Below are 61,480 nucleotides of genomic sequence, written 5' to 3' on the forward strand. Positions count from 1 at the left end.
GGGCAGAGCTATGAACACAGATGCCCACTCAACAGCCAGTTCCTGGGCCAGTCACAGGGTTGGGAGCTGTGGCACCAGGGCTCTGGAACCCCACAGACTAGGATGTTTGCCAAAGCACCTAAGCCCTACCAGCCTTCCCACTTCCTCTCCTCCATGTCACAGTTCCTGGCTGGTGTTCCTGAGAGCAGGCTGTACATGAGTCCTGTAAATGTCAGTCCAGTTAAGTCAAAGGGGGTGGCTCCTCCTTGCACCTGTAGGCTCCAGCTAAAATCTGTGTGGCCCTGCCGGGCATCTGGCTGTCATCTGGGAAACAATCACTGTTCACAAACAAGGGCTTCACTCCTTCGCTTGGTCCATCTCCTGCTAAAGTCAGAATGTGAACATTGACAAACAGCGGCTCCCAGTAACTCTGCTACTCAGAAGTGATTATTCCAGCAGTTCAGAGGAGGAAGTGGTGGTGCCCAGGGCCACGGGATTAGAAGAGTAACAGAGCTAAAGGATCCTGTGCCTCAGTCCAACCACCTTGTCCCCACTTACTCAGCCGGGCCACTTTCTCTGGGGAAACCGATTTCCTTCTGCTTGCCCTTGAAAGGGGATCCTAAGGAAATCGGAGCAACGGGCAGTAGCTACCCTCTGGAAGATGGAGAACCTTCTCCCCTTCTGCGTGGGAGAATCCAATTTCGGTGCAGAGCAGATGGAGAAGGGGCCATGGGAATCAGGCCTGCCCAGGGACCGGGTTCACACTTTCTCTCAAGCTCTGGAGCCTGAAAAATGACCACTCCCCGGGGACGACCCATGTCAGAATTTGGGCTATATTCAGCACAGTGTAGCAGCCAGCAGCCCTGTCTCAGGGTGGGGTCCGGAGGCCCTCATTCCTGCTTGCCCCTCACTGCCACATGACCTTGGGTCAGAGTCCCTCATCCTCTCCCTCCGCCACTGCGCACAGCGGTAACCGTGTTCACTTCTGCGAGCCCCGTGACCCCCACTCAGGGCCAGGACTCACGGCAGACCCCCTGCGCATCCCTCAGGGTCGTCCCGAGGCTCGGAGTGGCCTCCGGCTGCGCGGCCTTTCCTAACGCGGGGACTCCGCACGTGGGCGCCAGGCCCGGAAGGCGCGGGTGCGAGCGCTACCTTTGGCGTCCCGCAGCGACGGGAGGGGCTGGGCGGCCCGGAATTCGGCTGGCGGGGGCTCGCAGGGGGCGTCTGAAATGAGGCGGCCGACGGCGCGCGGGGCCTCCTCCCTCCGCTCCATCCCGCACCCCCAATTCCAGCTTCCATCCCAGCCGCGCCTCCCGGTCGGCCGTTCCGGGCGTCCACCGGCCCGCGTGTCCTGGGGGCGCCGGAGAAGGAGAACAGCGGAGAAAAGAGCCCCGGGCTGACTTTCCGGACCGGCGGGCCCGCGGGGAGGACCGGGCGCGGCGACGTGGCTGACCCACAAAGCCCCCGGCCCGGCGGCCAGGCCCAGGCGCGCGCGGAGCTGGGCGGGCCGGGGGTGTCGGATGTCACCCCCAGCGCACACCTCGGCCGGGGGGCGGGGGAGCGAACCACTGAGATGCGGAGACCTCCCCGGTCCTAGAGCGGAGCAGGAAGTGTCCCAGGGGAGGGAGCCGGAGGGCTCCGGCCTTTCCTTTCCTCGGCGTCCGGCGGGCTCCGGCAGTGGCCAGGCCTGCGCCGCCCGCCAACAGGGACGAGTCGCGGCGGTGAGTGCACCCCGGCTCCCGCGGCCGGCCCCGCCCCGCCCTCCTCGGCCCGCGCCCGGCCTCCGCGGCGCCGCCTCCCGGCCCAGAGCCCAGCGCTCAGGAAGGTGCGGGCGGGGGAGAAAGCAACACCATTGTTTTTCAGGCGCCTCCATTTGCCCCCGAGCCGAGCCGTGGCGTTCCGGATGATCGGGAGACGCGGTCTGGACGGGCCGGGAAAGGAGCCGGGCGCCTGCGGAGACGCCGCCTCAGCGAGTACGCCCGGCCGGGCGGGCCGGGAGGATGAGGACGGCTGCCCTGGACTTCCGCCGCCACAGGAGGGCTTTCGGCCGGACGCCGGGAGGGAGCTCCGGGCTGTGAGGTGAGGAGCCCCGGAGCCGGCGAGACGGGAGACGCGCGTGTGAGGGAGACCGAGGGCGCGGAGGGCGCGCTCCCCCTTCCCTGGCCCGCAGCGACCTTCTCCTTCCCCTTCTGCCGATCCGGCTCGGTCCCTCCTCCGCGAACGGCTGGGAGCTCGCTCCGCCCCTGCGGGGCCCTCCTCCGCCTCACTCACGTTAGTTCATTCATCAGGCGTCTCCTCCGAGCCTCCGACGCGCCAGGTGCCGCCGTGACAAAGACGGACGGGGCCGTCTGGTTGGAGACGATCCGAGTGGCAGCCCGGGTGGGCGCCGGTGCTCCGGGGGGGCGGACCTGAGTAGTCCTGGGCGCTGCAGGTGTGTGATGGGCGCCGCAGGGGGCCGCCGAGCAGGGCGGGCGGGGCCCACCCCGGGCTCCAGATGCCGGAGCCGCCCTGGAAGGGAATCCGGTGGTGGGGAGCCCTGTAATGCGTCCAGCCCGACGCCTCCACGGCCCCCATATGCGTTTCTGTATGTGTTGTTACTTTGGAAAGCAAGGAGATTCAGAGCAGTGGGTGTTTCTGGAACCACTGAGTTGTTTCGTAGCTTTTCTGGCATCACTTGTCTTCCTGTGAAATGGGAGTGAGGCCCGAGTCCCCCTTGTGAGCTGTTGGAGGATAAGGCGCGGCCACGCTGGACAACCTCCTGCAGATGGAGGAGTGGCAGGCACTGCCGGTCCTAAGGATCACAGAGGCCTGATGGCAGAGAAGGGCACCGTGAGTGTCCCCATGTGCCCTTTCACGGGTCAGTGTTCTAGGGTGGGAGTCATGAACACCAGCCAGGTATACTGGTTGCTGGTCTCTTTTGCCACCCTGTATGTGTCGGCTAGTTGTCTGCACACCAGCGGGGAGGTGGAGGGACCCCTGAGGCCCACCTTGAGGGTGTGGCAGCTGCAGTGTCCAGGGGTTCTTTGAGGGCTGAGCTGTGCCGTGACGGACCCACTCTCCTGTCCTGGCCGAGGAACGGCTTTCGCGGGTGTGCCGTTGCCTTGAATGTGGTTTGAAGAGGTCAAGGATAGACAAGAGGGTGGAGGCGAGGTTGAACGTCAGGCAAGTGTTGGCAGAAGGTTCATAGGAAACCACTGATATTTCTAAATGCAGTGTTATTTGTCCCCCGTGGACTGCATGTGGCTGTCTCATGTGATGTTCCCTGTGTCTGGGTATTTTCCCTGCCTCCCGTTGCAGACTCTGTTGGGCAAAGCTGATTCTGGCTGGGTTGTCCATCCAGCACTGAGCACCATCAGCCCTCTGCCACCAGCAGGATGGATTTTCCATTCCTGGATGTGCTGGAAGGCTCATCCGATGCATGTCTGTCTTTGTCTTTCCAGCTCTATTTGTAAAGGTCTTGAGAACAAGAACAGTGACTTCGGCTGCGGAGCTTCAATATAGTGGCCTGCTTGGCCTGCCCATCTCGGGTCTCCCGGAGGACCCAGCCGCTTAAGGTACCAGAGAGTCTTGATTACATCTGCATGTGGCGCTGTTGGTTTCCTGGGATGCTCAAAACACCAGTGTCACGTTGAAATGCCACCACTTTCTCCCAGATTTCCTGCCTTGTTCATCCAGTCACCCGCTTACGGGAGTCCACACGTAATGGTACTGATGGGGGGAGGGTATCTTTTTGTCTGTTTCATTCTGTGTGTAAAGACCAGCCACACCGACACTCCCTACCTTTCCCAGGGCTTCTCCAAAGGGCTGGTCTCTGAGGGCATTGACAGTTTCCTTGTCACTGTCCCCCAGAAATGACCACAGGAGACCAGAACACTGAAGCCAGTGATTTCTGTTTGGAAATAGGGTCGTCTTCTGCTGCTGACCCCCATCAAATCCCATCATGCCCACAGCCCTGTGCCCCCGAGTCTTGGCTCCGAAGGAAAGTGAGGAGCCCAGGAAAATGAGGAGCCCACCTGGAGAGAACCCTAGCCCCCAAGGGGAGCTTCCCAGTCCCGAGTCCTCTCGGCGCCTCTTCCGCCGTTTCCGCTACCAGGAGGCGGCGGGCCCCCGGGAGGCCCTGCAACGCCTCTGGGACCTGTGCCGGGGCTGGCTGCGGCCTGAGAGGCACACCAAGGAGCAGATTCTGGAGCTGCTGGTGCTAGAGCAGTTCCTGGCCATCCTGCCCCGGGAGATCCAGAGCTGGGTGCGGGCGCAGGAGCCTGAGAGCGGAGAGCAGGCTGTGGCCGCGGTGGAGGCACTGGAACGGGAGCCCGGGAGACCCTGGCAGTGGGTGAGTAGAAGGGGTGGGGCTGGACGGGTAGAGATCTGGTGCTTAGACATTTTGACTGGGCCATGCATGCACTGGCCGGGGAATGAGGAATTCCACTGAGAGCCGTGTACTTTGGTTAGGACCAGACTAGAGTTTCCTGAGAAAGCCAGTTTTACTCCCTGAAGCCTCTAATTTGGGCATGATGGTGTCATGCCCCTTTACGGCCCAGTCCAAGGCCTAAGTGGAGCCTTTGGTGGGCAGCTGTGGAGTGGATGGTCACCAGGCCCAGGGAGAGATGGGACCTCTTTGCCTAGCTCTGAAAAGCTTTCTCTGGGATTGCAGCTCAAGCACTGTGAAGACCCTGTGGTGATTGATGATGGGGACAGCCCTCTGGACCAGGAGCAGGAGCAGCTGCCGGTAGAGCCCCACAGCGACCTTGCAAAGAGCCAGGATGCCCAGCCCATAGCCCTGGCACAGTGCCTGGGGCTCCCAAGCAGAGCACCAAGCCAGCTCAGCGGGGATCCAGGTATGCAGCCCGGGGAGTAGCAGGGGTGATCTGGGGGAGCGCACACCACACACTATACACTGGGGTGGTTTTTAAGGTGATGGCTTTTGCATCAGCAGTTTTCTCCTGTTCCCTGAGGGGCTGTGAGCTGTTATCAGGGTCTGAGTCCCTTCCTGGAGCAATTAAATGAGAATCTCATCAGGATGTTTGTTCTCTTCATGGTTCTAGATCCTCTCAGAGCTAACTCTTCTGTAAGTGGGTGTCACTGAGGTGGTACCCTCTCATCTCTTTGAGGATGCATCTTTGCAGGATTTGTCAGTTTGATGACAGCTAGGGCCTGCTGCATGAATGGAGCATGGCCATCTCTTGTCTCTTGGAACCTCTGTTTCTTTGGCTAAACAATTCCTATTTACAGGAGCATTGTGATTCTGCAAAGACATATAAAAATACTTTGGAGAACAGAGGATGGTATCTAGTGTGTGGGACCAGAACATCAGCTAGACATGGTTTGAGTATGTGTATGAAGTACATGGTTGCTACAGAAAAGTAGTTTTGTCATCAGATAAACTTAGATTTGAATCTTCTGGGTATGACATGAGGCATGCTTCTAAACTCCGAAAGCCTCAGTTTCTTCCTCTGTCCAACGGAGATAGCAATTACCTTTTTTGGGGTTTTTGGATGGTTAAATGAGATACAACCTATAAAAGGCTGAGCACAAAGCCAGAGATGCCCAAAACTTTTTTTTTTTTTTTTTTTTTTTTTTTGAGACGGAGTCTCGCTCTGTCACCCAGGCTGGAGTGCAGTGGCGCAATCTCGGCTCACTGCAACCACCACCTTCCAGGTTCAAGCAGTTCTCTCGCCTTAGCCTCCCAATTAGCTGGGTTATAGGCGCTTGCCACCACGCCTGGCTGATTTTTATATTTTTAGTAGAGACGGGGTTTCGCCATGTTGGCCAGGCTGGTCTCGAACTCCTGACCTCAGGTGATCTGCCTGCCTCGGCCTCCCAAAGTGCTGGGATTACAGGCGTGAGCCACCGCGCCTGGCCGCCCAAAACTTTTAAGTACATATCATGGGAAACCAGTACTCTTGGGTTGAAGGAAGTCTGGCACGTGGGTTCCTCTGGGTGGACTTTCCACAGTGCTCTGTAGGTACAGTGGAAAGAGAGTGTCTAGGGGGCCAGGGGGGCTTTCTTAGGACTCTGGGTGGACTTGCCACAGTGCTGTATAGGTACAATGGAAAGAAAGTGTCTGGGGGGCCAGGGGGCGTTCTTACGATTTGCAGAAGTTGTGTTGGCCTTATGATAAGCTTTTCAGTAATAAAACCAAAATGCCTATTAAATATCTCTGTGTGGAAAAACTATAGTGACTCCTGTACAAATCATACAAACTCTTCAGCCTTTTCTTGCTCGTAAGTCAAGATTGGTGTGTCGTTTGCTGCCATAACAAAGTACCAGAGTGGGTGGCTTATGTAACAGAAATGTATTCTCTCACAGTTCAGGAGGCTGGTGTGTTGTTTGCTGCCATAACAAAGTACCACAGAGTGGATGGCTTATGTAACAGAAATATATTCTCTCACAGTTTAGGAGGCTGGAAGTCTGAAGTCAAAGTATTAGCAGCCTTGGGTTCTTCTGAAGCCTCTCTCCTTGGCTCTAGACGTGCCTAATGTTAACACTAAGAGAAGTTTGCAGATAGGCATTTAGAAGGAGCTAGGGGCTGAGCGCAGTGGCTCACGCCTGTAATCCCAACACTTTGGGAGGCTGAGGCGGGCGGATCACCTGAGGTCAAGAGTTTGAGACCAGCCTGGCCAAGATGGTGAAACCCCATCTCTACTAAAAATACAAAATTAGCTGTGTGTGGTGGTGGGTGCCTGTAATTCCAGCTTTTCGGGAGACTGAGGCAGGAGAATCACTTGAACCTAGGAGGCGGAGATTGCAGTGAGCTGAGATTACGCCATTGCATTCCAGCCTGGGTAAAAACAGTGAAACTCCGTCTCAAAACAAAAAGAAAACAAAACAAAAAAAAAGGAGCTGGGAGGGGAAGTCTCTTATGCCACTGGCTCTCCTTGGGACCCGTAAAAACCTATGAATATCTGGCCCTGAAAGCTGACAACAAGCTTTGTGCCAGGACTCTTGGTGACGGGCAGTTTTCTTTCAGGGAGAGGAAGAGGAAGATGTTTACACTAAGAGAAGTTTGCAGAGCGAGTGTAACAGACACCTTCTCTCTCTGGGTCTCTTACATGGTCTTTCCTTTGTGTGTGTCTGTGCTTTATCTCCTCTTCTTGTAAGTACACCAGTCCTATTGGATTAGGGCCCACCCGTATGACCTGATTTTATCTTAATGACCTCTTTAAAGACCCTGTCTCCAAATACAGTCGCCTTCTGGGGTACCTAAGGATTAGGGCTTCAACATAGGAATTTGAGAGGAGCATAACTTAGCCCGTAACAACAGGCATAAGGGAAGCAGCCAGTCACCCACATAATGCACGTGCAAGTAGCTTGGGTTATGCAGGAAGTGGGGGGCTGTGAGAGGCCTTGTAGTGGGGTCTGGGAAGGCACGCAGGAGGAGGGGAAGAGTTTCAGGAACTACAGCAGCCTGTGCAGTTGCTTCTTGATAAAGTTCTGAGATAAGCCAGCAACCACAGATGGGGTTTAGGAAAACAGGGCCAGCTCTCCCATTTCCATGAGCAATTATCAATAGGCAAAGTAGGTGTGACAAGAGTTAGCAGTCAGGAAAACCTTAACTATTAGGACAATTTATCATTGGAATGCACTACCCGTCATAGCTGTATAGTTCCTCATCTTGAAGATCTTCCCCACAACCTAGGTTCTGTGTAGGGTCTGCAGCTCTCCAAAGTGATTCTCGAAAGGGTCCATGTATTCATTTATCGGGGCCAAAGGTAGGGTGGGGCTACATATTCATATATATATCTGGGATAGCTGCATATCCCAGAAGGTGGCAGGTGTGAGGAAGCAGAACTAAAATACCACCTGCTAGCCAGGCACAGTGGCTCACGCCTATAGTTCCAGCTACTGGGGGCTGAAGCACAAGCATCGCTTGAGGCCAGGAGTTTGAGACCAGCCTGAGCAACATAGTGAGAACCCACCTCTAAAAAATAAAACATCCCCTCTGGGAGATGTTGGTCAAAGAGTCGAAGTTTCCATTAGATAAGATGAATAAATTCTGGAGATCTATGGTACAGCATGGTGATGTTGATTAAAAATAATGCATCTTATACTTGAAAATTGCTAAGAAAGAAATGTTCTCATCACAAAAATGTATGAGGTGTAGATTTGTTAATTAGCTTAATCATTTCACAATGTATAGTTATCATATTGTACAGTTTTCATACATACAATTTTTGTCAATTATACCTTAATAAAACTGGGAGGTAAAAGTAAGTTAAATAAAGATGAAGATAGAAACTTAAAATAGAACATACACACACAAAAATACCACCTCCTCAAATCTACACCCATCCAGCCTGAGCTTCCCTTCAGATACAGTGAAAAGGCTGCCTTCCACTGAGACCCCTAGAATGGCACTGCCATCTGTGTGGGCTCCTGACCCCATCCTTTGTTCCACATAGCCACTCTTGCAGCTGCTGTTTCCTGCAGGCTTTGTGTCCCAGCTCTGAAAGGCCAGGGACACTGACCTCTGGGGTTTGCTTTGATAGTGACTTAACATATGACCTGGGGTTAACCAATAGACTGTAGCACAGCTCTCCAAGTCTTAATCTGAGAAAAGAGTACCGTTGGAAACACAGAGCTCATTTTTACATGGCTGCCCTGCTGGCAGGGAATGTAGCTCATGGCAGAAGCCTCAACAAGGGGTAGTTTCCAATTTCAGGAGAAGAGTGGCAGAGTCCCTGATAGCCCAAAATAAGGCTGGTGAGATGGTCCCAAAGCCACACTTTACATTTTGTATGAGGGTCTTTAGGGCACTGTGTCAAATGCTCTTTCAGGAGTACCTACGGTGGTAACAGTTTTTCTTCTTTGTTTAATTTCTGTTTTCAAATTGACAAAAAATTGTATATATTTACGGTGAACAGTGTGAGGTTTTGATATCTATACACACTGTGAATGATTAAATCAAGCTGATTAGCTGGGCATGGTGGCACACCTGTAGTCCCAGCTACTCAGGAGGCTGAGGTGGGAGGATCCCTTGAGCTCAGGAGTTCTGTTCCAGCCTGGGCAACATAGTGAGACCAGTCTCTTAAAAAAAAGTCAAGCTAATTAATATAATGCATTACCTCATACACCTCTCCTTTTTCTGCGTGGGGTGAAAATACTTCAGATCTACCCTCTTTGCAATTTTCAAGCACCCAGTACATTGTTACTGCCTATAGTCACCATGTTATGCAATAGGACTCCTGAGCTTACTCCTTTCATGTCACTGAAATTTTGTACCTTTTGACCAGTGTCTCCCCAGTCCCCCATTCCCTAGCCTCTGGTAACCAGCATTCTACTCTCTGCTTCTATGAGTTCAACTTTTTAGAGTCCACATTTAAGTGAGAACATGGAGTATTTCTCTTTTTGTGTCTGGCTTATTGCTCATGGCATGTCTTTCAAGTTCATCCATGTCATCACAAATGACAGGATTTTCCTTCTTTTTTATGGAGTTCCACAGTAATTCTGATTGCCAATAGCCCTTACTTTTTTTTTTTCATTTGAGATAGAGCCATGTTCTGTCGCCCAGGCTGGAATGCAGTGGTGTAGCTGTGGCTCACTGCAGCCTCGATCTCTCAGGCTCAAGCAATCCTTCTGTTTCAGCTTTCCAGTTTTTTTATTTTTAGTAGAGATGAGGTCTTACTGTGTTGCCCAGACTGGTCTTGAACTCCCGAGCTTAAGCAGTCCTCCCCCTTTGGCTTCCCAAAGAGCTAGGATTAGAGGCATGAGTCACCACGTCCAGACCCTAACAGTTCTTACAGATTCCTCAACTCTATGGCTTTTTCTTTTTCTTCTTCTATTTTTTTTTTTTCTCTTTTTCTTTTTAAGAGACAAATACTCTCTGTGTTGTCCATACTGGTCTGGAACTCGTGGGCTCCAGTGATTCTCCCACCTTAGTCCCCAGAATAGGAGGAGCTGAGATTACAGGCTTGTACCACCACACATGGCTGAGCTCCATGGAGTTTTAACCTTTATTTTCCCATGGTTTGGGTAACAATGCTGAGGTCCAGGGACCTACCCGAGGTGAAAGAGTTCATTTTTGACCGTGTCATCATGAACCCAGGCACTCTCTGTTATAGCCCCCCTTGTTATATCTGGAAACAAAGTCGCAGCAATCTTTGTGGTTTACAGAGTGCTTTTCATGTACAGCATTTTGTAATCCTCATTTTACAGGTAGGAACAGAGACTGGGGTTTTATGAAAAGCACCGTGGAACAGCTCCCTGTTGGTGCCTCTCTTGTGATTTTCTTTGCTACCAAAATGGAAGTGAAGAGCCATGGGAAGCTCAGAAGGTATCAGCACCAGGCCTGGCCCTGGTCCCCTTTGGGACACCATTTTCTGATCTCTTTCAGTTCTGCAAGATGCTTTCCTTCTTCAGGAAGAGAATGTGCGGGACACACAGCAGGTGACCACCCTCCAGCTACCCCCGGTGAGTGGTTTCTACAGGAGTCCTTGATAATCCTGCGTTTGCCTCTGTAGGCTACAGGGCAGCTTTCCTAGGGCCCCAGCCAGCTTTCTGACTGCCACACAGGATGTTCAGTCCAGGCCCAGAAAAGCTAAAATAGGCAGAGCATGAGCTTAAGAGACGCCCCATTTCTCCTCCTGCCCTATGGTCCCAGCCGCCGCTCACTGGGTTGACTGTCATCAGGCCACCTTCAGGAAGCTTTGTGCAGACGATAGCAGGAAACAAAGGCCCATGAGTCCCCACTGATGGGCCTCTCAGCGTGTCTAAGTTCCCCTCTTGTGAAAAAGGAGCTCTCTCTGCTCTTTCATTTTACAGAGAGTTTTTCAATTTAATAATCATCGCAGCAATGGTTATATTTTAGAAATGTTAGGAAGTGGAGGGAAGAAAGCACAGATAATTTCAGTCCTGTCACAGATCTATATGGTGAGTCATTCCAGAATTTCCTCGAATGTTCTCGTTCGTGTTTTTGTATAAGACTTGCTTACTCGGGTGCTCTGAGGAGTCAGAGTCAGGGCTGGGGGCTGGTCCAGCAGGTGATCTTACTCACCTCTCTCTAGCCCAGTTGCTGCCTTTGACCATGTTTTCTGGCCGTATCTCCTTCACTTTCCCTCCTAATACTTTCCACTGGCTGGCATGAGATTTAGTTATGACAGCATCATCCCCTCCCGTGGGAACAGGAGGTGTGGCTCCTGTTTTTGTTTAGTTGCTCCTTACCCAACAGAAAACTGAAAAACAGTAGACACACTATTATCGTATCTCAGCAGAATGTCAGAAACTGAGCAGTTTGCTTTCTGCACAGTTCATTTGCCATGACTTTATTATATTTTTATTTTTAGAGACAGGGTCTTGCCTTGTCACTCAGGTTTCAATGCTGTGGCACAGTTGCAGCTCACCGCAACCTCAAACTCCTGAGCTCAAGCCATCCTCCCACCTCGGTCTCCTGAGCAGCTGGGACTACAGGTGCATGCCACTACACCCAGCTAAGTTTTGTATTTTCTTGTAGAGACAGGGTCCACTATGTTGCCCAGGCTGGTCTCGAACTCCTGACCTCAAGTGATCCTCCTGCCTCAGCCTCCCAAAGTGTTGGGATTACCGGCATGAGCCACTGTGCGCAGCCGACATGGCTTCAAACTTGGAGAAGGGAGGGCTAGGGATGGGAAGGAGTGAGCCAGGTTACCCAGTTAGGGGGCATCTCCATAACTTGCTTTTGCCCCACCAAAGCTGTGACACACGCCCGTTTACCCTGATGCTCAACACATACATGTCAGCATTTGCTACGTACTGTGACCATTCCCAAACATGAGGAGGTAAAACCAGTATTTCTTATTAAAAGTTGCGTCTTTAACCAGTATAACGCACAAGGGGATGCTGTTCATTCGGTACCTATTGAGGTTGGTCTTCATCTTTCAATTCTTGCAGTCCCTGGTAAATGCCGTAGCGAGCACAGTACAGAGATTTCGATAAGTCAGTGTTGTTTTGTTACTCTGATAGTTTCTTCCCAGTGCACTAAAGGTTGCCATCGTGAAGATCTTGTTTATAAGTGTTTTTTTAATTTCTATTTTTAATTGTGGTAATATACACATAGCATAAAATTTTCCATCTTAACTGTTTTTCAGTATGCAGTTCAGTGGTGTTAAGTACATTTACATTGTTGTACACCCAATCTGTAGAACTTTTTCATCTTCCCAAACCGAAATTCCCTATATGTTAAATAATAACTCCCCATTTACCCTTTCCTTAGTTCCTGGCAACCTCCATTCTACTTTCAGTCCCTACTAATTTGACTATAAATACCTGATATAAGTGGAATTGTACACTATTTGCCTTTTCGTGACTGGTTTATTTCACTCAGCATACTGTCCTCAAGGTTCATCTATGTCGTAATGTGTGTCGGAATTCCCTTCCGTTTTGTTTTTTTTTTTTCTGAGACAGAGTCTTGCTCTGTCACCCAGGCTGGAGTGCAAGTGGCTCGATCTCGGCTCACTGCAATTTCCGCATTCCGGGTTCAAGCAATTCTCCTTCCTCAGCTTCCCGAGTAGCTGGGATTACAGGTACCCACCACCATGCTTGGCTAATTTTTGTATTCTTAGTAGAGACAGGGTTTCACCATGTTAGTCAGGCTGGTCTCGAACCCTTAACCTCGTGATCCACCCACCTCGGCCTCCCAAAGTGCTGGGATTACAGGTGTGAGCCACTGCACCCGACCATGAATTCCCTTCCTTTTTAAGGTTGAATAATAATCCCATGTGTGTATATATCACATTGTTGATCCATTCATCTGTCGATGGACATTTGCATTGCTTCCACATTTTGGCTGTTGTGAATAATGCTGCTACGAACATGGTACACATGAAGTTTTGTTTTTCTTTTTAAATTAACCTTCTTATTTTTACATAATTATAGATTCACATACCATTGTAAGAAATAACACAGAGAGATCCTGTGAACTTTTTAAACGCTCAGTGGTAAAATATAGAGTAAAAATCTGTATTCTGTAAATGTAGTACAATGTCACAGCCAAGGTATTGACATTGATACGTTCAAGATACAGAACAGGTGCTTCACCAGAAGGATATCTCCTGTTACCTAATGTCCACACTCATTTCTTTCCTACCCTCACCCTCTCTTCAACCTCTGGCAACCACTGATCTGTTTTTCAGCTCTATAATGTCGTTTCATTTCGAGAATGTTATATAAATGGATTAGTATGGTATGTAACCTTTGGGGATTGGCTGTTTTCATTCAACACAATTCTGTGGCGCTTTATTCAGGTTGTTGCGTGTGTTACTAGTCCATTGCTTTTCATTGCTGAGTAGTATTCCATGGCATGGAGGTCCAGCAGTTCATTTAACCATTCACTGGTTGAGGAACATCCAGGTTGTTTTGGGGTCATTATTGTATAAAGCTGCTCTAAATATTTGTGTGCAGGTTTTTATGTGCACATCAGTCCTCATTCTCTGGGATAAATGCCTGGGTATGCAATCGTTGGTAAGTACGTGTTTAGTTTTGTAAGGAACTGCTCTTATCTGATATTAATATAGCTTCTCTTCTTTCTTTTGATTACTAATTGCATAATATATTTATTCCATCCTTTTACAGTCAACCTGCTTACATTATTATATTTGAAGTGAGTTACTTTTAAATAGTATATATTTGTTGTTTTGTTTTATTTTGTTTGAGGCGGAGTCTCATGTTATCCAGACTAGAGTACAGTGGCGCAATCTCAGCTCACTGCAACCCCCACCTCCTGGGTTCAAGCAATTCTCTTGCCTCAGCCTCCCTAGTAACTGAGAGTACTACCACCAGGCCCGGCTAATTTTTGTGTTTTTAGTAGAGACGGGGTTTCACCGTGTTGGCCAGGCTGGTCTTGAACTTCTGACCTCAGGTGATCCACCTGCTTCGTCCTCCCAAAGTGTTGGGATTACAGGTGTGAGCCACTGCACCCGGCCTAGACAGTATATATTTGGATAATGTTTTCTAATCTACTCTGCCATTTACTGTGTTTTAATTGATGTGTGTAGACCATTTGTATTTAATGTCATCGCTGACATGTTAGGGCTTAAGACTTTCTATTTTTCTGGCTCTGTTTTTGTTTCTCTGTTTCCTTTTTCCTATTTTTCTGTGGGTTACTTGAACATGTAGAATTCCATTTCGATTTACCTAGTGTGGTGTTGAGTGTATGTATATTTTTGTTTAGCCTTTTTAGTGGTTATTCTAAGTATTACATTATATATACATAACTTATCTACTGAGTATCATTTTACCAGTTTGAGTGAAGTGTAGAAACTTACTTCCTTTGTTCGGGTGCCGTGGCTCACGCCTATAATCCCAGCACTTTGAGAGGTCAAGGTGGGAGGATTGCTTGAGCCCAGGATTTTGAGACCAGCCTGGACAACATAGCGAGACCTTGTCTCTACAAATAATAATTCTAAAAAATTAGCTGGGAAAGGTGGTGCGCTCCTATAGTGCCAGCTTCTTGGGAAGCTGAGGCAGAGGATTGCTCGAGCCCAGGAGGTTGAGGCTGCACAGTGAGCTGTGATTGTATCACTGCACTCCAGCTCAGGTGACAGAGTGAGACCCCATCAGAAAAAAAAAAGAAAAAGAAAGAAAGAAATATAATATGCCTCCTTTTACATACCCTCACCCTTCTTCCCCTATTATAATGCAGTGTGTTAAATATTTCCTCTACGTACATTGAGAACCACATCATAGAGTGTTGTAATTTGTGCTTCAACTGTCAAACATTATTCAGAAAACTCAAAAGGAAAAAGAAAACCTATTTGTTACCCATATTTTGGCTTACTGTTTTCTTTCTTCTTATGTTTCAAGGTTCCTTCTTTTTGTTTAGAGTGTTTCTTTAGCCGTTCTCTTAAAATAGATCTGCTGGTGATGGACTTACCTGTTTTTTCCTCATCTTAGTAGGTCTTCATTTCCCCGTCATTCCTGAAGGATGTTTTCACCAGATGAAAGAGTCACAGTTGACAGTTTTCTTTCAGCACTTGAAAAATACTGTGTTATTTCCTTCTGGCCTCCATGGCTTTTGATGAGAAATCTGCTGTCATTCAAAAATTTTTTCCCTATAAGGAAGGTATTATTTTACTCTGACTAAGATTTTTTTCTTTTTTTTGCCTTCAGTTTTCAGAAGTTAAATTATGCTGGGTCTTGTCATGGATTTCTTTAGATTAACCTGTTTAGAGTTTGCTCAGCTTTTTTTTTTTTTTAATACTTTTTTTTTTTTTTTTTTGAGACAGAGTCTTGCTCTGTCGCCCAGGCTGGAGTGCAGTGGTACAATCTCGGCTCACTGCAACTTCTGCCTCCCAGGTTCAAGTGATTCTCCTGCCTCAGCCTCCCAAGTAGCTGGGACTACAGGCGTGTGCCACCATGCCTGGCTCTAATTTTTTGTGTTTTTAGTAGAGACGGGGTTTCACCGTGTTCGCCAGGATGGTTTCGAACTTCTGACCTCAGGTGATCCGCCCGCCTCGGCCTCCCAACGTGCTGGGATTACAGGCGTGAGCCACCGTGCCCCAGCGGGTTTGCTCAGCTTCTTAAATTTCTAGGTTTATGTCTCTTTCCAAGTTTGGGAAGTCTTGAGCTAGATTTTTCTAGTACTTTTTTATTCCCTCTCTTTCTCCTCTCCAAAGTGCTAAGGAGACAGGTTTTAGATCTCTTGTTAGAAACTGTGTCATTTATAAAGGTACCTGAGACTCTGTTCATTTTTTTTTTCCAGCCTGTATTCTCTCTGTTGTTCAGATTGAATAACTTTATTTTTCCGTCTTCAAGTTGACTGAGTCTTTCTTCTGTCCTCTCCTCAGCTGAGCCTATTCACTGAGCTTCTTATCTCATATTGTGGTGTGTGCTGTTCACATTTCTAGTTAATTATTTTCTGTATCTTCTGTTTCTTTGCTGAGACGTTCTGTGTCTGTTTTTTCGTTTGTTTGGAGTGTGCTTATAATTGTTCACTGAAGTATTTTATGACGGCTTCTTTGTCAGATAGTTCTAACATATCTGTCGCCTGAGGGTTGGCATCTGTTGGTGGTTATCTTTGTTCATTCTGTTTCAGATCTTTCCAGTTCTTGGTATAGTGAGTGATTTTCTGCCTGCATATTTTTGTGTGATGAGACTCTGGACCTTAACTTCGGTGTAGCTGGTTTTGTTTGGTTGTGCTGTGTTGTTTTTGACATTGCTCCAGCAAGAGAAGGGCAGGTGGGCCACCACTTGTTATTACCTGGTGAGAGAATGTCAGGTTTCCTCCTGGGTCTTCCCGGGCACCAAAGTGGGGATGCTCCTCGTAAGCCTGAGTGGGAGTGGAGTTCCAGCTCCCTACATGTTCTCCACGGGCGGGCAGGGGGCTTGTTCTTAGCTAGCCGTGGGGGAGGTCCCAGCTTCCTGTTTGGCCGTCTGTGAGACCACCCCAGCAGGGGTGTTAGGGAACCTCATTGCACCCGGTGAGAGTGGAAGTCTAGGCTGCCCACTCATTCTCCGCTGGTGCTGGTAAGAAGGGGCCACGGTTTTCTCACATGGGATTAAGTGGAGAAGAGCAGTTATTATCTGTTTGTCTCGGCTGCCCCTTTCCGGGTCCTGTGACTGAGAGAGCAGGCTTTTGTTGGAGTTTTTTTTTGGTCTATGCCCATGGGTATTTATTGGTGGCTGGCTCCTTTGGCTTCAAGTCAGGGAAATACGTGGTGGAAAGAAAAACCAGTGAACTTAGCACATGTTCTTCCAAGGTCCCTGACTATTCTGCCACCCTCTCTCCACCTTTCAGAGTCTCCTGTGCTCGTTTATGCGCAATGGCCAGGGTTTTCATTGTGCCTAGTGGGAGGCATTAGAAAAATCTCCTCTGAAGATTTAATCGTAAATAGACATGTTTATCTATTTTCCCCATCCCTTCTCATGTGAAAAATCAACAAAATGTAGGAAGTGAAAAGATACCACTCGTTCCCAGTCATGTGAGAAGCTTCTGCATGGTCTAATGATCTCCCTTCTGGACTTTTCTCTGCCAGTTTATTTGTGTGCCTCACAAACAAATCTATCACAAATAAAAGGACCCTGCTGTAGATCACTGTCCTGTTTTTATCCTCCTCCCCAACAGGTAAGCATTGGTCCTCATGGTTCTAAAAGCTCCCTGGGTATCCTGCCAAGTGGCCGTGTCGGATTCTGTAGGTGACTGGAGTACTGGCTGTCCACCCACCTGGCCCTTGGACCTGGGTTTGCTCCTGCGATGCCATGACTGACTAGTCAGTTTTCTGTCGCTTATAACAGAATACCTGAAACTGTAATTTATAAAGAAAATAGATTGACTTCTCATAGTTATGGAGGCTGAGAAGATTCAGGTCGAGGGGCTCCATCTGGTGAGAGCCTTCGTGCTGGTGGGGGCTCTGTGGTGTTCCGAGGTGGGTGCAGGGCGTCACATGGCGAGGGGCTGAGTGTCCTGACACGCTTGCTCAAGTCTCTCTTCCTCCGCTTACAAAGCCACCAGTTCCACTCCCATGACAACCCATTCATCACCTCTTAAAAGCCACACCTTTCAATCCTGCCACGTGAGGGATCAAGTTTCCAACACAAGACATTTCAGGGACACATTCACACTATAGCAAGTAGATTCTCAAACACCTAACCAAGGCTGAAAGGAAAAAGCAGCCCATCTGTTGTTAATGTATACTCTGCCCGCGTACACACACACACACACACACACACACAAACACACACACCCCCCCCAAGGCTGAAAGGAAAAAGCAGCCCGTCTGTTGTTAATGTATACTCTGCCCGCGTACACACACACACACACACACACACACACACACACACACACACACACACACACACACACACACACCCTTCTGGGAAGTCTTGTCAGAGTGCTGGATTCTTTTGTATTTTTTGTCAACCATGGTTTAAGAAACCAACATCAGGTTGTCTCCCACAAGTCCTTGTAAGGAAATCCAGTGGCTTCCTGAGGCCTGTTTTGGATTCTGTGGCACAGCCTGGGAAGACAGAGGCTTTTCCGCACTGACCTATTCCTAGCAGCAGGTCCACTTAGGGCTCATTCAGATGCAGCCTCTGAGGCTCCACCCCTGACCTACTGAGTCAGAATTTTTACCAAGATGCCTGTGCCTGTGTTTCATATGTACAGGCAAGAGTCCTTGTTCCAAAACCCTGATGCAGTTTTAGAATTTTTGAGGTATTCTCTTTATTTTAAATTTTTTCTTTGGAATTAATTTTAAAGTTAGGGAAGATTGCAAGAACAGTACAGAGACTTCCAAATACCCTTTCCTTCACTTTCCCCATTATTTCTTTCTCTTCTTCACCTACCCCCACCCTCTCATTCTATTTTTCCTCAAAAAATAGAGAAAGAAAATCACTCCTTCCCAGCCTTGTCCTGGATGCCTGGCCCCAACACCTGGGGAAACCATCTGACAGTAACTGATAGTTTTCCAGAGAGGTAGGCAGATACAAGGCATGTTTTAAAAATTATTCTGTTCCTTTTTTGCTTGTCACATAGATACTAGTAATATAAAAGTCCTATGAGTTAATTTTATTTTTTCCACAAAAATTTTATTTTGTGGTCCTTTCCAATTATATAAAGGACTGCTTTATTTTCCTGGTTTCCTAGTATTGTATGGATATACCATCATTTTTAAAACAAAAATTAGGCCAGGCACCATGGCTCATACTGGTAATCCCAGCACTGTGGGAGGCTGAGGTGGGAGAACTGCTTGAGCCCAAGAGTTTGAGACCAGCTTGGGTAACACAGCAAGACCTCATGTCTACAAAAGTAAAAAATTAGCCAGACGTGGTGGCTCACGCCTGTAGTCCCAGCTACTTGGGAGGCTGAGCAGGAGGATTGAGCCCCAGAGGTTGAGGCTGCAGTGAGCTGTGATTGTGCAGCTGCACCCCAGCCTGGGTGACAGACGGTCTAAAACAATATAAAGATAAAAATAGAAATTAAAATCAGTTTTTGACACATTCCCATGGTCCATGATTCAAAGTTTATGAAAAAAATCTCCCTGCTACACCTAACCCCAGAGTCCTAGGTCCCTCTTCAGAGGCAGCTAAGCTTCGGAACTCCTACGCCCTGCACTTGGTGGCCATCTGGATTCCATCATGCACAGGTGTTTTCCTGCAACAACACACTTTGAAGAGAATTCCTTCTCGGTGCAGAGAGGCCTTCGTTCTTTCTGTGCGTGTAGGATCATCCCTTGGGAGGTTTCTGTAGCTTACTTAATCCGCTGTCTTGTTGATGTGTGTCAAGGTTTCCAGTATTTATTAGATCAATGCTGCAGTGAAGCAGCTTTTATAGACTTCACATTGCACATGTGCGACATAAACTTAAGAAATCTCTGCATTGAGGGGTGAGCACGCTGGTTACTTCTGGACATTGTCCAGCAGCCCACCATAGGAGTGGTGGATGTGCAGCCTCCCCAGCAGAGTAGGAAGACCTGTTTCTCCACATCCTTGGCCACCCAGCAAGGTAGCTGCCATTTGGGTTTTGCCAAACAAGATAGGGATGAGGTGGATCCAAGAGCAGAAATTACAAAGCAGTGTGTCCCCTGGAGCCTGGACCTGGGGTAGTCAGTCTCCTTTCTCTCCCTTCTATCTGCACATGTTGCTTTGGGCTCTTCCCTCAGCCCCAGCTTCCACCCCCTGCTCCCCTAGTGCTATGGTCTGAATGTTTTTGTGTCCCCTCCCCACAACTTTGACATGTTGAAATGCTAGCCCCCAAGCTGCTGGCATTAAGAGGTGGGGCACTGGAGAGATGATCGGGTTATGAGGGCAAATCTCTCGTAAATGGATTAGTGCCCTTATAAAAGAGGCCTCAGAGAGCAGCCTTGCCCTTTCCACCATGTGAGAACACAATGAAATGATGGCCATCTATGGAGCAAGGAACTGGGCCCTCACCAGAACCCAACTATGCGGGTATCAGCTGGAGACTTCCAGCCTCCAGAACTGTAAGACATACATTTATGTTGTTTATGAGTCCCCAATCTGCGGTATTTTGTTAGAGCAGCCCAAATGGATTAAGACAGAAAAGTAGCACCAAAAATTTGGGGTGCTACTATTAACAAATACAGCATGGAAGAAGCTTGGGAACTGGGTAGTGGGTAGAGGCTGAAAGGGTTTGAAGTGCAGGCTGGAAAAAGCCTGTGTTGCCGTGAGCAGGCAATTTTTTTTTTTGAGATGAAGTCCTGCTCTGTCACCAGGCAGGAGTGTAGTGACGCGATATCTGCTTGCTGCAACCTCAGCCTCCTGAGTAGTGGAGATCACAGACGTGCACCACCACACCTGGCTAATTTTTGTGTTTTTAGTAGAGACAGGGTTTTGCCATTTTGGCTAGCTAGGCTGGTCTGGAATTCCTGACCTCAGGTGATCTGCCAGCCTCAGCCTCCCAGAGCGCTGGGATTACAGGTGTGAGTCACCGTGCCCAGCCCATGAACAGACTATTACTGGTGATTCTGGTGAGGCTCCAAAAGAAAAGAGGAGATTTGATATTCTCAACCAGAATGTTGGTGAAAATGTGAACAGTAAAGCTATTCTGATGAGATCCCAGATGGAAATGAGAAATGTGTGGTTGGCAATGGAGGAAAGGCTATCCTTCTTATAGTGGCAAATCACTTGGCTGAACTGTGCTTATGTATTAGTGTTTTGTGGAAGGTAGAACTTACAGGCCACTGCAATTGGATATGCGGCCACAGAAATATCTAAGCAAAGTTTTGAAGGTGCAGCTTGTGAAATGTGAAAAGAGAGAAGTGATTTAAAGATGGGACTGTTACTTAAAAGGGAAGCAGAACTTAAAGATCAGGAATATTTGTCAGCCTATGTTGATAAGAGCGAGCCAGCCTGTTTAGGAGAGAAGATAAAGGTTTTGCCATTGAAACTGAGGCTGGGAGCTAGTCCAAGAAAATGGAAAAATGACCCCAAAAGCAATTCAGAAATCATCAGAGCTGTTCCGCCCATCACAGGCCCAGAGCACAAGACCCGCAGCAAGCAGGGGACCATAGCAGAGAGCCCCGCTTCAGTCACCCCTGAAGCCCTAGATGGTAGGGCCATCAGCAAAGTTCCAGCCCAAGAGAGCCTTGGACCTCTGAAGGAGACACAGAGCTGCCACAGAGGTGGAGCTGCCACAGAGGTGGGGCCACCACAGAGAACCCCCTTGAGGGCAGGCCCTCACTAGGGGCTGCCATGGGGCAGGACCACCCAGGGCCTTGGGGGCTCAACTCCTGCCCAGTGAAGGTGCCACCTGTGGGTTTGGAAGGTGGGGTCACCTCCCAACACAGTGGGCCTAGGGAGCACGGTATCAAGACAAAAAGGATTATTCTCGAGATTAATCTCAGGCCGTAAACCATAATGTGCTGTGACCTGTAGGTTTAGGACTTGCTTGGGACCTGTTACTCCTTTTCTTTTTTTCTATTTCCCTTTTTTGGAATTGGAATGTTTATCCTGTGCCATTCCACCTCTGTGTGTGTGGGGGGGGGGTTCTTTTTTTTTTTGAGACGGAGTCTCACCCTATTGCCCAGGGTGGAGTGCAGTGGCACGATCTCAGCTCACTGCACTCCACCTGCCAGGTTCAAATGATTCTCCTGCCTCAGCCTCCCAAGTAGCTGGGATTACAGGCACCCACCACCACGCCGGGCTACTTTTTGTATTTTTGGTAGGGATGAGGTTTCACCATGTTGGCCAGGCTGGTCTCAAACTCCTGACCTCAGGTGATCTGCCCGCCTTGGCCTCCCAAGGTGCTGAGATGACAGGTGTGAGCCACCACGCTGGCCTCACCACTATATTTTGAAGGCACATAACTTGTTTCATTTCACAGGTTCACAGCTGGAGAAAATTTTGTCTCAGGTAGAATTGTGCCTTGAGTCTGAACCGTAACTGATTTAGATAATATTTAAATGAGATGTTGGACTTTGGACTTTTGAATTGATGCTGGAATGAATTAAGACTTTGGGGGTTATTGGGATGGAATGAATTTGTTTGGCATGTGAAAAGGATATGAATTTGGGGGGAACCGGGGCAGAATGCAATGGTTTCAGTGTTTGTATCTCCCCAAAATTTGTGTTGAAATTGTAATCCCCAAGATGATGGTATTAGGAAGTGGTGCCTTTTGGGGAGATGATCTGGTAACAAGGGCACAGTCCTCATGAGTGGGATTAGTCCCTCCTAAAAGAGGCCCCGGAGAACTCCCTTGCCCTCTCCATCTTGTGAGGACACAGAGGATGCCTGTGTTTGAACCAAGAAGTGGGCCCTCACCAGGCACCCAGCCTGCTAGTGCCTTGATCTTGGATGTCCAGCCTCCAGAACTGTGAGGAACAGATTTCTGTTGTGTAGAAGCTGCCTGTCCTACAGCATTGAGTTATCACAGCCTCAATGGACTAAGACTGAGACACCTAGCTCGTCCCGGACTGAGGCATCCCTGTTCTACTGTGCTTTCAGAATCGGGTTTCTCCGTTCAAGGACATGATTTTATGCTTCTCTGAAGAGGATTGGTCCCTTCTAGATCCTGCCCAGACTGGCTTCTATGGAGAGTTCATCATTGGGGAGGATTGCGGGGTCTCAATTCCTCCAAGTAAGACTTAACTTTCCCCCGTACCTCAAGACCAGGGAACTGGGCAGGGGGTTCTCACTTGGAGTAAGAGTCAACTTCGTCCCATAAGATCAGGGAAGCGGGGCCTGCATCATATTTCTCTGTTCACCCCCAACCTGGATGGGAAGTCATTTGCACACAGCGGCCCTATAGGCAGTGTGTCCGACTGATCACCTGCCATCTCACCTCATCAGGCTTATCAGAACCAAATAGAACATGTGCTGTATGTCCATTTCTCTTCCATCGCTCTTACCCTTTCGTCCCTTTACTTCTGCTTTACACCCAAAAGCCTCAGAGAGACCCCCAAGCCCATAGCTCTCCCTGCGTGTGCTGCCCCCACTGCCCCTGCGCTGCCGGCTCTGGCGTTTTCACTTCTCGCCCCTGATGGTGCCACGCCCGCTGGGCATCCCTCCACCTTTTCTCTTCTGGACCAGCCCTGGTTGCTGCAGGATCAGATTACTAATAAACATGTATCCTGCCTTTTTCTTTGAACAGATGAGCTAGCGGCCCAGCCGGATCTCTCCCAGAGAGAGGAGAATGAGCCTCGCGTTCCAGAGCCGCAGGATCTGCAGGGGAAAGAAGTGCCCCAGGTCTCCTACTTGGGTGAGTAGTGATTCCGGAACTGAGTGGACAGAGTAGGGTGAAGGGTTGCTGGCAGCCAGAGATGAACCCATTTGCTGGCTTCTCTCTGCAGCCCCTACTTGCCTTCTTCATTTCCCCAGACTCTATGTGGGTCTTGCATGTCTTGCCTTGTCCCTGACTTTTCATAGAAAGAATGGGGGATCTTAATTTTGCCAGGCATTGGGATTGTACTCCCTCAGCCAAGGACTGGGAAATAATAGGAATGTCTGTCTCCTCTGCCTGTAAGTAACATCTGGTTTGTGCTGACCATACAGCGGCCCCTCCAGGAGTGAGGTCAGATACTCACGACAAGCCTGGTTGCAGAGGGAGTGTCTCCTCCTAACTGGGCACCGAGCACAGCCCTTTGAGGTGCCTCACCTGTCTAGTCTTCCATCTGCCTGGTGCAGGGGTGCTGTGAGGACACTGGGGTGTGGGGAGGTGCTGGGGCTCAGCAGCAGCAGTTTCCAGCCCTCCTTCAGGCTGTGTCACCAGCGCTTGCACCCATGATCTCCATGCCATGGTGCTTCGAGGCACCTGCTCCTTCAGGAGGAAATTTGACAGAATCAGCAGCAGCTCCACACCTCCTTCCCCTTTGGGACCTAGAGCGTGAAGCAGACAAGGTTTTGACACACCATCCCCACCTGGAACAAGCGTTCAGAGACGGCGTAGCACAGTAGCCCCTGTCCCATCTCTACCCCGTAGGCTCTGCACAAGCTGTTTGTGCAGGATGTGTGCAGAGTGTGCAGAAGCCTGTGGTGATGACTACGGAAAACCCACCACAGAAAGTGGGAATAAATGCGGGGCTCGGGGAGGTACTTGTCTCTGCCATAGAGTAAGTAGAGTAGAACCCGGATCTGCGTAGACTCTGTCTAGCTTCAGAGCTCATGTTTGTGGAGTTGGCCCATTCTGCCTTCAAGTTCATTCGCTCAGCAGACACTTCCTGAGTGGCCGCCCCCTGCCAGTCCCCAGGAGGGAGCCCAGGGCCGCCCCCAGATCATAGCCTGGCATCTGTTCAGATAGCACCCTTCCAGGTAGTGCTGTAGGTGCAAGACAAATCAATTTTTCCGTTTCCTCCTCTGGAAAGACTCTCCAAGTCTCCAGCCATTCCAAGTAGAAGAAAGGAGGAAACGTGAGGAGCTGCAGGTGCCGGGGTTCCAGGCCTGCCCACAGACGGTGGTGCCTCAAAACACCTACCCAGGTAAAGAAGGGCCAGGGAGGTGTGGGGTGTGTGCCTGTGTGTCTGTGTGTTCACGTGTGTATCTGGTGTGTCGCATGAATGTATGTGTGCACGTGTGGCATGGGGGATGGTGGTGTGGAATGCATGTGTGCGTGCATACACATGGTGTGTGTGGTGTGCTGCATGTGTGCGTGTGTGCGTTCCCAGGTGCACCTGTGTGTTGGGGGCATGTGGGTGTGTGATGGAAATGTGTGGTGGTGAGGGCATGGGACAGTTAGGAATTGAACTTCTCAGGATCTCCGCTGACCGCTGCGGTGGTGTTCTTACCTGCTTGCCCAGATTCCTCTGTGCTGTGGTCATTCTCCAGCTCACTCCCAGTCCCAGGCTCACCCTCCTTGCCTTTTCTGGGGACCAGGGAGGGTGTGTCAAAGCAGGGTGCTGCTGTGGTGCTGTTGGTGATGTGGCGAATGTTTTTCTTCTCTCAGCATGGATGACCAACATCCTGGCACAGGGTCTTGGAATTGGGATTAAAGAGCAGGTTTCTAGTGTACTGAAGCTGCACAGGACTCTTGGAAAGTGTATGTTCCATTCCTGCTTTCAGAGAAATAGCCACAGTGTAGACTCTGAGTCGTCTTGGTAAAAGTCACCACCTCCAGAAGCAGAGGCTGCAATGCTGCCGTCTTTCATAAGTTCTAAATATCAAACCCAAGCCTCTGATTCTTACCGGAACCCACGTGTCACTGTAGTTTTCTGCAGCTATGGAGACCGACTCACACGCATTATGTGTTCTACCTGTGATGCTTTTGAAGGCAAGATTTGTGCCATTTTGACCCAGCTCCATGCATCTGGTACTTGGCCCCCTTTCATGCATGGACAAAGGGGCTTTTCTAGTGTGGGAGATCTGAAAGGATGAGATCCTGCTCCACAAGCATGGATGCCCACCCCTGGTTTTCTGAGAAGCCCACCTCTGCATGCCAAGGGTGATGCATTCATTTGGGGTCCACGTGGAGTTCAAGCGCAGGCTTGATGTTTGTGATGCACTTTGAATCTTCTCCAGCTTCTTTCTGCCCATAGCATGTCTCTCAGCCCCATTAATATACTTTTAGAAGATGGATGCATGTTCATTTGTACACAGGAGTTTTCAACTCCGTTCTTCCCTTGTTGGACTCTGACACAGACTGCTCTGAAACAGTCAGAAGCCAAGGGTTGCTACTGAGAAGGGAGAGATGATAGATTTCAAAGAGTGGGCACTGTTTTTATTTTGGTAGCTCCTGCCAGCTTGCCTTCCTAAAAGGCTTTTCCCGCCAGCTGATGCCGGATAGCTGGTGACAGGTCTGCTTCTCTATATCCACACCCACACAGGACACTCCCAGATGTTGCTTACCCTCTGGTGTTTTGGGCAGACTTCTAGCAGTCTCATCTGCTTTCTCCAAGGAATTTTCTTCATATTGTTGTGTTGATAGCACATAATAGGACTATCCTTGATTTATTTCCCCTTTTGTAGAAATTATGCATCGAATTTTGGTCATTTTAGCTGATTTGAGGTGATGTTGTCCACTGTGAGCTATATTACTCTGTTAGGGCTTTCATAACAAGTACCACAGACTAGGTGGCCTAAACAACAGAATTTTATTTTCTCACTATTGCAGAGGCAACTAATAGAAGATCAAGGTGTCAGCAGAGCTGGTTTCTTCTGAGGCCTCTCTCCTTGGCTTGGAGATGGCCACTGCCTTGCTGTGTACTCACGTGGTCTTACCTCTGTGTTTGTCAGTGTCCTGATCTTCTCTCATAAAGACACCAGTCATATTGGACTGTGGAGCCCACCCACCCATATGTCCTCATGTTAACTTAATTACATCTTGAAAGAGCCTATCTTCAAATACAGTCACATTCTGAGGTCCTTTGGGGTTAGGACTTCAACATGAAATTTTGGGAGAACACAATTCATCCCCTGTAAGACCTCACCCTCAGGACCTTCAAAATCCATGTCTCTCCCACATGCAAAATCCATTCACCTCATCCCAACAGCCCCCAAATTCTCAGCCTATTTCAGCATCAACTGTAAGTCCAAAATCTCCTCTAAATATCAACGTCTCAATTGGGTATGGGTTAGACTTGAAGTATGATTCATCCTGAGGCAAAGTCCTCTCCAGCTATGAACTGTGAAGCCAGATGTTTTCTGCTTCCAAAGTACAACTGTGAGAACAGCATAGCATAGACCATTCCCGTTCCAAAAGAAAAATCCAAGAGAAGAAAGGGTAATGGGTCCCAAGCAAGTCTTAAATCTAGCAGGTCAGGGCTAGGTGTGTATTACGTGCCTGTAATCCCAGCACTTTGGGAGGCTGAGGCGGGCGGATCACCTGAGGTCAGGAGTTCGAGACCACCCTGGCCAACACGGGGAAACCCTTTCTCTACTAAAAATACAAAAAGTAGCCAGACGTGGTAGCACAAACCTGTAATCCCAGCTACTCAGGAGGCTGAGGCAGGAGAATTGCTTGAACCCAGGAGGCAAAGGTTGCAGTGAGCCAAGACTGTGCCATTGCACTCCAGCCTCGGCAACAAGAGCGAGACTCCATCTCAAAAAAAAAAAAATCTAGCAGGTCATTTCCATGGGATTTTAAGGCTCAGGAATAACCTTTGGCTCAGTTCTCTGTTCTCCAGGCCCAGCAGGCTACTGGCCCTGCTCTTTGGAACTCAGAAGGAAACGACTTCACCTCCTGAGCCTGTACCCTCTGGTCCCGTGATGACAGCGGCAGCCCTGTACCCTCTGAGCCACCTTTGGAATCATTCTTCCCTTTTCCTGAAGGATAGTCCATATTCATAGCCAGATAGCTCTGTTGGCCAGTTTGTAGAATCCCAGAAGTCCAATAGCCTTCTTTTGTTTCAGTCCCAACTGGCAGTGTTTCTGCTGGTGTATAACACTCAGAAACCCTGCCCTCCATGTAGTTCACAGGGTTGCAGGCCGTCGGACGAGGGTGTCCTCCATAGACCTTCCTGGATAACCTCATCTGTGTTCCTGGCTTCTCTTGAGATGGTAGATTGGATCCATGAATCACACTCAGAATCTCTTCAACAGATGATGAGCCAGCCTCACTCTTGATGTCTCCCCAGTGCGCACATTTCTTATTTTTTGCAGAATGGACAGACAGAATTTTCCAAATCTTGAGGTCATGGTTCCTTTTTGCTATAACAGTTCCTTCCTGAGTTTCTCTCCCATCTCACGTTTCACTGTAAGCAGCAAAAAACTAGTCTTTGCCTTTGACACTTTGCTTAGATATCTCCTCAGCTCAGTATCCAAGTTCGTCACTTACAATTTCTGTTTCCACAGAGTTTTGGCCAAATTCTTTGCCACTTTATAATTGGAGGATCTCCTTTTCTCCAGTTTCCTATAATGTCTGTATTTCTACCAGCCACCTCCTCAAGGCTTTTTAAACATGCACTTCAAAACTCTCCTAGCCTCTACCCATTACCTAGTTCTAAAATGACTTCGACAGTTTTTGGTCTTTGTTTTAGCTGCACCCTACTTCCTGGGCCAAAGTCTATGTTAGTCTACTGTGGCTGCCATAACGAAGTACCACAGGCTGGGTGACTTAAACAACAGACACTTATTTTCTCACAATTCCAGAAGCAACAAGTCTAGAATCAAAGCATCAGCAGAGCTGGTGTCTTCCGAGGCCTTTTCCTTGACTTGGAGACGGCTCCCATCTTGCTGTGTCCTCACAGGGTCCTTCCCTTTGTTGAAGTCTGCCTCCAATCTCCTCCTCTTAGAAGGACACCAGTGATTTTGGATTGGCCCCACCATGTGACTTCATTTTGATTTAATTACTTCTTGAAAGACCCTGTCTCCAAGTAGTCATGTTCTGAGGCCCTATGGGTTAGGGCTTCATCATGTGAATTTTCAGGGGGACACAATAACACGCACTGTCTGCTCTCACAATTCCGTCTCCTCACCCTGTTAACAAGTAAGAGATCTTAGCGGCCCACCTGGTCACTTTGTTTTCTTCTTCCACCCAGATCCATTAACAGAAGCCAACTGCCGATCAAGTACCGTGTTGTCGGCAGCCTGGTAAAAGTTACACCTTGCTCTTGTCTCCACCCAATGAGGTCCACAGAGTACATCACACACATGACCTCACCTGCCCCACCAGCACCTTAGATCGACTGGCTGCCACTGTCATGCTCACCTTATAGACGAGGTTACCCAAGCTCTGAGAAGCTGTCTGGCTGGAACGAGGTACCTGTAGCTAGAAAACCAAGAGTCGAGATGAGCGTCAAACATAGCCTCTCGGCGGGGCACAGTGGCTCACACCTGTAATCCCAGCACTTTGGGAGGCTGAGGCAGGTGGATTGGTTGAGATGGGTGGATCGCTTGAGCCCTGGAGTTTTGAGACCAGCCTGGGCAACATAGTGCGACCCCATCACTACAAAAAATTTAAAACACACACACACACACAATCTATGTCTTCATCTGGTGATTTCCCTCCTACACTACATGGGTTCTTGGCAGACTCAGTACCCACTTGCAGACTCATGTTCCCCCGACCCCCTTGTGACTGATGGACAAATGCCCCCACCGCTTCCACCACTGCCCTTCATCTCTCTGCTCTCCATAGCCTCTGTGTCTCCTCGCGCTGCTTCCGTTTGTCTAGCTTATCCTGTCCTGAGCTGCTCTGACCCGTCAGGGCTCTCCTCCCCACAGCCATGAAGCCCAGACCAACCATGTTCCTACTCATATCTAGGAGGGCCTGATTCACTCCCCCAAGTTCTAGATTTGACTTCTGCATTTCACAGCAGTGAGGAAACAGGCCACCTGTATGATGGGCTCTGCTCCATAAGCCAAGAACTCAGGCCGGGCTCTGCACTGCCCACCCAGCCCCTCCCCGTGGTTCCACCTTCCCAGCATCACAGACTCAGGATGCAGGAAGTCCAGAGCAGCTTTACCCATCACCACCTGTAGCCTCAGAAATGCGGTGCTACTGGGAGCCGGGGAGCCGTGGGGCACCCGCAGTCTGGGACTGTTGAGCAGCCCAGCAAGGCTGAGTAGCATTTCAGCCCTCCTTTCTGGGACAGATCACCTTAGTTTATGTGTAAACATGGCAACCAATAGGTCATCGGGTTGCATCCAGGAGCAGATAGGAATGTGCCTGTCAGAAGTCTAGCACAGTCGCTGGAGCATGCAGGTGCCCAGCACATGATATGTGTAGGGTGTAGAGTCTTCCTCTCCCAAGGCCTTTCACTCTCCTGATAGAGCTTTCCCCCATGCCTTGTTAAGTACGTGATCTGTAAATGGCCAAGGCTTTGCACGGATAAATACAGACTCCTAGAGCTTGGGGGGATGGGGTGGTAGAGATCAAAAGGGTTGGGGGTGAAGATAAGGGAAAATGGCTGGGAAGAGGGAGAGCAAAGTGTCCAGCATGCCCTGGACACAGCGTGGCCTATGCTGAAGATTTCTTCCTCACAGGCTACACCAGTGGCCCCTGCAGGGCTGGCCAGGCCGCCCTGGTCATCGAGGAACATTGTAAAAATAAGGGTTTGTAAACTCCAAGCTGAGTCTTCCTGCGCCGGGGTCCTAGGGGCTGGGATGTGGCCTGTGCAGCACCGCTGACCTGCATGTTGCCTTCCTGTAGCTGGCGGCAACCCGCGATCTCTAGAGAACAGCCTGGACGAAGAAGTGACCATCGAGATCGTTCTGTCCAGCTCTGGGGACGAAGACTCCCAGCACGGCCCGTACTGCACGGAAGAGCCGGAGAGCCCCAAAGAGAAGCAGCGCAGCCTCCCCGCCTCCCACCGGGGCAGCGCCGAGGCTGGGGGCGAGGTGCAGACCTCCAAGAAGTCCTACGTGTGTCCGAACTGTGGGAAAATCTTCCGCTGGAGGGTCAACTTCATCCGACACCTGCGAAGCCGCAGGGAGCAGGAGAAGCCGCACGAGTGCTCAGTGTGCGGGGAGCTATTCAGTGACAGCGAGGACCTGGATGGGCACCTGGAGAGCCACGAGGCCCAGAAGCCTTACCGGTGTGGTGCCTGCGGGAAGAGCTTCCGACTCAACTCCCACCTGCTCTCCCACCGGCGGATACACCTGCAGCCGGACAGACTCCAGCCGGTGGAGAAGAGAGAGCAGGAGGCGTCCGAGGACGCGGACGAGGGTCCCAAAGAGCCGCTGGAAAATGGCAAGGCCAAGCTGAGCTTCCAGTGCTGTGACTGTGGGAAGGCCTTCCAGCGGCACGACCACCTGGCTCGGCACCGCAGCCACTTTCACCTGAAGGACAAAGCCCGGCCCTTCCAGTGCCGGTATTGCGTCAAGAGCTTCTCGCAGAACTATGACCTCCTCCGCCACGAGCGCCTACACATGAAGCGCCGTTCCAAGCAGGCTCTGAACTCCTACTGAGCCTGCCCACCTGGGGCGGCCTCACCCTGGCCGGTGCTGCCCCCTCACATTGGTACTGATCAGCGCCCCCACCCAGGACGCCCCTTCCCCAGGATAGAGAGCACACCTCCCTCCTGTCCTTGCTCTCAGGTAGTGAGCCTTCGGGTGGTGCCGTGGGAGCACTCTCCCTCCCCCGGGCATTGAAAGAGTGGCCAAGTGAGTGTTCTGTTTCTGCTGTGCCAAAAAACGGGGGGATGTGCCACCACCAGGTTGGACATGCCAGGTGTTCTGCGTCTTAGAGACCCCTGCCCCGTGCTCCCCAAGCTCGGGGAGTAAAACGGTTATCCCCCGTCGGGGCGGCACCCTGGTCACCAGCCAAACCTCAGTATACTCCCTCCCTCCCTTCCCTGTCTGAACCTGAAGCTTCAGGGTGCCTGCACTTCCACTGAGAAGCTGCTGGAGGGTGTTGGATTGGAGGAGGGAAGAAGGCAGGGTGGGACTGACGGGTTCAGTGGGGAGCAGGGTCAGGCACACTGAGCCAGACATGTCAAGTCTGAGCCCAAGATTGGTGGCCATCAGGTAGGCAGGAGCACCCCGCAGATCCAAGATGATCAGGCAGCCCTTTTGGGCTTGGAGTCTGTGGCAGGGGTCTGCAGAGCTCCTTCTTCAGGTTTGGTAACAGTCATCATACCTTTTGATTTTCCTGAGGGCCAGTTACTAAGCATCTGGAGCTCACCGAAAACAAAGCTTACATTTTAATTTGTGTTGCACACCCACCCCATAGTGTCTTTATACCCCAGAGATCCTTGGTAAATGCTTGCGTGCTGGAAGCTGCGTGGTCATCGTTTAAAAGGCACTTAAGTCCCTTCTTCCAATCTGTCCTGTCTGGGAATGTGGAGCTCAGCCCCCAGTGAGGGGTTCTCCTGTCCCGTGAGCCAAGCTCCAGAACAGAACCTTCCCTGACATCACACTTTACATATACATTAGCTTGGAGTGCTGGTGTGTCCATTTTCTAGGTCTGTTGTAACGAAGTGCCGCACACTGGCCGGCCTAGAACAACAGGAGTGTGTTCCCTGCTAGGGCTGTTGTAACGAAGTGCCGCACACTGGCTGGCCTAGAACAACAGGAGTGTGTTCCCTGCTAGGGCTGTTGTAACGAAGTGCCGCACACTGGCTGGCTTAGAACAACAGGAGTGTATTCCCTGACAGTTGTGGGAGCTGCACATTCGAGATCAGGATGTCCTCAGTGTTGGTGCCTTCCGAGGGCTGTGAGGGAGAAGTGGCTTCGTGCCTTTGCTGGCAGTTGCCGTTCCTTGGTGTGTGGAAGCGTCACGCACTCTCTGCCTTCATCCCCACGTGGCAGTCTTGCTGTGGCGTGTCTGTCCCCAAGCCTCCCTTTGTTTAGGGACACCAGTCATATCTGAATAGAGCCCATCCCACCAACTCCATTATAATGTCTTCTGTGTCCGCAGCAGCTGTTTACCAATAAGGTCACATTCTGAGGTACTAGAGGTTGGGACTTCAACATTGGAATTTGAAAGGGACAGCATTCAGCCCGTGACTCCGGATAAACGTGAGGTATGCTATCATTCCTGATTCACAGATGAGTCAATACAAACTTGAGTGAGCTTGCTCACTGTTCAAAGGCAGTGTTCAGACCCAAGTTTGGCATTCAGGGCAGGTGTCCTCTGCATGGAAGAATCTTACTCAGTAGCCTTAAGGCTGACAAATTCCCCTCCTCCCTGCCTTCTGATGGGGGCTGGGCAGGCCAGCTGGAGCTGTGTCTCCTGCTGGGATTCTGGACTGAGTGACAGTGGGTAGTGAAACCTCAAGCAATTTAAAACGTGGTATTGTTCCTGGAAGACTGGTTATGTTGGCTAGGGTCAGCAAGAGAGGGCATCAAGGCTGTAGTCTAGCAGTGACTTAATCTGCAAGTCACACCAGACGGGTATTTTGTATTATTCATATGTCAGATCCTACCAACAGGCAGTGAGCCAGGCAGAGCTCCTGGTGCTCCTTGTCACTCACATAATTTTCACATCAAGAAAACTCTGGGCCGGGCGCAGTGGCTCACACCTGTAATCCCAACACTTTGGGAAGCCAAGGTGGGTGGATCGCCTAGCTCAGTGACAGCAGCCTGGGCCACATGGCAAAACCCCATCTCTACCAAAAATACAAAAAATTAGCTGGGTGTGATGGTGCATGTTTGCAGCCCCAGCTACTCTGGAGGCTGAGGTGGGAGGATTGCTTGAGTCTGGGAGGCAGAGGTTGCAGTAAGCCAAGATTGCGCCACTGCACAAGCTGGATGACAGAATGAGACCCTGTCTCAAAAATAATTTAAAAGCCTCTGCCCCAAACTCGTTAAAAGATTTTATAACCACAACTACTGTTTCTGTGTAGATGCCTCTGCGTGCCCAGGAGCAGTAAATGCAATAAAATCATTTGGTTATACTTTGAACACAAACGGTTGAGGCTTTTGCTTTCTAAATAGTTTGTCTCTTGTATCATATCTGGAAAAGGGAGAAATCCGATTTTTAAGGCCAAGGGAGGGGAAAATTCCAAGTAGAAGCCAGGCTGTCTGTGCACGTTTACCCCACCTACCTGTGTGCTCCTACCTGTCCTGAGGATTCTCTCAGTACCTCTGAGGTCTTGAGAAGGTTGTTCACCTTCCTGCTTCAGACGTCTGACTCAGAGAAGAACATTGTTCTACTTACCAGAGTGTTTTCTGTGTAAAACCACATCATGAAGGAGAAAGCGACAAAGGGAATGTGAGGGGACTGGAAACCACAGGGAGGCTGTCTCTTGAGTCCCCACCACCGATGCAGAGCCAACCAAGGCACCTCAGGAAATGGAATTGCCTCTGGATTTGGAAATCCTCCTGGGTGATGTAGCTGAAACCCAGGTTGATGCCATGAGCAGCTGGGGGAACCGGCTCTCAGGAGAGGTCTGCAGCTGGAGCAGCTGGGGGAACCGGCTCTCAGGAGAGGCCTGTAGCAGGAGCAGCTGGGGGAACCGGCTCTCAGGAGAGGCCTGCAGCAGGAGCAGCTGGGGGAACCGGCTCTCAGGAGAGGCCTGCAGCAGGAGCAGCTGGGGGAACCGGCTCTCAGGAGAGGCCTGCAGCAGGAGCAGCTGGGGGAACCGGCTCTCAGGAGAGGCCTGCAGCAGGAGCAGCTGGGGGAACCGGCTCTCAGGAGAGGTCTGCCAACCCTCCAGCCCAACACCCTTCACCACGGTGGTGGAGGGGGCTGCACCCCAGTGATCTTTGTCTCCCTTTTGACCACTGATACCTTTGGCCTTAGCTGAGAACACCTACCCCTCGGTCCTTCCCCCCCACTCCAGGGGCTGGGTAGCTGGCTGGAGCTATGTCTCCACCTTGCTCTGGAGGTTGAGACCCCATCTGAGCAACATCCTCCCTCTTCGTTCCTCTGATCCCTTGGCATCGCCACAAAACCACAGGTGCATAATTACTCACTGAGTCAACATTCCTGTTAGGCTTTTCATTTTCATTTGAAAAGTAAAATGTGGCCGGGCGTGGCGGCTCATTCCTATCATCCCAACACTTTGGGAGGCCAAGGCAGAAGGATTGCTTGAGGTCAGGAGTTTGAGACCAGCCTGAGCAACTAGTGAGACCCCATCTCTACGAAAAAAAGTAGAAATAGTAGCCTGCTGTGGTGGCACATGCCTGTAGCTATTTGGGGGGCTGAGGTGGGGGAAGATCCCTTGAACCCAGGAGGCAGAGGTTGCTGTGAATGGTGGAGCGCCACTGCATTCCAGCCTGGGCAACAGAGCAAGACTTCATCTCAAAAAAAAATAACATAAAATGTGAAGCACAACCAAAAGATGTTTTCTAAGACCTGTAGGCTTTAGATAGTTCTGGTCACCTGATCTGGCCCCTCCCCAAAAGAAAGAAGAAGAAATAACTGTTTCATACACTGGGGATAGATTGTACTCCTGGTCACACCACAGATTTAAGCCAACCTTAGTCTTTTTTCTGTTTTCTTTATCTCCCCAACTCTTGCCTCAGCTAGAAGAAGAAACAAATTAAAAAGATGAGGCCACTGGTGGGAGGGTCCCTATCAGTCCTAAATCATACTGTGGTACAAAGGAAAGAGAAGGCCAGCGTTGAAGCTGTGGAGATCTTGTCCAAGTCACTTTTCTCCTGTGAGATGGTTTCCCTTCCTCTGCCAAAAGCAGTTGGACCAGACACAAGTACTTCTGCTTGCAGAGTTATGTAGACGACTCAGCGATGATTATAGCACTTCAGCAATTCCATCAAATAAGCCCACTTTTATTTTGTTTTATTTTTTCCCCTAAAGACGGGCTCTCACTATTTTGCCCAGGCTGGTCTCAGACTCCTGAGCTTCTCCCACCATGGCCTCCCGAAGTGCTGGGATTGTAAGTGTGAGCCAGCACACCCAGTCTCCAGTCACACTTAATATTAGCAACAAACACTGATACTGTTTGGTCTTAAAAGTGATGGTCAGTGCCCACTACTAGTCCATGCAGCAAGGCTAGAGGTTAGAAAACTTGCTTAGGGCAGACTGGCCACAGGAAAGGGAGTGTTGAGGGGACCACTGAAAGACCAGGTACCTCCAGCAGCCCAGACCCATATATAGGGCAGCCGGTAGAGTGCCAGTGGTCCAGCATCTGGGGGATGGTTTCTAGCAATCATGAGCTCATCAAGGGCAAAGCCCAGGGGGTCCATCTGTACCTGTTTTGCCCATCGGAGGCCAATTGGGAACTTTATCTTCTCTTGAAACCATAGCCTATAGCCAGGTCACCATGATTAATGTGCATATAATCACCAAAGTACAGAGAAGCCATAGAAATTCCCTGTGAGAAGATGCAAAACTCTAAGTGTGGGAAAGCAGAGTCCTCAGGAATACACGGAAGTGGGAGGAACCAGGGGCTTACCTCACACATCTTGGCCATAGCCAAGAATATCACAGGCAGGCCGACAACTATGTGACAAAGGGCTGTCTTCTAATCACACAACCAAATGGCAGGGGAACCACCCTTTTTCCATCACCTGCTTTAAAAAAAAAAAAAATTGTGGCCGGGCGCGGTGGCTCAAGCCTGTAATCCCAGCACTTTGGGAGGCAGAGACGGGCGGATCACAAGGTCAGGAGATCGAGACCATCCTGGCTAACACGGTGAAACCCCGTCTCTACTAAAAACATACAAAAAACTAGCCGGGCGAGGTGGCGGGCGCCTGTAGTCCCAGCTACTCGGGAGGCTGAGGCAGGAGAATGGCGGGAACCCGGGAGGCGGAGCTTGCAGTGAGCTGAGATCCGGCCACTGCACTCCAGCCTGGGTGACAGAGCAAGATTCCGTCTCAAAAAAAAAAAAAAAAAAAAAAGCTCTGGTATGGTTTGTCTATCCTGCCCCCATTATATTGGTCTTCCTATGCCTTGTCAAAATACGGAGGGGTTGGATACCTGCTATTTTGTACCTTTTTACGTGAGGATCAATCAGGTATAGCCACAAGAGAAGACGGAGGAGAGTCTTAGGAAAAGACGAAGTGCATTCTACTCACAGATCCTAGAGACAGGAGGCACAGCAGGCCAGGCAGGGCCACATGGCAAAGACACCAGGAGGCAGGAAGCAAAAGACGGGAGCAAGGAGAAGGTTTGGGCCACTAACTTTATTGTGGTTTTCTTGGAGAGAGTCAAAGCAGGGCAAGGGGAACAGTGTAGGATTGGCTAGTTTGAATGATTTCTATGGGCTTTGAGTTACAGGGATGGCTCCTAATTGCCTGGCACCAGATTCTGGGATGCATAAGACGGAGGAATGTTGCCTCCTGGAGTGTCCTGTCAGATATTGGAGGTATGGGTCTGAATGGGTTAGTTTGCATATCAAAGGCATGCTCCTTGCTGGTCAAGGATTCACTGGCACATAAACCTCAGATAAGGGGCCTAAGGACTAAACTCTAACTGGTACTGTCTTAAATTTCCTCCTGAGGGCCCTGGAGGAAGTCGTTCCCAAGAGACAGACTTAACGTTCTTTTCTACTGACCCCAAATGTTAAACAAAGCTGCTCTTCTCTAACCTATTGCAAATCAGAAAAATCTGTGAATTCTACCTATGACCTGTAAGCCTCCGCTTCAAGGTATCCTGTCCTTTTGAGGCTAAACCAATGCGTAATTTCAATGTATTGATTTACAATTTTGCTTGTAATTTCTGCTTTCCTAAAATTTACCCTGCCTTTTTTTTTTTCTCTTTTTCTTTTCTTTTTCTTTTTTTTCTTCCTTTTCTTTTTTTAATGACTAGTCAGATGCAGTAGTGAGAATCGGGGAAAGAGTAGAACAAGGCGTTTGATGTGTAACTGACTGTGAACAATCGTGATAACTCATTACCTTTGCACCAGCCGCCCTGCCTTTAAAAACCCTTTCTTGCAAGCCACTGTGGAGGTCAGATATTAAGTGTGAGCTGCCTGATTCTCCTTGCTTGGCATCCTGCAAATAAACACCTTCCTTTCTCCTGCCACAAACCTCAGAGTGGATGTTTGGCCTATTGCACTGGACGAGTGGATCACAGTTAGATTAAATAATGGCCAGGTGTGCAGTGTTGGGGCTCGAAGATGGCAAGTACAGACTTGCATTATAGTTGAGAAGAAGAGGACAGATGATATCCAACACATTCCTTTCTTACCACTTTCTCCATGGTTACTCACCAAGGGCAGAGACCTCTGTCTGTGTCTGCTTACATTATCTAGCTTGCAGTCTAAGACAACGTGCTTCTGCAAAATGAGAGCTTGGTATGTGTTGGATAGCGCTGCACCCCATCGCTTCTGCCCTCCAAAAGAAACAAAACTCCCATCCAAGCAGGTGCTGGGAAACCGGCATGTTCAGGTGCTGGGGAGAGCTGCCACTGTCTAGACACCAGTCTCTGGTATGAACTAGGTATCCTGCAAACACTGTTTCTCTGGCATCAACTAGGTATTCTGCAAACACTCTTTCCAAATACAGTCACATTCACAAGCCCCAGAGAAAGATCTTCATGGGGGCCGCATTCAAACCACTACAGTTCTTTTAAGGGAGGATTTAAACCTCAAAACCAGTTAGGTAATCAATAGTGTTCTACCACTCCAGGAAACCAAAGCTGCCCTCCACATTCTGGTTTCCACAGTAAAGTGATACTCCCTCAGGAAATAGTTGTCTTCATGTAACCAACTCAAGTTCAGCTGCTCACAAGAAGCAAGGTGTGTTCAAAGGAGAGCAGCTTTACTGATGAAATGCTATCTGATGGGAAATGCCAAGACCTTAAAGAAACCACTTCCAAAGTTTGGGCTGAGGGCAGGGGCTTAAAAAAGGGAAGCCTGGTGTGAAAGCCATGCTGGAGTTGTGCAGGTGCAGGGGCTGTGTCTTGCCCTGAAGGCTGTCTTGAGTTATGGTCCACCTGGAGCGCAGGCTGGCACCATCTCCACAGTGGCCACAGCCATGTAACTGAGCAGCTTGGCAGCTAAGCCTCAAACCACGTTTTAAAACGTTTTTTTTTTTTTTCCTTTGTCCTTTCCTCCTTGAACCTTCTAGTCTCAAGCTATAATAACTTCTTTCTTTCTTTCTTTCTTTCTTTTCTTTCTTTCTTTCTCTCTCTCTCTCTCTCTTTCTCTCTCTCTCTTTCTTTCTTATTTTTGAGACAGAGTCTTGCCCTGTGCCCCAGGCTGGAATGCAGTGGCATGATCTGGGCTCACTTAAGCCTCTGCCTCCTGGGTTCAAGCAATTCTCATACCTCAGCCTCCCTGGTAGCTGGGATGACAGGGATGTGCCGCCATGCCCAGCTAATTTTTGTATTTTTTAGTAGAGATGGGGTTTCACCATGTTGGCCAGGCTAGTCTCAAACTCCTGACCTCAGGTGACCCGCCTGCCTCAGCCTCCCAAAGTGCTGAGATTACAGGCATGAGCCACGATGCTGGGCCAACTTTTTATTATTTTGACTTCTTTCCACAAGCAGCGAGCAGCCAGAGCCTTTTTTTGCTGGTTACAATCAGGCTGTAGATTATCCATCTTGAGGCAATCTGTAAGTGGGGGAGAATTTCGCAGCTGGACCTGTATGCCTGGTGTATTTTAAACTAACCCCTGGAATTTCCTAACAAGCGTAGGGTTAGATAAAGGTGCATGGGGTAAGGAAGTGTGCAGTGGAAAAGGGAAGGGGCTGTAGTTTCAAAGTACATTTCAAGGCTATATTTTAAGACTAAGGAAAAAAAGGTTTTTACAGTTTGTTTCAAGGTTATATCTTGAGACTGGAAAGAAAGGAGGAAAGAAAAGAGTTTTAAAGTGCATTTTGAAACTCAGCTACTCACATTTAGTCAAGAATCTAGAGTGTTACTGGGTGTGGTGGCTCATGCCTGTAATCCCAGCACTTTGGGAGGCCGAGGCAGGCTAATTGCTTGAGCACAAGAATTTGAAACCAGCCTGGGCAACATGGCAAAACTCTGTCTCCACAAAAAATACAAAAAGTAACCAGGTGTGGTGGTGTGCACCTGTGGTTCAAGCTACTTGGGAAGCTTAGGCAGGAGGTTCACCTGAGCCTGGGAGGTCGAGGCTGCAGTGAACCTCAATCACGCCACTGCACTCCAGCCTGTGTGACAGTAAGACCCCGTCTAAAAACAGAAACAACAAAAAAGAATCTAGAATGTTAAAGCTGAAAGAGACACAGTAAGTTGTCCAGAGCCCTCCTTTGGCCAGGGGGGACAACTTAGTTAAACGTTTTATCTGAGGTCACAGAGTTTGGGCTGAACCGAGTTTCCTGCAACCTCATTCAGTTCTGGGACTGATCCTGCGGTCGCCGCGGCAGGCGAGGACGAAGAGCAGGGACTGTAAGTGCCTTGCCCTCAGACTGCCTCAGCAGGGTGGCAGTGAAGCCACGCTGCTCACCACAGTCCTCTGGTGGGTGGCTTCAAGCTGGAGGAGGAGTAAGCCTCAGACGGGACAGTCTGAGAATACTGAATGAGTGAGTGGTTTTGTCATTGTTTTTGGCAGGATGGAGGTGGATGAAATTTTTCTTTTTTTTTCTTTTTTTTTTTTTTTTTTTGAGACGGAGTCTCGCTCTGCTGCCCAGGCTGGAGTGCAGTGGCCGGATCTCAGCTCACTGCAGGCTCCGCCTCCCGGGTTCACGCAATTCTCCTGCCTCAGCCTCCCCAGTAGCTGGGACTACAGGCGCCCGCCACCTCGCCCGGCTAGTTTTTTGTATTTTTTAGTAGAGACGGGGTTTCACCGTGTGAGCCAGGATGGTCTCGATCTCCTGACCTCGTGATCCGCCCGCCTCGGCCTCCCAAAGTGCTGGGATTACAGGCTTGAGCCACCGCGCCCGGCCGATGAAATTTTTCTAAGCTGGGTTTCAAGAAGCAGGAAGAAACAATTACTTTTTTGCATCTTACGGCTGAATGGGAAGAAGTTTCTGACAAAGCATGGCTGAAGCAGGGCAGTTTCCTCCCCGCCTGAGCGCCTCTCAGCTCCAGGTAGAGCCTGGAGCGGCTGCTTCAGAGGGTGGGCTTTCCCCAGGCTGTGCTCAGTCTCAGGATGTGGCTGAAGAGAGGACGTCTGCTGAGCCTCAGGCCTGACAGTAACAGTGAAGTGAAGACACATCCAGAGAAGAAAACAAAGGTTTTTAAAGGAAGACCCTGGTCTGTTTTGAAATGGGGTCGGGGAGAAGGGACTTTGTGAGAGGAGGACTTCCCTTGCCTGGAAATGCCTAGGAGCCATTCTTGCCACCCATGCCCTCTCCTTTGCCCAGTCAGAGCCACCGCAGCCACCAGCCCCATCGAAAACGGGCTTAGGAAAGTCCAGGACGCCGTGGCTCTGCTGCCCTGTGACCCTCACAGCCCCCTTCCTGTCTCCTCAGAGGGGCAGCTATCTTTGCAATCCCAAAGCATCACTTTTGGGATGGGTTTAATCCAACCGTGCTGCAGTAGAGGCTCAGGCGGGGTGCAGGTCTGCGTATGGTGGTGCATCCTAGTCCATAGTTGTCTTGATAACTGAATTGACTTTCTGGCATAAGTCATGGAAACACCACTTGTGCACCACTAAGTTGGGGGTATTCAGTTCTCCCAACTCCAATCTCCAGTCTGCCTGTCTGTTTTCCAGAGAGTGCTCGGTAGGGAGATGCAGGGGTGAGCCCTGCCTGGATTCCATTCTCAACAGTGCTGCGTGGCTCTGAGCAATTTCCTAGGAGTCTGTAGAAGCAGCTCCAGGGCACCGCCCTGGGGCTGCCTGGGCAGAGGTGCAGCTGTGCCTGCAAGCCCTTAACCTGAGCTGGGGGGATGGAGGGGTGAGGCGGGGGAGTGGCCAGGGACACTTTTTTTTCAAGATTTAACTGTACCTCAAGCTGCCCTCCCTCTGGTAGATGATGATCAGGCCAGCAGAACAAGACTTAGGAGCCTTCCTATGACTGGGAAGAAGAGACTTGCATTATTCACCATTTACCTCCCGTGGCACCTGCTGAAACGCCAGGCCCTCTTGGAAGAGCTTGGCACATAGCGGCTCACTGAATCTTCATGATCACCCTGCAAAGGAGGCACAATCATCATGCCCATTTTACAGATGGGCCATACAGTGATAGAAGAAGTTGCTGAGGGACACGCAGCAGACCCAAGATTTCAATTCAGGCAGCCTGTCCAGAGTTTGGGCATTTCATAGCGCGTGGAGCTGCTATATGCTAACAGAGTAATGAAAGGCATTGAAAGGTTCTTGTATTGGTTCGAACCCCAAGAACGTGCCAACAAACAACACGAGGTGGTGTGGAGCAACGTGCTGTTTTAATGAGCACCTGGGTGCCGGCAGGCTGAGGCCTAAAATGGTGTCAGCACCAAATGAGGACAGGGCAGCGGTTTTATAGTCCTCTGCAAACAGGAAGGGTCCCAGTCTGACATGACTGCTACGTGGTACCTGGATGGCCTCTCTCTCTCTCCATCCTCAGGGGTAGGTGTCTTCCGGCCAGCCCTCTTCCTGCTTCCGCTGTCTCACTGTCACACGCTGCTGGCGGAAGTGGCCTTGCGCCTTGGGACTGGGCCTGAGAAGGTAGGAGTTATTCATCCCCCCATGCTTTCAGGCCCCAGGAAGAATCTTTCATTCCTGTCTGTCTTCTATAGAAGAGGGAAGAGGGACAACTTTCTCAATAACTACTTCAGGTGTGACATAGCGGGTGGCGTGGGCACCTCGGAAACAAAAGAGAAAACTTAGTTTTGGGGATTTTTTTTTTTTTTTTTTTTTTTTTGAGACGGAGTCTCGCTCTGTCGCCCAGGCTGGAGTGCAGTGGCCGGATCTCAGCTCCCTGCAAGCTCCACCTCCCGGGTTTATGCCATTCTCCTGCTTCAGCCTCCCGAGTAGCTGGGACTACAGGCACCCCTCACCTCGCCCGGCTAGTTTTTGTATTTTTTAGTAGAGACGGGGTTTCACCGTGTTAGCCAGGATGGTCTCAATCTCCTGACCTCGTGATCCACCCGTTTCGGCCTCCCAAAGTGCTGGGATTACAGGCTTGAGCCACCGCGCCCGGCCCCTCAACAAGAGTTTTTAATGGCTTTCATTATCAGTGGGATAACACAGGGGAGAAACAGGAGGACCCCAGTGGTGAAGATGTCCGTCCCTACCAGCATTTTACATCCTCCTAAATTAGAGAACCACCCCCTAGAAGGTTTTCTGAGTCCCATCCCTTCCAGGTTTGGACTGGTCCATGGGCTACTTTTCCGATGTTTGAGGTGATTTCTAGAACCGCTTTTCCGTTATCGTCTATGTTAAGACAGCAATTGGAGATACTAAACTCACCACAGACCCCACCCTCTTCTGCTAGTAAGTGTCTAGTGCCAGCCTGTGTTGATAAATTGCCGTGTGCATTTGGTTTTGTTGTTGCGCGAGCATTTCCAGGGCTGAGGCGGTTTGGTTGGTTATGGTCTCTAGAGCAGCCTGTGGTCTGATTATTCTATTTAGCATGTATATGGGATGACCCTGTGAACCATCCTCCGCCTGGCTGGCAGGACCATAATATTTGATGATCCCTGGCGGAGGCCACTCGTCCTCTTGCCGTCTTCGGCATCCTCTTACCTTTACAACCCGTTTTCCTCTGTTTAAGTTATATACAGGGACTCCGAGGGTGTCGGGGTTTTCCGACATAAAGGCAAAGAGGTTTTGGGAATCAGAGTGTAAAGGAATTGTGAAAAAAGCATCGTTTAGGTTTAGAACAGAAAAATGGGTGGTATTGGAGGGAATTGTGGCAAGTAAAGTATATGGGTTAGGAACTACTGGATGTACTGGGAGTACAGCTTGGCTAATGAATCTGAGGTCCTGGACTAAGCGGTAAGTTCTATCTGGTTTTTTAACAGGTAGAATTGATGTGTTAAAAGGGGAGTCTGTTGGGTGGAGTAGGTGACTGGTGAGGAGGCGAGAAACGATAGGGCTTTAGGCCTATGAGAGCTGGTTGGGGGTGGGATACTGCTTCTGTGAGAGGAACTGGGGGGCTCTTTAAGGGTAATGCAGATGAGGGTGTGGTGTTTTGCGACTGAGGGTGTGGAATTATCCCAAACTATGGGGTAACTATGGATGGGGAATAAGGAAAGGTTGCATGTTTTAGGGTGGGAGGTTGGAGGAGTAGAAGAAAGCTAGAAGTACGGGAGGGGTCTGGGTGGATGCGTTGGGTACCATGGAGAATGTGGAAGTGGAGAGTAGTGTAGAGTGTTGAAAGGATGTCTCTGCCTAGAAGTGGAGTTGGGCATGAGGGCAGGACTAAGAGTGAGTGAAGGAAAAGGCATGAAGGGAGCAGAAGAGTGGAGCGGTGGTTCAGGGTTTGGAGACTTGTCCATCAATTCCTACAACAGAGACTTGGGAGGACTGGGTGGGTCCTGAAAAGTCAGGTAAAGCAGAGTATGTTGCCCTGGTATTAATCTAAAAAACATACTGGCCTACCTGCCACCATCAGGGTTACCCTTGGCTCAGATGAAGTGATGGTAGTTGCCGGGGCGTCCATTCCAGGGCACCATCAGTCTTCAGCAGCAAGGCCGATGAGATCTGAGTAGGAGGTTTTGGCTGGCTCAGGAAGGGATGGGGGTGGTCCTTACAGGGGCCGCTCACAGTCCAACTTCCAGTGGGGTTTTCCGCAGAGGGGGCATGGCCTGGTGGGCTTACCCGGGTTTGGGCATTGTCTGGACCAGTGGCCTACATTGCCGCACTTGAAACAGGCGCCAGGTGGAGGTGGATTACCAGGAGGCTTCCGTGTGGACCCACAGCCCCGTGGGCCTGCAGGGCCCCTGATGGCAGAGGCAAGCATTTGGAACTGCCTGTTTTTGCCTTTTATTTTCCTTATCATGATTGTTAAAGACTCTGAAAGCTAAATTAAGAAGGCTAGTTGTGGAGTTTGAGGGCCGTCGTGAACCTTCTGAAGCTTGTGCCAGATATCAGGGGTGGATTGGGAGATGAACCGAAGGTTAAAAATAGTAGTTCCTTCTGGGCTGGCTGGGTCTAGGTTGGTATACTTTCTCATGGCTTCAGTTAAACGAGAGAGAAAAAGGGCTGGGTTTTCGTCGGGACCTTGGGTGATTCCTGAAAGTTTTTCATAGTTGACTGCTTTATGGGCCCCATTTTTGAGTCCTGCAGGAGACACACAATCATGTGGTCTCGATGGCGGCGTCCAGAAGCCCCGTCTTGATAATTCTAGAGGGGGTCCTGGTTGGGGACTGCCTCTGTGCCAGGAGGCTGGGCAGGAGCCTGGTGATGAATTGTATCTGCAGGTGCCTGAGTTAGGGTCCAGATATGGTCTCAGTCTTCTGGGGTGATGGTGGAAGAGAGGATAAAGTAGAGGTCATGCAAGGTTAGTTCATAAGACTGGGTGAGGTATGGAATTCTCTAATATAAGAGGTAGGGTCTTCTGGAAATGAACCGAGTCTTTTGTTAATTTGAGAGCGATCAGCGAGGGAGAAGGGAACATGAACTCTAACAATACCTTCAGTTCCTGCTACTTCCTGAAGGGGGCACTCTAGCACAGGCACTGAAGTAAGGGTGGGGCATGGGCCAAAGATGGCGCCTGAGGGAGTAGGGGCTGGAGAGAAGGAAGGACCTGGAAGTGGTTCCTGCTGAGGGTTTGAAGGGGGAAGCCGGGTTGAGTTAACAGGCTGTAGAGGCTACATAGGGGTGTAAGGTGGCAAGAAGGGTTTACAAGCCTCAGGTGAGGGCGATGGGGGAGGAGAATGGCTACAGGCGATACTAAATTGTCCTGAGGACCGGATGGTGTGGGAAAAGGAGTGGATACTGCTGACTGGGAAGATGGCGGCTGCGAAGATACAGAGGAGCCTGGGGGGGGGGTTAAAGAAAAGGTTGAGAGGGAGAGGAAGGAGCTGGGAGGGGTGGGCAGCAGTCTGCTGGATCACACGTGGAAAAAGAGGTAGGGTTGGGAGGAGAAATGCGATCAAGGCGGCGAGAATGGAGGAGAAGAAACAGGTGAGCAAGAACTGCAGAGGTCGGGTTGTGATCTGAGTGCAAAAAGGCCTGGACATAAGGACATAAGGAATTTCTCCCCATTTCTCCAGTCATCAGCAATAGTTGCTTAAGTCAGTTAAAATTGCAAAGTTGAATGTTCCATTTGCAGGCCCGTTATCTAATTTGTACTGCGGCCAGACTGAATTGAAAAAAAGACAAGGCGCTTAGGGCAGACATCTTGCCTGAGGCCTAAGGTTTGCAGGTTTTTATGAGGCAGCCTAGCGGGCTGTCCTTTGGAATGGAAGACTGAGAATTTCCCATAACAGAGGGTAGGCTCTGGAGAACAATGAAAAGGAGACCATCCTGGACAGCCGGAGGGAGAATATAAAAGGAGCGATTATCACCCCTGCCTTTTTCGACCGGGAACGGGATCAAATGGTTTAGAGGCGACCCCCTAAGACCAGATGATCAGCGAGTGCCTGGCACATGCCCGAGCCTTCGGACCAAGCTTGGATTTTCCAACGGAGAAACCAAGAGAGGCCCTGAGGATTTTTCCCTGTTAACCGGGCTCCGGGAAACTTACAGGTAGGTGAGATGCGTGCACAGAGAGGCGACTGGAGGCTGAGGAGCTTCCTTTGTCCCACTGCTGTGGCCGGTTCTCCGGGGTGCAGGGGTAGGTCCACGGGGGAGGCAGACCTGAGCCCCTCCAGGGTTTCAGCACCAGATTAAAGTATCATTTGAACCCCCGGAGCGCGCCAACAAACAACACGAGGTGGTGTGGAGCAACACGCTGTTTTATTGGGCACCTGGGTGCAGACGGGCTGAGGCCTAAAATGGCGTCAGCACCAAATGAGGATGAGGCAGGGGTTTTATAGTGTCCTGTAAACAGGAAGTGTCCCATTCTGACCGGACTGCTATGTAGTACCTGAATCCCTCTCTCCATCCTTCGGGGTAGGTGTCTCCCCGCCAGGGTAGGTGTCTCCCGGCCCGGGTACGTGTCTTCCGGCGGGTCCTCTTCCAGCTTCTGCTATCTTGCTGACGCACGCTGCTGGCGCAAGCGGCCTTGTACCTTGGGACTGGGCCTGAGGAGGGAGGAGTTATTCATCTGCTTAAGCTTTCAGGCCCCGGGGGAGAATCTTTCAGGCATAAAGTAACGAATACTAATAAATGATTTTTAAATTACCACTGTGATAAGGGCTACAGATTAGGAATACATAGAGAATGTATCAGGGAATTTTCTCTTAGTTTGTAGGGCACAGAAGCCTTCCAGGAGAAGTAACTTTGAAAGGCAGATGTGGAAGATGAAGAAAAGGCAGCACAGGAATGGGATGAGGCAGGGCTGTCCATGGCTGGACGGACTTCAGGAGGACCCATGTAGCTTTGGGAACAAGGGACAGAGTGGCAACAGATCTTGTTGGAATGTACCTTGAGACCCTATCACAGCAGGGAGGTAGCATAACCAGGTTTACATTTTTACTTTATTTATTTTTTGAGACAGGGTCTCACTCTCTCATCCAGGCTGGAGTGCAGTGGCACCATCATAGCTCATTGCAGCCTTGAACTCCTGGACTCAAGCTATGCTTCTACCTCACCCTCCCAAGTAGCCGGGACTACAGGCATGCTCCACCATGCCTGGCTAATTTTTTAATTTATTTTTTGTAGAGACAAGGTTTCACCATGTTGCCCAAGCTGGTCTTGAACTCCTGGCCTCAGTCTCCCGAAGTGCTGAGATTACAAGTGTGAGCCACCTTGCTGGCTGAAGTTTGTATTTTTAAAGGTGGCTCTGCTGCAGTGGGGTGCAGAGGAGAGAAAAATGGGGTACAGAAGGATAATGGGGTACAGGGGGAGGGGACAGTGGGGAACAAGGGAGAAGATGGTGGGATGCTGGGGAGAGGGCAGTGCTGGGGGATTTCAGGTGAGTGTCAAGGCCACTGAGCTAGGACAGGTGAAATTCCAGCACAGAGCAGTTTGGAGGCAACCATATGGGTGAAGAAAAGTACAGAGATTTGAGAAGTATTTGGGTGGCAAGCTGGGAGGCAAACTTCCAGGTTTCTACGTGAACACAGGGGCGATGTCTTGGGGAGGAAGGAATATTGTAGCAGGAGTTCAGTGTGGAACATGCAGAGCGAAAGGGTAGCCGTGGCGGGACACAGCTGAACATGCAAATCCAAAGAACAGAGAGCTTTAAGCTGCTGGGAAAATGTTGGGGGTCTTGCCCTGTTGCTGTAATTGAAGTTGTCAGAGTACATGAGGTGGTCAGGGAAGAAAGCACTCACAGACAAGTGGCTGGGCACAGTGGCTCACACCTGTAATCCCAGCACTTTGGGAGGCCAAGGCGGTGGATCACTTGAGCCCTGGAGTTCGAGACCAGCCTGGGCAACGTGGCAAAACCTCATCTGTATAAAAAGTACAAAAATTAGCTGGGTATGGTGGCATGTGCCTGTAGTCCCAGCTACTCTGGAGGGTGAGGTGGAAGGATTGTTTGAGCCCAGGAGGCGGAGGATGCACCGAACCCTTGATCATGCCACTGTACTCCAGCTTGGGGTGACAGAGCAAAAACCTGTATTGAGATGGTTTGGCTCTGTGTGCCCACCCAAATCTCATCTCAATTTGTAATCCTCGTGTGTTGAGGGAGGAACCTGTAATCCCCATGGGTCGAAGGGGGCAGGTGATTGGATCGTGGGGGTGTCCCCATGATAAACAAAGGGTTGGAGAAATAAATGGGGAGTAGATATCACCTGTGCAGAGCTCCAAATGATTTACATAGATGATCTGTCCTTGAGGAGTGGGAGCATAACACTTCAGCCCTTGGGTATGGATTGTTTATAGTGACTGCCTCTCCATCTATACAGTGTGGAAAGGAGGAAAGAGTCACTGTATAATGGACAAATCTGACAACCATTACCTGAGGCAGGTGACCAAGGCCAACATCAACAATGATAAGTCAAGTTGACAGTTTGAACCCTTGAGAATGAAGTGCTGAGAAGGGCACTTTACCTCCGTGGTCTTCCAACCCCAAACCTTCCTCCCTCAAAACTCTCATCTAACCATGAGAAAATCATCAGACAGACTGGGCAAAGTGGCTTATGCCGGTAATCCCAGCACTTTGGGAGGCTGAGGCAGGAGGATCACTTGAGCCCACGAGTTCCAGAACAGCCTGGGCAACATAGTGAGATCTCGTCTCTATTTAAAAAAAAGAAAAAAAGAAAATCATCAGACAAACCTTGATTGAGGGATATTTTACAAAATGTCACGATACCTCAAAACGATCAAGGTCATCAAAAACAAGAAAGTGTGAGAAACTGTCAGTCAAGGAGAGACTAAGGAGGCAGGACAGCTGGGTGCAAGGAGGCATCCTAGATCGATGTCCCAGAACAGTAAAGAGACATGACGTGAAAACTGAGGAAATCCGAACAAAGCATGGCCTTTAGTTAATAACGTATCTATATTGATTTATTAATTATAACATGTACCCAACAAATACATTAATAAAATACTAATAATAGAAGAAACTGAGTGTAGAGTTTATGGGAACTCTCCGCATTATCTTACCAATTTTTCTGAATGTCTAAAGCTCTCTTCTAAAAACTAAAGTTTACTTTTTAAAAAACTGATGTGAAATTTTTCTATGGCATCCTAGCGTATCGTTTGGGATTCCCAAAGTGGGGAATTAATGAGATAATTTTAGTTTGGCGAATGGATGCAGCGTTAAAAACACTAAGTTATATATGAAAAGTTATTCTTTTCTTCCACTCTTCTGGTGAGATCACACAGTGAGCCTTCTTCAGTGCTGGGATGTCTTCGTGGCTGCTTTGACACTGACTAACCTCCATTATTCAATGAAGACAAACTCACAGACCCGGCTGCTTTGACACTGACTAACCTCCATTATTCAATGAAGACAAACTCACAGACCCGGCTGCTTTGACACTGACTAACCTCCATTATTCAATGAAGACAAACTCACAGACCCGGCTGGACTCCAGTGTCTACAGTTCAATAGCATTGCTTTGTTTTGAGTTCATCTTCAGGCACCTTTTTTTTTTTTTTAGATGGAGTCTCACTGTCTCCCAGGCTGGAGTGCAGTGGCTTGATCTCGGCTCACTGCAAGCTCTGCCTCCTGGGTTCATGCCATTCTCCTGCCTCAGCCTCCTGAGTAGCTGGGACTACAGGCACCTGCCACCATGCCCTGCTAATTTTTTTTTTTTTTTTTTTGTATTTTTAGTAGAGATGGGGTTTCACTGTGTTAACCAGGATGGTCTCAATCTCCTGACCTTGTGACCCGCCCGCCTCAGCCTCCCAAAGTGCTGAGATTACAGGTGTGAGCCACCACTCCTGGCCCTTAGACACCCTTTCTTTATGGCAAATGCTACCGGTTGTCCTTTTGTATGAGCAATCTGAAGCTTTCTTTGAGGAACTTGATTACAGTTATTAAAAGGAAGAACATCAAGTATACTGGCTGACAATGGTTACTTTTACCTGAGCCCTGTGAGTGTGAATTAAAACAATCCTCCTACCCTTTGCGTCCTGGAAATGGCTTCCAGCTGATAACTTACAGGTCCAAATTAACTACCTGGAGAAGGTTTTATGATTCGTGGCTTACATCCTGTCCCTGAGTTAAAAATCTTTGCGTTGAGTTCCTCAAATCTCATCATGCCTCCCATTCCATTCCAAAAAAAAAAAAATAGCTACTAAGATTTAAAAAATAAATAAGTAAAAAATGACATACCTTTCTCACAATTTGTGGACAGAGGACAGACAGAACTCAGTCATCCCTCTGCTCACTGAGATAGATGCGTATCTGATGACTTCCTTTGGAAAGGCTAATCAGAAACTCAAAAGAATGCAACCCTTGTCTCTTACCTACCTATTACCTGGAAGCCCTCTCCTCGCTTCAAGTTGTCCTGCCTTTCCAGGCGGAACCAATGAACATTTTACATGTGCTGATTGATGTCCTATGCCTCCCAAAAATGTATAAAACTGAGCTGTGCCCGATCACCTTGGCACATGTCATCAGGACCTCCTGAGGCTGTGTCATGGGTGTGTCCTCAACCTTGGCAAAATAAACTTCCTAATTGACTGAGACTCAGATACTCTTTGATTTACAAAACATTTATCAAAATTATGTCTGCCTCCACGGCCTTAATTTCAGTTGACACAGCAAAGAACTTCCCTTCCTCACATGACTTAGAGAGGGCTTGAAGATGCACCCTTGTTGACCTGGCATAAGACCACACACAGACCTTCCAAATTCTCGCTCATTGTCCCACAAATGATTAGACTGACTGCCTGTACTCACTGATCCATCAGAATAGAGTATTCGTTAGCCAAATTCTCCTCCCAGGCCCCTGATCCTGGACCTACCCTCAGCCTGGGGCAGCAGACAGCCCCTCCCAAGAACAGGCTGGAAGCCTGGTAAAACATTCTCTATCTACTCTCCATTCACCCCACCTCCCATCCCTCCCTTCATTAGGCTCCTCCCATTTCCCCACACTTCTTTCTTCCTAGCTTTAGTCACTCTTCCCTCTAGAAGAAAAACCCCTTTCTACGCAACCTTTGAGATGCTGGCAGATTTCACGGTGGGAGTGTTCTCCTTATTGAAATAGTCCCCCTCTTCCTATTACAACAGCCCCTTCCCCTTCCTCTTGCAATAATCCTTTTCTAAAAAGTGACTCTTACCAAGTCTGGAGTTTTTTTTTGTACTTGACACAGTACAGGTGGCATTCGCAGTGGCGATATGATGAAAGTGGTCTGTGAATAAATTAAGAATCAGAAATGCTGTAGTCGTAAGACAAAACAAGACAGTGGTTTGGGGAGATATCTTCCCATGTTCATTTTGAATCCTTGCTATTCGGCTGGATGCTGTAATAATCGTGAGCTCATGTCTTCGTCACACAGGCTCAAAAAAGCACCTGGATCTGGGAGGTGTTTAATAATATTCTGGGTGTGGTGGTGCAAGCCTGTAGTCCCAACTACTCAGGAGGCTGAAGTGGAAGGATAGTTTAAGCCCAGAGTTCAAGTCCAGCCTGGGTCACATTGCCAGACCTCATCTCAAAAATAAACAGGCCAGGCCGGGCGTGGTGGCTCAAGCCTGTAATCCCAGCTCTTTGGGAGGCCGAGACGGGTGGATCACGAGGTCAGGAGATCGAGACCATCCTGGCTAACACGGTGAAACCCCATCTCTACTAAAAAATACAAAAAACTAGCCGGGCGTGGTGGCGGCGCCTGTAGTCCCAGCTACTCGGGAGGCTGAGGCAGGAGAATGGCGTGAACCCGGGAGGTGGAGCTTGCAGTGAGCCGAGATCCAGCCACTGCACTCCAGCCTGGGCGACAGAGCGAGACTCCGTCTCAAAAAAAAAAAAAAAAAAAAAAAAAAAAACAGGCCAGGTGCCGTGGCAAATACCTGTAATCCCAGCACTTTGGAGGTGGACGCGGGCAGATCACTTGAGCCCAGGAGTTCGAGACCAACCTGCATAATGTGTTGAAACCCAGTCTCTACTAAAAATTTAAAAAATTAGCTGGCTGTGGTGGTGAGCACCACGTAGTCAGCTACTGTAGTCAGCTACTCAGGAGGCTAAGGTGGGAGGATCGCTTGAGCCCAGGGAGTTGAGGCTGCAGTGAGCCATGATCATGCCCCTGCATTCCAGCCTGGGCAGTGAGAGTGAGATTCCGTCTCAAAAATGAATAAATAAACATAAATAGACAAACGTGTCTAATCAACTCATCTATTTAACTAACATTGCGTATATTGCACATGTACTTTTCTTTCTTTATGTCTTCTTTTTCTTTTCTTTCTTTTTTTTTTTTTGATACTAGTTCTCCCTCTGTCACCCAGGCTGGAGTGCAGCGGCATGTTCATGGCTTACTGCAACCTTGAACTCCTGGACTCAAGCAGTCCTCCCATCTCAGCCTCTGGACTACAGGTGTGTGCCGCCACACCTGGCGAGTTAAAAAAATTTTTTTTGTAGAGATGAGGGTCTCGCTATGTTGCCCAGGCTGGCCTTGAACTCCTGGGCTCAAGTGATCCTCCTGCCTAGGCCTCTCAAAGCACTGGGATTATAGGCATGAGCCACCAGGCTTGGCAGACATCTTAATTTTTAGCCCACTGTGGCCCATGTGAGATGTCTGACTCCAGAATTGCAAGATAATAAATATATTTTATTTATATTTATTTATTTATTTATTTATTTATTTATTTATTTATTTTGAGACGGAGTTTCTTTTTTTTTTTTTTTTTTTTTTGAGACAGAGTCTCCCTCAGTGGCCCAGGCTGGAGTGCAGTGGCTGGATCTCAGCTCACTGCAAGCTCCGCCTCCTGGGTTCACGCCATTCTCCTGCCTCAGCCTCCCAAGTAGTTGGGACTACAGGCGCCCGCCACCTCACCCGGCTAGTTTTTTCTATTTTTTAGTAGAGACGGGGTTTCACCGTGTTAGCCAGGATGGTCTCGATCTCCTGACCTCGTGATCCACCCGTCTTGGCCTCCCAAAGTGCTGGGATTACAGGCTTGAGCCACCGCGCCCGGCCGAGACGGAGTTTCATTCTTGTTGCCCAGGCTGGAGTGCAGTGGCATGATCTCGGCTCACTGCAACCTCCACCTCCCGGGTTCAAGGGATTCTCCTGCTTCAGCCTCCCGAATAGCTGGGATTAGAGGCATGTGCCACCATGCCCGGCTAATTTTGTATTTTTAGTAGAGATGTTGTTTCTCCATGTTGGTCAGACTGGTCTCGAACTCCCTACCTCAGGTGATATGCCCACCTCGGCTTCCCAAAGTGCTGGGATTACAGGCATGGGCCACCGTGCCCAGCCTAAATATATTTTATTTTAAACAATTAAATTTGTGGTAATTTTTATAGCACCAATAGGAAATTAATACAACACATAGCTATAGTTATATATGCTATATATACATGCTATTGTATGTATAAAATATTTTGGGGAGATTCACATAGCAATGTTAACATCATTTCCTTTGGAAAATGGAACTGAAGGTCTAGGTGATGAAAGGTCACAGGGAGATTTTTCATGTTTTGGTTTGTCCTTTTGAATTTTGAAGGTTTTTAAAAATTTTTTTTAAATTTTTTTTTTGGAGACGGACTCTTGCTCTGTTGCAATGATGTGATTTCGGCTCACTGCAACCTCCACCTCCTGGGTTCAAATAATTATCCTGCCTCAGCCTCCCTAGTAGCTGGTATTACAGGCACACAACATCACGTCTGGCTAATTTTTATATTTTTAGTAAAGATGGGGTTTTGCCATGTTGACCAGGCTAGTCTTGAACTCCTGATCTCAAGTGATCTGCTTGCCTCGGCCTCCCAAAGTATTGGAATTACAAGCGTGAGCCACCGCGCCCAGCCTGAGTACTCTTTTTTTTTTTTTTGGAGGTGGAGTCTCACTCTGTCATCCAGGTTGGAGTGCAGTGGCGCCATCTCAGCTCACTGCAGCCTTGACCTCCCGGGTTCAAGCGATTCTCCTGCCTCAGCCTCCTGAGTAGCTGGGATTACAGGCACATGCCACCATACCTGGCTAATTTTTGTGTTTTTAGTAGAGATGGGGTTTCACTATGTTTGTCAGGCTGGTCTTGAACTCCTGAGCTCAGATAATCCACCTGTCTCGGCCTCCCAAAATGCTGGAATTACAGGCATGAGCCACAGTGCCCGGCCCCTGAGTACATTTTTAAACACTGAATTAAATTTTAAAACTTTTTTGTTGTTGAGAGGGAGTCTTGCTCTGTCGCCCAGGCCAGAGTGCAGTGGCGTGATCTCAGCTCACTGCAACCTCCGCCTCCCGGGTTCAAGAAATTCTCCTGCCTCAGCCTCTGGAGTAGCTCGGACTACAGGCACATGCCACCATGCCTGGCTATTTTTTATTTTATTTTATTTTTATTTTTGTATTTTTAGTAGAGACAGGGTTTCACCATGCTGGCCAGGCTGGTCTCAAACTCCTGACCTAGTGATCCACCCACCTCAGCCTCCCAGATTGCTGGGATTACAGACGTGAGCCACCATGCCTAGCATGAAAACCTTTTTTATACAAAAATTAGCCGGGCATGGTGGCATGCACCTGTAATCCCAGTTACTGACTGAATGGAAATCAGCCTGACTCCCAGGCTGACAAAGGAGGATTCTTGAGTCTGGGAGTCCGAGGCCGCTGTGAGCTGAGATTGTGCCACTAATCTCCAGCCTGGGTGACAGAGCGAGACCTTGTTTCAAAACAAAAAAACCCACTTTCTTCTTGGTGGGTTTCTCTGTTGTATGTCCTAGGCAATCTCTAGCCCTTCAGCTTCACAGGGTAAATGTACTTAAACTGTCCTAGGCAATCTATCCCTTCAATGTTTTGTTTTGTTTTGTTTTGTTTTTTTGAGACGGAGTCTTGCTCTGTGGCCCAGGCTGGAGTGCAGTGGCCGGATCTCAGCTCACTGCAAGCTCCGCCTCCCGGGTTCACGCCATTCTCCTGCCTCAGCCTCCCGAGTAGCTGGGACTACAGGCGCCCGCCACCTCGCCCGGCTAGTTTTTTGTATTTTTTAGTAGAGACAGGGTTTCACCGTGTTAGCCAGGATGGTCTCGATCTCCTGACCTCGAGATCCGCCCGTCTCGGCCTCCCATAGTGCTGGGATGACAGGCTTGAGCCACCGCGCCCGGCTTATCCCTTCAATGTTAAAGCGAGAATGTACTCTTCCAGTGCTGTGGTTTGAATATGGCTTGTACCCACAAAAACTCATGTTGAAACCTAATTCCCAATGTGGCAGTGTTGAGAAATCGGACCTTTAGGAGGTGATGGTACCATGAAGGCTCAGCTCTCGTGAATGAATTACTTATTCATGGATTACCTGATTAATGGGTTATCATAGGAATGGAGCTGGCAGCTTAATAAGTAAAGGAAGAGAGACCTGAGCTATCGCACTCAGCCCTCTTGCTTTGTGATGCCCTGCCCACCTCGTAACTCTGCAGTCTCCACTAGAAAGAAGGTCCTTACAAGGTGCAGCCCCCCACTCCATTCAGTTCAGTCTACTCCAGCTCACTCAACTCCTCTCCATTCCATTTCACTTATTCCGTTCTACTCCATTTGTTTCCATCCCACTGCATTCCGTTCTGTTCTATTCTAGTCTGTTCTATTCCATTACACACCACTCCACTTCATTTTATCTTTTTCTATCCTATGCTACCCCTTTCTACTCCACTCTATTTCATTTTGCATATTCTATTCCATTTCCTTCTATACTATTTCATTTTATTCCACTCCATTCTATTATCCCCTCCCTTCCATTATACTTCACTCCCTTCATTTCACTCCATCCCATTTTATTCTATTCTTTCTATTCTCTTCCATTCTTTTTCATTTTACTCCACTCTATTCCACACCACTCCATTTCATTCTATTATATTCTATTCAATTATATTCTGTTTCACTCTACTCCGTGCCATTTTTTCCAATTTATTATATTTTATTCAATTTCATTCTTTTTGTTTGTTTGTTTGTTGTTGTTGTTGTTGTTGTTGTTTTTGAGATGGAGTCTCACTCTGTCGCCAGGCTGGAGTGCAGTGGTGCGATCTTGGCTCACTGAAACCTCTGCCTCCTGGGTTCAAGTGATTCTCCTGCCTCAGCCTCCCGAGTTGCTGGGATTACAGGCACCTGCCACCACGCCTGGCTAATTTTTATATTTTTAGTAGAGACGGGGTTTCACCATGTTGGTCAGGCTGGTCTCGAACTCCTGACCTCGTGCTCTGCCCACCTCGGCCTCCCAAAGTGCTGGGATTACAGGCGTGAACCACTGTACCTGGCCGATTTCATTCTTTTCAATTCCCTTCCACTGCATTCTGTTACATTCTATGCCATTCCACTCCACTCTATTCTACTCCACTGTATTCTACTCCACTCCTTTGTATTCTAGCTTATTATGTTCAATTATATTCTGTTTTATACCACTCCATTCCATTTTATTTCAATTTATTCTAGTCTAGTCTATTTCATTTTACTCCATTCCATTCTATTCTATTCTACTCTTATATTCCACTCCACTCCACTTCATTCTTATTCCATTCCATTCTATTTCATTACGCTCCATTGTATTCCACTCCACTCAACACCATTCTGTTCAATTCAGTTGTCTTTCACTATACTTCACTTGCCTTCATTCCATTCCATTCTGTTTTCCATTCCACTCCATTCCATCCTCTTCAATTCTATTTCATTCTATCTTACTGTATTCCATTACACTTTAATTGATTCTAATATATTCCTTTCCACTTCATTCTATTCTATTTCTTTCCACTGTATTCTATTCCATTCATTTCCAGTCCATTCTATTTTCACTTCGTTCTATACTATTTCTTTCCACTGTATTCCATTCCATTCATTTCCACTCCATTCTATTTCCACTTCATTCTTTTATTCTATTTCCACTGCATTCCATTCCATTCATTTCCACTCCATTCTATTTCCACTTCATTCTATTCTATTTCTTTCCACTGTATTCCATTCCATTCATTTCCACTCCATTCTATTTCCACTTCATTCTATTCTATTTCTTTCCACTGTATTCCATTCCATTCATTTCCACTCCACTCCCTTGACTTCATTGCACTCCATTCCTTCCCACTCTATTGTACTCCACTTCACCCCATTCCACTTACTCCATTCCATTATATTTCAGTCTAGTCAACTCTATTCTGCTTTATTTCACTCCTGTCCTACTCCATTCCATTCCACTCCATTCTGTTCCATTTCACTCCACTCCTATTCTATTTCCTTCAGCTCTGTTCTATTCCACTTCACACCATTCTGTTCAATTCAGTTTAATCCAATTCTATTCTTTCTATTCTATTCCATTACATTCTCTCTACTTGTCTCCTATTCTATTCCACTCGCTTTTTTTTTTTTTTTTTTTTTTTTTTTTTTTTTTTGAGGTGGAGTCTTGCTCTGTCACCTAGGCTGGAAGCCAGTGGCACGATCTTGGCTCACTGCAACCTCTGCCCCCCAGGTTCAAGGGATTCTCTTGCCTCAGTCTCCTGAATAGCTGGGATTACAGGCATGTGCCACCATGCCCGGCTAATTTTTGTATTTTTAGTAGAGATGGGGTTTCACCATGTTGGTCAGGTTGGTCTCAAAGTCTTGGCCTCAAGTGATCCACCCACCTCAGTCTCCCATATAGAATGGAAATAGTTCCATAGTGGACATCCTACATCACAGGCTACCACGTCCCTGCAGAACAGTAGGATTTAGCTAGCTATGGTCCTATAGGGGTGAGCCGTTAGCTATTCTACATAACCAACAGTATGCAGCCTATAGCATTCACAAGAAGCATGGCAACTCCTGTTGGAGTAGCTTCTCCTATTCAGAGACTGCATAGTCACAAGGCATATTTACCTAGACCCAACACTTTTTCAGTCATGATTCATCCTTGCCCTGATTCTAAGTAAATCAAAGATGTTTAAACCTCCCTGTATCCTGAGTTGGTAATAATTAACCAGGTTACCACATTAGTTCAACATACTGACAAGAAAACATAAAAAAGGCATATAATTACTTGGCCTACACACCTTACGATGTGGGGACCATCTTCTGTTCTCCTCTGAAGACTTCCACCAGCTGAAGAAACCATGAGACATCCCACAGCAATCCCCTCCTTTCCATTGCAGACAGTGCTAAAAGCACTCCAGGCCTTCAAGCCTGCTGAGCTGTTCTTGGTGTGGTCCTCATAAGCTTGCCTGCCAACTGCACAGCTCTCTCGGAGGAGTCCTCCTCCATGTCACTATTATTAGATAACTGTTATGAGCTGCTTTTCTCCATGTGAATCATCCACATTTTTGCCTATGGGAGAAAATTTAGCCCATACCCCTAAGGACTGATGGATATATTCAGCTAAATAAGACTTCCTAGACATTAAAAATTTTCAAAGGCATGATTATTAATCTCAAATGAATAAGTGTAAACTAAACAAAAATAAAATTATTTTTATGTAACACAAAATACTTTTAAAATAGAGTAAATATTAGTCATAAAGAAATCCTTAATTGTTTAAAAAATAGCAATATTGGCCAGGCACGGTGGCTGAAGCCTGTAATCCCAGCACTTTGGGAGGCCGAGGCGGGTGGATCACAAGGTCAGGAGATCAAGACCATCCTGGCTAACACGGTGAAACCCCGTCTCTACTAAAAAATACAAAAAACTAGCCGGGCGAGGTGGCGGGCGCCTGTAGTCCCAGCTACTCGGGAGGCTGAGGCAGGAGAATGGCGTGAACCCAGGAGGCGGAGGCTGCAGTGAGCTGAGATCCGGCCACTGCACTCCAGCCTGGGTGACAGAGCAAGACTCCGTCTCAAAAAAAAAAAAAAAAATTGCAATATTATAAAATTGGTCTTTTTGAAAAAAGAAAAAAAGGGAAACTTCCAAACTTAAAAAAAAATTTACCCTTTATTGATATGTAATAGATGTATATATTTTTGGGGTACATGTGATAATTGGATACATTTATATAATCAAATTCCAAATATGTTTTATGAAGTAAATAGAACATTGGTACCAAATACTAACAAAGATGATATCAAAAGAAAAAAACAGCAGATCATTCATATTTATTAACATCAATGAAAAAACCTTTTATAAAATATTATAAATGTAAACCATGAGCTTATTAAAAATAATAGACTTTCCAGTGAAAGAGATTAACCAGTCTAGAAAAAGAAAAATAGATCCACTTGAAAAACGAATAAATGTATGGTGATATCTAAAGCAATGGGGGAAGACATATTAAGACAAGTCATGTGGGAATAACTAGATAGTAATATGGATAAGAATAAAGCTTAAATAATTTTATAAACCATAAAAGTAGCCGGGCGCGGTGGCTCAAGCCTGTAATCCCAGCACTTTGGGAGGCCGAGGCAGGCGGATCACAAGGTCAGGAGATCGAGACCACAGTGAAACCCTGTCTCTACTAAAAATACAAAAAATTAGTCGGGCGTGGTGGCGGGCGCCTGTAGTCCCAGCTACTCAGGAGGCAGAGGCAGGAGAATGGCGGGAACCCGGGAGGCGGAGCTTGCAGTGAGCCAGGATCGCGCCACTGCACTCCAGCCTGGGCGACAGAGCGAGACTCCGTCTCAAAAAAAAAAAAAAAAAAAAAAAAAAAAAAACCATAAAAGTAAATGCATGCAAATAGCAAAGTTTCCATATATTCCACTCTAATTTTTTTTTTAAATGCCAGAATAAAATGCATAGATGAATCATTGTATAAATGGGAGCATGGAAAACTTTCTCACTATGTCTCACATCCTGAAATAATGAAGGAAAATATTAATATATTTGACTACATAGAGTTTTTAAACTAATCTGCTTAGTAATATTAAGCATAAGTCACATTTAAGTGTAGTAAAACTAAATATAGGTAAACATAAGTAAAAATTAAGCATGAAGCAAAATTAAGGGAAGGGCAGAGAAAGATGGCAGAAGGCTCCACTAATCATTCTCCCTGCAAGGACACCAGTTTAACAACTATCTACAAAAAAAGCACCTTTATAAGAACTGAAAATCAAGTGTGACAGTACCTGGTTTTAACTTCCTATTGCTGCAAGAGGCATTGAAGAGGTAGGAAAAACAGTATTGAATCATAAACACCGTCCCTGCCCCGTTCCCAAGCAGCTGTGGCATGGTGCGAAGAGTGATTCTGTGCACTGGGGAGAGGCAAGTGCAACAATTGTGAGGCATTGAACTCATTGCTGCCCTGTTAGAGCAGAAAACAAAAAGGGACAAAACTCAGCTGATGCCCATCAATGGAAGGCTACATAAATAAGTTCTAGCCAGAGGGAAATCACCAATCCCAGCAGTCAGAACCTGCAAGCCTCACCGCCACAGGCTAAAGTGCTCCAGGGCCCTAAATATACTTGAAAGGCAATCTAGGCTTCAAGGGCTGCAACTCCTAGGCAAGTTCCAGTGCTGAACTGGGCTCATAGCCAGTGGGCTGTGGGGGCACATGACCTACTGAGACACCAGCTGGAGCAATTAAGGGAGTGCTGGCATTACCCCTTCCCTACACCCAGGCTGCAGAGTTTGTAGTTCTAAAAAAGAATACTTACTTCCACTTGAGGAGAGGAAAGGGAAGAGTGGGAGGACTTTGTCTTGCACCCTGGATACCAACTCAACCACAGTTGAATAGGGTACCAGTCACAGTTGTGAGGCCCCCTTTCCAAGGCTTGGCTCCTGGACATTTCTAGACACACATGGGTTCAGAAGGGAACCCAGTACCTTGAAAGGAAGAACACAGTCCTTCCAGGAATCATCACCTGCTAACTGAAGAGCCCTTGGGCCCTGAATAAGAAGCAGTGATACCCAGGCAGTATGTCATGGTGAGATTCTGAGATGTTCTGGCTTTAGGTGAGGCTCAGCACATTACCATCTGTGTGGCTAAGGGGCAAGACTCCTGCTTGAGAAAAGCAGAGGGAAAAGTAAAGGGGACTTTATTTTGCACCTTAGGTATCAGGTTGGGCACAGGGGAGTAGAGCACCACGCAAGCTCTTGGGGTCCTCAATTCAAGGACTTGGCTTTTTTATGGTGATATGGCTTGGATCTGTGTCCTCACCCAAATCTCATGTTCAGTTGTAATTCCTAAAGTTGGAGGTGGAGCCTGGTGAGAGGTGACTAGATCGTGGGGGCAGTTTCTCATGAATAATTTAACACTATCCCCCGTTGGTATTGTCATCACAATAGTGAGTGAGTTCTCATGAGATCTGATTATTTAAAAGCATGTAGCCTCTCCCCCATCTTTCTCTTGCTGCTATGGCCATGTGACATGCCTGTTCCCCCTTCATCTTCCACCATGACTGTATGTTTCCTGAGGCCTCCCCAGAAGCTGAGTAGCTGCCAGCATCATGCTTCCTGTACAGTCTGTGGAACCCTGAGCCAATTGAGACTCTTTTTATTATACATTAACCAGTTTCAGATATTTGTTTATGGCAATGCAAGAACAGCCCAATACAGAAAATTGGTACTGAGGAGTGGAGCATTGCTATAAAGATACCTGAAAATGTGAAATGACTTTGAAACTGGGTAACAGACAGAAGTTGGAAGAGTTTGTAGGGTTCAGAAGAAGACAGGAAGATGATGGAAAGTTTGGAATATCCTACAGATTGGTTAAATGGTTGTGTCCAAAGTGCTGATAGTGATAGGGACATGAAAGTCCAGGCTGTCAGATGGAAATGAGGAGCTTATTAAGAAATGGAGCAAAGGTCACTTTCTTCATGCTGTAGCAAAGAACTTGGCTGCTTTGTGTATCTGCCCTAGAAATTTGTGGAGCTTTGAACTTGAGAATGATGATTTAGTGTATCTGGTGGTAGATATTTCTGAACAACAAAACATTCAAAAAGTAGAGTGGCTGCTTCCAAAAACCTGTGCTTATATGCATGAGCAAAGAAATGATCTAAAGTTAGAATTT

At 48.5% G+C, this 61,480-nt stretch overlaps 1 protein-coding gene and 1 long non-coding RNA gene across 5 annotated transcripts; one reads left to right on the plus strand and one right to left on the minus strand.

The window, feature by feature from the left end:
• The first annotated feature begins 1,619 nt into the window (after positions 1–1,619).
• On the plus strand, positions 1,620–33,126 carry ZNF496 (zinc finger protein 496). 4 transcript variants are annotated; one of them, XR_006697510.2, is made up of 11 exons: positions 1,620–1,700; positions 1,843–2,058; positions 3,420–3,533; positions 3,883–4,309; positions 4,631–4,814; positions 10,310–10,386; positions 22,351–22,483; positions 22,997–23,104; positions 24,207–24,320; positions 29,927–31,679; positions 31,744–33,126. XR_006697510.2 is itself a non-coding variant. In XM_015430080.3 (10 exons), the coding sequence occupies exons 4-10, from the start codon at positions 3,920–3,922 to the stop codon at positions 30,682–30,684; spliced, it is 1,764 nt and encodes a 587-aa protein (XP_015285566.3). In that variant the 5' UTR covers positions 1,620–1,700; positions 1,843–2,058; positions 3,420–3,533; positions 3,883–3,919; the 3' UTR covers positions 30,685–33,126. The 4 variants fall into 4 exon arrangements, 3 of the variants coding, with proteins under 3 accessions (XP_015285566.3, XP_015285632.3, XP_073878795.1); XM_015430080.3 differs by having other exon boundaries at positions 29,927–33,126; XM_015430146.3 differs by having other exon boundaries at positions 3,930–4,309; positions 29,927–33,126.
• An 11,527-nt stretch (positions 33,127–44,653) lies between these two features.
• On the minus strand, positions 44,654–57,750 carry LOC135966891 (uncharacterized). The gene is made up of 3 exons (XR_010580649.2): positions 57,600–57,750; positions 50,743–50,814; positions 44,654–46,145 (listed from the first exon to the last, which is right to left on the minus strand). It is a non-coding gene; the product is annotated as an uncharacterized lncRNA (long non-coding RNA).
• Between the last annotated feature and the right edge of the window lie 3,730 nt (positions 57,751–61,480).

The sequence above is a fragment of the Macaca fascicularis genome, chromosome 1, assembly GCF_037993035.2.
Source record: "Macaca fascicularis isolate 582-1 chromosome 1, T2T-MFA8v1.1".
In the NCBI taxonomy this organism is placed as follows: domain Eukaryota; kingdom Metazoa; phylum Chordata; class Mammalia; order Primates; family Cercopithecidae; genus Macaca; species Macaca fascicularis.

Bases quoted from the DNA above. Each gene is read 5' to 3' on its own strand.
- ZNF496 (XM_015430080.3), top strand. From the start codon at position 3,920: ATGCCCACAGCCCTGTGCCCCCGAGTCTTGGCTCCGAAGGAAAGTGAG. The intron at 23,105-24,206 runs GTGAGTAGTGAT...TCCTCTGGAAAG, and splicing joins GCCCCAGGTCTCCTACTTGG to ACTCTCCAAGTCTCCAGCCA. The intron at 24,321-29,926 runs GTAAAGAAGGGC...GCCTTCCTGTAG, and splicing joins GCCTCAAAACACCTACCCAG to CTGGCGGCAACCCGCGATCT.